The 72,089-nt window shown below is 34.5% G+C and overlaps 1 non-coding gene across 1 annotated transcript; it reads left to right on the top strand.

Moving 5' to 3' along the window:
* The first annotated feature begins 57,983 nt into the window (after positions 1-57,983).
* LOC131490016 (U6atac minor spliceosomal RNA) lies at positions 57,984-58,114 on the top strand. Its single transcript, XR_009250904.1, has one exon. It is a non-coding gene; the product is annotated as a U6atac minor spliceosomal RNA (small nuclear RNA).
* Positions 58,115-72,089: the final 13,975 nt, after the last annotated feature.

Raw genomic sequence — 72,089 nt, 5'->3', positions numbered from 1 at the left:
CTTTTGGTCAGCCTGACATCTAACAGGCTGTTGCAGTTAAGGAAGGGAAGGAAGCGTCATGTCCCGGAATGAACAGATGGAATCCTGAATTTTCTAAATAGATTTATATAATTTCCCACCCCTTTTGTTCTGATCATTAACCAGGAAATAGTGGAAGTGGCTGTTCCCATCTTGGGGATAGATGCATACAGTGTCAAAACTTCCTTACTTAAACACGAGGAAAATTTTGTCTTGGGAGAAAATAACAAGGTTGTGAAATTAAAACAATCAGTTTGCTGTTTCTTTGCTTTAGTCAAATAACCCAGTTCTAAAATAAACTTGAATTAATCTTTTTTGTTTTATACTTGCTTCATTGAAAAAGAAATTTTCAAACACTGTTTTAAAACTCAAACATTATATACTATGGAAATATTATAACATCTGCCCTAAATAAAGAGGCTATATATCATGCTGAGAAGAACATCGAGCCTGGCTCTAGCTGTGTCTTAAAAAATTCTGTGTGCTTCTCTATACATATTTCCCTATTTGTGAAATGTAGGGACTAGACAAGCTGGTCATTAACAGATCTCAATATCTTAAACTACAGATAAATAGCTTCTGGAGAGTTTTACTGGGCTTGCATTTACTTCCCTGTAACAAATATAAATAATTTATAAATAATTGGGTGATTTTGTCTGCTCAAATTATTTGGCTAGAAATCCAGAAATCTCTCTCTCTCTCTCTCTCTCTTTTTATTTTTTTGTACTCTACAAATTTCCTAGTTTGCACTCATAATGGTGACACATTATCATGGTATATTTTTTTTCCATCTTTATTGAGGTATAATTGATCCATAACATTCTGTAAGTTGAAGGTATACAATGTGGTGATTTGATACATAAAAATATTCTAGAGTGATTGTCTTAATAAAGTAAGTTAATGCATCTATCATCTCACATAATTGCTTTTTTTTTTCTTTTTTGTGGCTGTGAGAACATTTAACATCTCTTAGCAACTTTCAAATATATAATACAGTATTACTAACTTAGTCACCATACTATCCATTAGATACTCAGAATTAATTCATCTTACAACTGGTAATTTGTACCCTTTGACCAACACTTCTCCATTTCTCCCATCCCCAGACCCTAGCAACTATTATTCTGCTGTCTGTTTCTATGAGTTCAGTTTTTAAATTCTACATATAAGTGAGAGTATAATATTTGTCTTTGTCTGACTTATTTCACTTAGCATAATGCCCTCAAGGTACATCTGTGTTCCCACATATGGCAGGATTTTCTTTTTATGGCTGAATATTGTGTATTGTATATTGTGTATTTATACACACAATATTCTATTGTGTATATATATACTGCATTTTTTTCTCCATCTTTTCATTATTGGACATTTAGCTTGTATCTTAGCTATTGTGAACAATGTTGCAGTCAACATGGGGGTGCAGATATTTTGAGAGAGTGCTTTTGTTGCCTTCAGCTATATACCCAGAAGTAGAATTGCTAGATTATATGGTAGCTCTGTTTTTATTATTTTATTAATCTACATACTGTTTTTCATAGTGGCTGAACAAATTTATATTCCCAGTAACAGTGCTAGCTGAACAAATTTACATTCCCACTAACAGTGCACAGTGGTTTCTTTTTCTCCTTATCCTTGCTAACTTTTGTTATCTCTTGTCTTCTTGATAACAGCCATTCTAAGAAGTATTAAATGATAACTCATTTTGGTCTGTATTTGCATTTGTTTGATGATCATTGATGTTGAGCATCTTTTTATGTACCTGATGGTTATTTGTATGTCTGCTTTGCAGAAATGGCTGTTCAGATTTTCTGCTTATTTTTGTTTTTATTTAAAAAATGTCTTTTAATGTTTATTTATTTTTGAGAGAGAGAGAGACACATACACACAAAGTGTAAGCAGGGGAGAGGCAGAGAGAGAGGGAGGCACAGAATCTGAAGCAGGCTCCAGGCTCTGAGCTGTCAGCACAGAGGCCACCACGGGGCTGGAACTCACAAACCTTGAGATCGTGACCTGGGGCGAAGTCAGTGGCTTCACTGACTGTGCCACCCAGGCACCCCGACTGCTTATTTCTAAATTCAAATTATTTGGGGGGGGTTTTGCTATTGAGTTGTATGAGTACCTACATATTTTGGATATTAACTCCTTAGCTGATAGATGGTTTGCAAATATATTCTCTCATTCTATAGGTTGCCTTTTAATTTTTTTTTTTTTTCTTTTGCTTTGCGGAAGCATTTTAGTTTGATGTGGTCCCAGTTCTTTGTTTCTTATTTTGTTGCTTATGCTTTTGGTGTCACATCCAAAAAAATAATTACCAAAACCAATGTCAAAGAGCTTTTTTCCCTATGTTTTCTTCTAGGAGTTTTGCTGTTTCAGCTCTCACACTTAAGTCTTTAATCTATTTTGAGTTAATTTTTGTAAGTGGTATAAAATAGGGGTCCAGTTTCATTCTTTACATGTGACGCTTCAGTTTTCCCAGCACCATTTATTGAAAAAAACTATCTTTTCTGCATTGAGTATTCTTGGCTCCCTTGTCAGGCATTCGTTCATATTTTTGATGAATTAGTTTATAAATATATGCCTAGTATTCTAATGGCGTGGTTAGGGAACAAATGGGAAAGATATGGAGGAGGAAAATATGAAGAAGAAAATATTAAAAGTGAATATTTTTCCCTTCTCATGTGCCCCTATCCAGTTTTTAGAAACTCAGTCATGGTACTGGAACAAGTCCCTGATATTTCACTTACTCCCAGTGTTTCCTTTAGCTCTATTCAAGTCTTTGAAACATAATCCCTTTATTAAAGTATCTTTAATTACCCACTGAAGGTATCATCTGTTTTCTCTCAGGCCTCTGATGATGTAGGTAGTTTGGCATAATAATCACCATTTAACAGTAGAGAATCCAAACATATAGAACTATATGACTCGTGTAATATTCCATAATTAATGAGTCATGAAACAAGGACTAGAACTAAGATCTCATTCTAGTGACCTTTCTTTTAACCATGGTGGTTTTTTCTTCAGTTTTCTTGGCCTCATGTCAGTTTGCTTATCTAAATTTTTTGAATGTGAAGTTATTGAAGTAAATACTACTAAGAATGTTCCCTCTCCTAAAATTCAATGATTTAATAATACTAGTCAGTGTAATATTTTGCACTGTGGATCCACAAGAGGATTCTGACATTCTCTATAGCCTACGGGTATCTAAATACATCATTGAACATTAGACTTCTACCTTAATTTGTTGTGTTCTTGCATCCCCCATCTCTTGACTAAAAACATGTATATCTACATGATTGGCTTTATTGTTTAATTTGAAGGCAGCATTTATGACTGCCAATTCCGAATATCTTCAGTGAGTTCTAATTTCCATCTACCTATGGAAGTGGTATAGGCCATCTACCTATGGCCATCTACCATAGGCCATCTACCTATGGCCCTCCTCCCCATTTCATGACAATTTATTAAATAAGAAAAATTCAAGTTAATATTAGCCTAGTTATATTTAACATTTTTTAATGTTTATTTTTATTTTTGAAGGAGAGAGAGAGAGAGAGGGGGGCAGAGGGAGACACACACACACACACACACACACACACACACACACACACAGAAGGGGGCTCCAGGCTCCGAGCTGTCAGTACAGAGCTGGACATGGGGCTTGAACTCACAAACTGTTTTTAGAAAGACACAAACTGTGAGATCATGACCTGAGTGGAAGTCAGATGCTTAACCGACTGAGCCACTCAGGTGCCCCTAGGCTAGTTCTATTTTAAAGAAACTATATGTTAAATCCCAAATTCTGTAACAGATATCTTGTTTAATTATTAACATGTCAGTGCTATTCTTTATGAATGTTTTATAAATAGAAAAATTATCACTTTTTTGGTATATATAATTTCTAGTGTTTCTTTCACTTTAGTTTCAATCATGGTCAAGCAACTTTGAAACCCAATTTTTGTTTAAGGAAATTCCAGAACATCTGTTGGTAAAACAAGGAAATGGAAGGGATTCTGGGGTAGGATTCATCTCAGAATTGTACTTTAGGACTTGATGTAGGCATAAATAAATGGAATTTTTTCATCTCTGAAGATGCCAATGTATAGAACAAATTTTTCTGCGCCTGTAACTTAAAAGGAACATCTTTCATTAAAAAAAGCTAAAACTAAAAGCTTTGATAAAAAATAAATTGGAATAGAAATTATTAAAACAAACTGTGTCAAGTTTCTATCAGAGGCTCATCCAACATTAATTGTAAACTTTTTGGTATAACATTTAAGTTTTCTTTAATTATTAATATTTGGTCTCAACCTACGATGCCAGCTGAAACTTCTAATACTCCATTCATATAATTTATATTCAGAGACCTCAAGTTCAATTTCCCAAAAAGTCAGCAAATAATAGAATAAGTGAACTATCCAATGTTTGTTTCATAATGGTGATTCAAGTGCATATTAAAGTTAGATAAAGAGAAATACTTTTCACCTCCCTAATTTCTCTTGTTTTTCCTTACTATTTAATATTTTCATATATTGACACAAAAGATACTTCAAATTCCTGTTTAATGTTTGAAAAAGGAAAGAAAGAAATTAGTGCAAGGTTGGTGATAAACAATGTCAAGGAACAAAAGGAAATATTGGAGACTTTAGTAAAAAAAAGAATGAATGCTTCATGTAAAAGACACGTGTGCTCCTGGGATCCAGACAAATATTGTTATGAGGTAATACAATTCTGATGTTATAGGGTCTTCCAAAACTTTAGGAATATACAAAGATCTGTTTCAAAGACATGAAACAGTGCTGGTATCTGGGGTCAAGAACTATAGACGGAAGAAGGTATTAGTGTATAAGATGATATGTTGAAGGAAGGGCAAGAAAACCAAAGTGACTACACCAAAGTGAAAGAAATGGGCAATGAAGTTAGAGAAGTAAAGTTATGGTATGGGCAATTCTTACAGATTCCTGTAGTAAATCGTAAGGAATGTAGTTTGTTTCTGAATGAAATAGGGATCCATTGAAGAGTGTAATTTTTTTTTTTCTAAGTGGAGTCTCAAGCTTTTAAAGGTTGGCAACTATATACTTTTGTGTGTGGGTGGGGGAGAAGGGGGTCACTGAGAGTAAATCTCAACATGCTTATGTGCAGCAAAATTCCAGTTTGTGAGTTCTGCTATGAAATTTTTTTATTGCATCATCCTTTCATAATTATATTTTGCATTTTGTATATTATTTTTCTTACATTAAAAATATTTCCTCCCAATATTTTAAACTGAATTGTTATAATACCTATTTCTGTTTACCAGTTAATTTAGAAGATTACCCAGTCTTACCTACTAGGACATCAAATTTTTCCTCCTTTCCATTTTATGCACCCCGGGCCAAACCTTGCTCTTCTGTGTGACTTTTGCTCCTAATTAGACTCCTAGCAACTACCCTTTAGCCTGCTTACTTGCACTTGATGTTGAGTGGATACCTTGATGTTCATTGATACCTATTACCCCTCCCAGCATGAGCATCTTTTCCTGACACCTCTTGGTCTTCCAATTCTCCCATTATAAATATCGATTCTTCAATCAACTTCTCACAGGTTTGGCACTCTCGTGTGAAAGGAAGGAAATTAATCCACCCTGTTCCATTGCAAATTTCCACTGACCAAAAATGGACTTACTAAAATATTTTTTTAAAAAGTGTAAATACAGGTAGCTTTAGAATAGTTCAGTGTTATCAATAACATTATATTCTTTTTCAGTTTACAGAATTTTGCCTGTATAAAATGGAACAGCCATACTTTTATATGGGACACTTTTATAAGTAATGTGATCTTAGAATTTAAATGAAAGAGACATTTAAGAACTCCTGCTTCTAAATTTTCAACTACATGATCAAGAGTTATCACATATATAATTATACTTAGGGCAGTCAACTTGCCCCAGGCAATCAGTGCCAGAGCTAGTCTTTGAATTTTGCTAATAATTCATTTTGCTACTGCTAAGACAATATCTTGTTCTCAATTAACATGTATAAATTATTACTTACCTGCTTCATTTGAAAATGAATTAGATTAAGTGAAACTATTTTCAGTATTTACTAAATAAGACGTTTTAAAATTTTGGGATTTGGGGAATGTCAGGGCAATCTGGCTGCAACATCTGTCACTCCATTGATTGCCAGGGTTTATTTGGTTTATCTGGCTGGCTAGGTGGGCATCCCTTGTCCCTCCCCGCTCCATATGTACCCCACACCCTTCCAGAAGTTGTGCACTTGGTCAGTTGAAGAAGACGGCCTTTGCTGAGAGAAGAGGAATGTTCATGGTCAGGGGTATAAGAGTAGCTGCGTTCCTGTGCTAGAACCTCCAGACAAGCTCTCAAGATCCATTTGGAGGAGAATGTAGGGTAGTCAAGCTTCCAAGACCCATCCAAGTGAGGTGCTGCATTAGCAATCTGCCTTTCTTTAAAAAAGAAAAAAAAATAGATAGTATTTTGGAGATAAAACAATAGTGGATTCCACCTTTGTGAAAATGAGTTGCTAACCATTTACATAAGAACTCTAAAGGAAATCCTGAATCAATATAAAGCAGTAGAGATTTTTCCCCTATAGTGTGAGACTGCATAGCACATGAATGACATATCATTATGTAAAGTATGAATTAAAGAAATAGCATAATGACCAATTTATTAGTAGAGTTTCAATTTTAGTAAAATAGGCTTATTTTAAACATGTCTTTCTGAACATGATTATGTATAAGAACAATAGATGTTCTGGAATCATTCACTTTGAAATCAAGACATTTTATGGAAATCCAGAAATTATTTTTAAAATAACAAAAATGGTATCATAACAAAATATATTCACCAGATTATATATAGAGGATACAGATATTTTACAAAATACACATGAAATGTGAAATGCTTTCACATTACTTTTGAATGACTTCTTTTGCAATTGTTTCAAAAGTTAGCAGTTAACTGTTTTATTATTGCTGCTTGTTTTTATGCATATAGATTAAAAGGTCTATGCTTAAAAGCAAAGATGCTTACCTCAAATCTTGATGACATGTTAAGTGAAACCATGCAATTTGAGTTTATTTTAACATGGAAAATCTAATGAATGAGAGAACTAATCCCGGTAACAAGAGATCAGATTATTATTATCAAGAAAATAATGCTAGATGACTTTTCAATATAAGAGATTATTTTTCAGGAAGTGTTAATAATCTGAATTCTTAGAGCTGTTGAAATCACAAGAACTGTTTTTTCTTAAGTGATTTATTAGGGCCTCATCCTCATCTTGGCATGGCATTATCCTCTTCTGTAGCTTTGGTCTCAAAAAGCTAAAAAATACCTTGGAGAGAATAGAATGTTTGGAGACTTGTTGGTACTTTCTGCATATATCTTTCCTTTTCTTTTTTTGCCCTAATCTTATCTTTGTTTATCATTCATTTACATATTATTATCTTAATTACAAGTTAGTAATTTAATATCAATTAAAAATAACAAATTCAGTTGCTCTATTTGAAATTATTTTTTAAAAAAGATATTTTCTTTTGCAAATTATGAGAGACTTAGATTCTGTGAAATTGCTACTCTTTTTAATATATGGTATACTTTTGCCATGAAAATACAAAATCAGCCCGGGTCTGAGGCTGTTTAGGAAATATGTTTATCTTTATATACAGGCCTTTTTGAGCAAATTTTACTGAAACTTCAGACCTAGGCTAAAAGACAAGGGATAGAAGTTAATTTATAACTCATTAGCTAGTAAGAAAGATATAGACATTTTCTTCTTCAGAAATATAAATCTGATTTCACAAGGGGGTGTGACTGGGAACAGGAGACATTCCCTGGCTTGTGAAGTTGGAAACACTGGTATTACATCTCTCCTGAAGAAATACATTTGCATTCCAAAGAGTGAGGTCCAGGATCTTTCACCTTACATTTCCAAAAAAGACTCTCTGAAGGGGATGGGAGAACTTTCCTATGTAAATGTCTAGATCTATCTTTTTGTGATTTCTTTCCTATATAAAATTCAGATTTTTTTCCTTGGTCCCTCACTTACAATACAGACCTTGTATATGTACATTGACATCTGGTTTTCATTGTACCACATCAGTAGTAAAAATTGGGGCACAAAAGAATCACAGTTTTTATTTGCTGTGTGTAAATAATAATAATCTGCTCTGACCAAGAAACTTCATGCAAATATCTAGGATTATAATAAAATATAGATATTAAAAAGCTAACACCTAGTGTCACAAATATTCTCTGCCATTAAAATTAGAAGTCATGGTCTTAAAACACAATATTATTACTTCCTAGTTGTATTATCTTGCACAGTTGCATTTTAGAAAAAATTTCTTGGGTTTTAGTTGCTTTGTAAGATAATCATTTTTACAGTGCCATTGTAAGGTTAAATGAAAGAGCATTTGTTAAAATATGTCATTCCTCAAGAACTATATAGAGAATGGGAAATATAATAATGATGACAACAATGATGATATTGATGATAGACAATACGTTGAAATTATTTGGTAAATTACCTTCATTTATCCAAAGTCTTAATAGGATCAGAAAAAATATTTGATATTGGCACTTTTTTTCTCTTCTTCTTCCTTCAAAATCCAAGCTCTTGAAATTAGATTAGTGCACATATTAAACCGCTAAAATATCGTCAAGCAAAAGTCCTGTAAACAGGCCTCTTAATAATAAATAGTATTATTTATGCTATAAATAATACTATAATACTATACTATAAATAATACTATAATAGTCTATAAATGGATTTGTATGGTGTCTATTTTGATGTGATGAATAGTTAGAAAGAAAAACATCATAACTTTTTTCAAATGATATTGGAAGATAAAACAGTTGAGCAGAAAGTTATGTCAGTCCCAGATGTCTGGTTTTGAGAAAAGCCTTACTTTGGACACATGGAGCGAATCACTACTGTTCTAGTCACTTCTAAATGAGCTTTATTAGAAATATTTGATTTAGCAATATGATTGTTTCAATAGTAAATATACTTCATGTTGACTAATCAGCATAAGAAAATGAATTTAATTGAAACTGAGAAGAGGTGTAAACATAAAATATGTGAAGAAGTAAAGCAATAAACATAATAATTTGAGAGGAGAATAAAATTTCCTCTATCATGTAGGCATTTCATAGACAGATGTCTTTTTTTGCTGTATTTTGTATTTTTCTTGATTTATATTTTTTCCTTGTTTTACTTTTATTGTAATTCTCATCTTTATGGGAAGATACTGTTTCCTGGGAAGCAATTTATACAAAATGAAAGAGAATTCAGGTTATTTAATTTTAAATACAAATGTTAAATTTCAAGAGTGTTAGAAAAAGTTATACTAATATCTTTAAACATATCCACCTCCCTATCCATACAGACTAACAATCAGAAACATACAATGGATAATGCTTTAAAATCACTTAGACCCTTTTTTGTTGTTGTTGTTGTTTATCTGTTGAAAAGCAAAGGAAATATCTATGAGGGTTTTTTCAATTTATATCATAGAATGAATAAATTAAGGGTATGCAAACAAGAGAAAGGAAAGACCCCAAAAGTACTCTATATGTCATGAAAGCTGCCCATCTGGGAATGCTGGGAGAATGGGAAATGTGGAGAATTGAAGCTAAAATCTGTTTACATTTTTAGTATATCTAGGTACGGCCTAATATTTTATGTAGTTTAAAAGGCTGCAAATTAGATTATACCTATAAGATATAGAATAAAACCCTAAGACTGGATACTTTGGGTTTCTCTTAAAAAAAAAAAATGCAGGGGCAACTAGGTGGCTCAGTCGGTTAAGTGGCCCACTTCGGCTCGGGTCATGATCTCATGGTTCAGAGTTTGAGCCCCATGTCCAGCTCTGTGATGACAGCTCAGAGCCTGGAGACTGCTTCGGATTCTGGGTCTCCCTCTCTTTCTGCCCTCACCTCTCTCTCTCTTTCTCTCTCTCTCTCTCTCTCAAAAATAAATAAACATTAAAAAAAATCCAGAGAAATATGTTAGCTTTTGGTCTACTGAAACTAAATTGTTGTCCGCAGAAACATTCCGAAATAATTTCCTTTGAAACTGACACACTTCAGATTAATTGCCAACTTCTCTCCTGCTGAAACCAGCCCCAAAAAACCCCTCCTAAAACAACAACAGATATTTACATGCTAAAGGCAAATGGAAAAATTCATTTTTTTTTCTTTTCCTCCCACATCCTGAAATATCATAATATCTAGGGCATATTGACTGGAAAGCCACAGAGTTTTCTTTTCCCTGAATTTTTACTTACTTCAAGTAGTGTAGTAGGATACCATCATCAAAGTGTGATGGTTCACTGTATGTGGGCTAAAGAGATTCACATGTATCCCAAAGGCACATTTTTACTTAGGTACAGAAAGTAGGCTGATTAAATTGCTACATATTTAATCAGTTTTTAGAGTTTTGTAGTTCTAAAAGGTATAAAAAAATAATAGTATCAATGAATTATGTTAGTCATAGGCACACGTTTTACAATAACAGAACTGGATCACTTGTAGCTCTCTGTAGGCCAAAAATTAATACTAATAATAAATCCATTTGTTCAGTTGCTACTAGTGCTGACACAGCCTAAATTAGACGTGGCATAGATAAACAAACAAATTCTATCATCCCAGAAAAATTGTTCCAATATATGTAATGTTCATCTGCTTAAAGCAGTGATGTGTTTGGGACACAGTCCTCAGGACATCAACTTCCAGGGCTGACTATACCATTAGGACTCATATTCTTGTTTTCATTTGCTTAATTGCTTTTAATTACAGTGTGGTTTGTCTTGATTTATATATATATTTTTTTTTTCCAAGGATAACACATTTATTTTAATAATACTACTTTTGACACTACTTGTACATGTATTTAAAAGTAACTTTCATCTTGTGGGCTCCATTACAAATTGGGTACTGAACCACCCTTGTCAGGAAGTGACAAAGCTGTTAACATCAAAAGTTGGCAAATCCCACCATCAGTGAAGGGTTATTTTACTTTGTATTTGGAAAAATAACTAAACATTTAAATTTCTCATTGTACACCTATACACTGGTTAAGTTTGAACACCTTAAATTAAACAAAGATAGATTTCATACATGTAAGTATTATATTATTATAGGTATGCCTATTTTAAAAGGATAAAATTGTAAAGTTTGACAGGGTATTATTGATTTTAGTACTTTACTTCAACAAACTTGGTTCCAAAGTGTTTAGAAAACTATTGAGAACAATTGATTAAAAACAATTGGGCAAGGTATGCTTGAATGCAATTACAGTTATAAAGCAATAGTGGTGACAAGTGGGAAAGTGTATGTTGAATGAGTACTATCTGTTCTACAATAGATATATTACTATTTTAGTCTCTTTGAGTTGTTGTAAGAAACTACCATAGACTGGTTAGCTTATGAACAATAGAAATTGTTTTGAACAATAATTTCTGGCTTTAATGGAGATGGTTGACTAATCTGATCAAGTGATTATTTGGCTATACCCTCATGTTTTACAATATGGATACGCTGACAATTGTCCAAATCTTTATATTCTCATTCCTTTTTGGTTAACAGTTCCACCTTAAGTCTTTTATTTCCTCAAATTTTAGAGTAAACAATCAGGAAGAAGGCCACTCTTGCAATACTTTGCTTACAAATTGCTTCAGCTAAATATCCAGTTTCTTTGCTCTCAAGTACTACCTTCCACAGAACACTAGAACATGACAATTTAGCCAAGTTCTTCGTCACTTTTTAACAAGGATGACCTTTCCTTCGTTTGCCAATAACATATTCCTCATAGTGACCTTTCCTCCATTGTCCAATAACATATTCCTCATATTCACCTGCAACTTCATCAGAATAACCTTTACCATACATATTCCTAGCAATATTGTGTTCAGGATTACTTAGGTATTCCCTAAAACAATTGAAACTTTCTCTTTCTTTTTCTTCTAAGCTCTCACCAGAATCATTCTTGGAATTTTTTTTTTAGGATTTTATTTATTTATTTAAAAAAAATAATGTTTATTTATTTCTGAGAGAGAGAGACAGAATGTGAGTGGGAGAGGGGCAGAGAGAGAGGGAGACACAGAATCTAAAGCAGGCTCCAGGCTCTGAGCTGTCAGCACAGAGGCCACTGCGGGGCTGGAACTCACAAACCATGAGATCATGACCTGAGCTGAAGTCAGACACTTAACCAACTGAGCCACCCAGATGCCCCAGGATTTTACTTTTAACTAGTCTCTACACCCAAAGTAGGGCTCAAACCCACAACCCAGAGTTCAAGAGTCCCATACTCCACGTACTGAGCCAGCCAGATGCTCCTCACTACAATCACTCTTAATGGTATTCTTGGCAATCCAGGCTTTTTCCAGCATGCACCTCCAGTTTTTTCCAGGCTCTACCCATTACCCAGTTCCAAAGCTGCTTCCACGTTTTTAGGGATTTGTCAGAGTAGTACCCCACTTTTGGTAACAATTTCTGCCTTAGTCTGTTTAAGCTGTTAAAACAAACCTCCATAGACTGGGTGGCTTATAAATAGCAAACATTCATTTTTCACTGTTCTGGAGGCTGGGAAGTTTAAGATCAAGGTGCTGGCAGATTTGGTGTTTGGTGAAGGCTTGTTTCCTGGTTCTTTCTATGGTGGGAGGGATAAGTGAGCTCTCTGTAGTTTCCATTTAAAGGACTCTAGTCTCATTTCTGAAGATTCTGCTCTTATTACCTAATCATTTCCAAAGGCCCCATCTTCAAATACCATCGAAATAGGGAAGGTTTCAACATATGAATTTTGAGGGGGACACATTTAGTCTATAACAATTAACATTATTATCCAAAAATTTTTAAATAATATGTGTTCTTATAATTTAGAGTTAAGCAAACTGAGCTGTTAAAGGGATACACCTAGAACCAGTTAGTAATTGATAGCAATAAAATTTCAACTCAGGTATGTCTAACTGTAAGCCTACTATATTTTCCTAATACTATGCTGCATTTTCATACTCTAACCAGGGCGTAAATGGATGTTGATTTTTAAATTTTCTTTTCCTACACGTAACGAACTGTAGCACAATATCTCTCTGGAAAATAACCTAATAACCTATGCATTGCTTATAAAAGCCTTATACAAGTGAATTGCGTGATGAAATTCTAAAACTAGAGCTGAAATACTTTATTTTCCTAGGTAAACTGAAATAAAGACAACTGCTTTGCAATATGATAAATGGAAACCATTTTTGACATCAAATTGTTTATCTTGCTATTTGAAAATGTGCTCCTTATTCTCAAATATTCACTCATTCCAATGAAATCTTTCATTAAAAAAATGTATGTATATATATATATATATACACACGCACACACACACACACCTCAGAATAGAAATATAATTGCACAGTATTTTGTATGTAAGCGCTTTGAACTGTAGAAAATGTTTCATTTATTCAGCTTGGTATGTTGTAAAAGGACTGCCAAAAAGTGGCTACACAGACCCATCAAAATATACGAGAAAATATCCTAAAAGAAGCAATACTCCCACTTAGATAAGGGCTTCCAAACCTGGGAGTCTCAGGAGTCCTTCAGATTTCAAAAGAAAAGCATCATGTTTACAGGGCTTTGTATCCTGGCTACTTCTCCTTACGGCAGCATTTATCTAAAGGATTTAAGATCTAGAACTGCAGCCTTGTAGCCAGGTTACAATTATTCCTCCAGGTTAGCAGCACCGTGTCTGCTTGTATCCCACTGCTCCCAATGGGATCTTTCAGTAAAAGGAAGCCCTACACAGATGCTGATTATTCACCATACCTTGCCCTGGCTGCATTCTGTCACCTCCAAGACATGAATTAACTCTTTTTTACTGAACAATTAGGAAAAAGGAAGGGAGATAAAGAGGATGGGGTAAACGAGTAAGACAGAGAAAAATATCCTGGGCTTCATAGATGTGCTGTGTGAAGTTTATTTCTCTCCAAGCACTTACCTTATCAGAGTTGGTCAATATTTTTGGTGGAAAGTATAAATTCAGCTATTGATTTAACTAAAGAGAGTTGAGATGAAGTTTGGTTATGCAGATGAAAAAAAAAATCAGATTCAGGAGAGACTCCGCTAAAGTGAAAATGTGTGTCAAAAAGACCACAAAAGAGAATCTGCAAAGGGAATAAACTGTTTAAAATGGGAGGGTGATGGATTCACAAGAGAGAATTCATATTCAATGCACAGTTGACTAAAATCTTAAGTGTTTCATAACGTAAGAAAAGAAACAACTTTTAGTCAGTGTAATAAATGATTTTTACTCCTAGTGATGGTACTTCGCCACTGCTTAGGTTACACTCTTTAGTAAAAAATATAGTTCCATTTCAGGTTTCTTCTTCAAGGACAGAGAGTTACTGCATTATAAGATTATAAAATATCAGGTTAATATTAAAATATAAATTTATATGGGGAGAAACTATTGTTTTCTTAATGCAAAATAATTCTAATACTTATTTTTTTTTGTAAGATGTGACATAAGTGTATGAGACACAAAATAGTGGCAAAAAATACCAATATGCTGTTAGAAAGCCATATTTCTATTCTCTGACTTGAGGAGGTAACTTGAAAATGTAACGTAATTGGAAAAGAAAGCTTTTAGTCAGAGTATCATTTGTTCAGATCATAGCTCTGTTACTTATTTGTGATCATGTGCAAATTATTCCAGCTCTAGGTTTAATTTTCTTATTTTAAAAGGGATACTAAATAGAACCAATCCCTTACAATCATTTCTGAGAGATAAATGAGATAATGCATAAAAAGCTTCTGACACAGAGGCTGACCAGAAGAAGAATGTATACCTAAACATTTATAATCATCATTGCCATTATTATTTTAAATGCTATTCATTGCACATGCAAATCTTTATCCCTAATCTTTTCTTTGAGCTATATATAGACTTCAGTGTCCAACTATCTGTTCAAAAGTCCCAGTTGGGTACAAAATACAGAATCCATATTAAGTATATCTAAAACATTAAATTCCCACTCCTGCCTAATCTCCTTCTGAGGAGGGGATCCTTCTTCGCATCTTGCTGAACGATACCACCATTCTGCATGTTGCTAACACCAAAAACAGATTGATTCTTGGTCTTTCTCTTTTTCTCATTATGCAGATCCAGTCTATCAGCAAATCCTATTAGCTCTGGTTCCAAAATATAGCCTGTATCAAGCCAGTTCTCACCAATTCAACTGAAAACCACTAAACTAGTCTCTTTCGTATTGACTTACACAACAACTTTATAACTAATACTCTTCTCACCAGTTTTTCACAACCACATTTTCCACACAGAAGCCTGAAAACTTTCTAATATGTGCATACTATTGTTTCTATTTCTAATCACAATTATATTGAATTCCTAAATATTCATCATGATCAACAGGAGCAGCCATTACCATTTGCCTCCTTCACTGCATAATCTTCTAACACTCTCTCCTGTGATCGCAGTGTTCCAATCACATCAACCTTCCTCCACTCCCTTTATCTCTCATATAGCTTATTTCCTCTTCTCTTGAGTATTGATTATAATGCTTATTGGGTGCTTATATGTTGCAGACACTGTTCATAATACTTTATGCAGTTGAATTCATTTAATCCTTACAATATCCTAGGAAAGAACTAGTATTTTCAGCATTATTTTACGTGATATGAATTTAAGTCCTGGAGGAGTTAATAATTTATCCAAGGTCACAAAATTGTAAATGACACACTGTAAATTCAAAACCTGAACATTGTTTTCCAAAGCCTGCATTCTTCACTTGTACCATATACTATATAATTTTGTATTTATTTTTCAGAGGATTGCAGTTCTACATTGCTTTCTTGCAATTTTTAGTCATGTGTTTTCTTAATATATTGTAGTAAAGGTACTCTGGTTTTGTTCTTCTTCAAGGTTGCCTAGACTATTTGGCCCTCTGAATTTCCATGTAAATTTAAGAATCCGTTTTTCAGATTTGACCAAAACTTCTTGAATTTCAACCACAATTACAGTGAATCCATGCATTAATTTGAAGAGAGTTGAGACAACTACTATATTGAGTTTTTTAAAGCATGAGCATGCTATATACCTGTTTGATTCATTTGTATCTTAAGTATTTCTCTTACAAATGTCTTATAGTCTTCAGTACGGAAATCTTGCATACCTTTTGTTAAATGTATTTCTAAGCACTCAGTAATTTTGATGCTATATTTTTTAGCCTTCACTTTGCACTTATTATTGATACATAGAAATGCAGTTGTTTTTTAGATATTGATTATATATTCAGCAATCGTGTTAAATTCACTTATTCAAATAAAATTTTTCTTTCTTTCTTTCTTTCTTTCTTTCTTTCTTTCTTTCTTTCTTTCTTTCTTTCTTTCTTTCTTTCTTTCCTTTTTCCTTACAATAAATATGAGGTTTCTGGATCAGAAGCAAATAATTATTTACCTACAAAATATTTTAGCACCAATTTTTCATACCACATTTTCCCCCAGAGGGTGACTGGCAGGAATTAGATAAGCTCTGCATATGGAGAGTGGATCTGCTATATGGAAGGGAACCCCAGAATTATGAATCTTGGAGCCTATATTTGTACAACTACACCTCCTCTCCTCAAGTGCAAAGGAGAAGGGGACATAGGAGAGGGAAGGACAGAAGGAGAGGGAGACTGAGTTTGAGGGAGATTGAGCCTTCAAGGGACCATGGGCACTATCTTTATAGAGTTAACAGAATCTCTCCAGGATGAGGAGGGGAATGTCCCTTATCCAATCATAGTCTGAGAGTAAATAAATGGCTCCAGGGAGAATAAACCTACAAATCTCTCTGGGTTCATTCATTATTTCTAATTTCCAGGACTTGTTTGCCATTCAGTCATCCTTTAAAGCCAGTGAAATTTTTGCTGTGAAAGCTCTGACCATTCAGAGAAATGGAAATATTCATGTTGTAGTATCCCAGCAGGTGTATCTATAGATTTGCTTTTGGGTTTTCCTTGTACACACTGTTTTATTTATTCTATTCCAGTTCTGTGGTTTTAAAAGATTTTTCTTCCCTTATTTTACTGCTTTGAACCTCTAGTACAGTATTTAATAGAAGGTACATCCTTTTCTCATTTATCATTTTGGGAAAAAGTGTTCACTCTTTTACCATTAAGTATGATGTTTGTTGTGAGGTTTTTGCAGTTATTTTTCATATGATTTTGTGAGTTACCTTATATTTCTCAGTTGTTAAGGACTTGTTGTATATCATAAATAGGTGTTAAATTTTGTTAGTTTTTTTTCATCTGTTTAAACTCATTCCATTTTTTTCTGTAAATATGAAGACTTATATTGTTTATTAACATAGAATATTAAACTACACTTACTCTTGTATTTCTATAACAAATTCTCCTTGGTCAAAATATTTTATTTTGAATTAATGAGCTTATATTTTGTTTAGGATATTTATGTGAATTTGGTGATATAGTCTGTAATTTTCTTTTCCTGTGACATTCTTGTCAATTTTTTTTTTTTTTAAGGCCATGATGGATTCAGAAAAGTGTAGAATATTTCTTCTGTTACCAGTTTCTGGATGAGTTTGTGTAAGATTGATGTTACTCTTTCTTAGATAGTCAGAAGACTTTATTCCTCCCCACCCCACTCATGGGGTGGTTTCTGCTCTTTGATGATTTTCTTCTTTTGTTTTTCTGAGCTTAATGCTGTCCTCCATTGCTAGCTTCTTGAGAGACAAATTAAATTATTACTTTTCAGTCTCTCCTCTCAATGTGTGCATTTAAGGTTTTACATTTCCCTTTTAGCTACATTTGTTCAAGTTTTGATATTTTGTATTGTTATTAATGTTCAAAATATTTTCTAATAGTTTTTAACTCTGAGTGAATTCCCCAGTGGTTGAACATTTTTTAGGTACTTGTCATTTTTACTAGTTTAATTATATACTCTGTGTGTAGAAAATAATTTAAGGTCTTACAAAATTTGCTGAAGCTGTATATCGTTATTGATTATTTGTATGTTCATATATCAGCACACAAGCCACAAATTTATATTGTGTGTGTGTGTGTGTGTGTGTGTGTGTGTTTGCTTTATTCACTTGTGGACAAGAAGTGATGATGATTTATTATCAGAAGATATTGGCAGGAAGTACCAATAGCATTTCCGATTGTTACAGATACAGAAAAATAAAAAAGTGAGAACTGAAAATAAAGAAGAAAAATATTAGAAAAATATCACTATTTAGGGGCACCTGGTGGCTCAGTTGGTTGAGTTTGTCCAAGTCTTGATTTATGCTCAGGTCATGATCTTGTAGTTTGTGGGTTAGAGCCCTGCATCAGTCTGCATTCAGACTATCTCTGTCTCCCTTTCTGTGCCTCTCTGTTGCTCATGCTTGCTGTCTCTCTCAAAAATAAAATAAAGATTAAAAAAAGAGGAATACTTATAAAAAAAACAAAGTATAGCTATTTAAAATAATACCAAAGCAGTATTTATGAAAAATGACTAAGCATCATGTAACATAAAAGTAATGGCTATCATTTAATAGGTTTTAGATTATCATTGTCGTAAATTTGTTGAAAATGGCAAATTATATGCTCAGTTGTTACTAGTTGTTTCTCACAAATGTTGGAATTTCATTCATGATTTAAATGTGATTATTATTTGTATAGTAGGATCAATTCAGTATAATACTTTATTGTCTTACAATTTAAAAATACATTTTAAAGTTAAAAATAATGCAATATGTGAATTATCTGTAAGAAATACAAACACTGAAATTTAATGTTATTAAAGGAAGTTCCAAGAAGTAAGCTTGCCTCATTGGTAGAGCTTCTGTTGATAGTGTAAGATAGTACAAATATTTTTGAAACTCACTAGTACTGGGCCACTAATATTTTTGAAAATTAAAAATATCTTAAAGTTGCATAGTACTTATCACTTTACAAAAATGCTTTCATTCATATTGCCGGATTTTGCTTAAGCCTCACAATACTCCTCAGAGTCTGGCTGAGCTAGTTTGGAGGAATTGGTGAGTGCAGTATTTTCCTGTGGTTTCCCCACTAAAAAGTGATAGAGTGAGAATGTAGCTCCCATATTCTAAATAAGTAGATGCTTCAGTTTGCTATTTCTGTTGACTGCTGAACTGATAGTCTGTTCACTGACATTTAAGTCCATATGCATTCATTTCATGAATATTTATTAAATGCCTACTCTAAGCATAAACAAATTTTGGTATTAGTTACTGATCATTATAGTATATAATTTTATGAAAGCTTAGGTTATTTGCATTTTAATAACTGGCAATTATTTCCATTTCACTAATTCTGATCATTGTTATATTTTCACGTTAAACTCAAACCCATTGGATGCTGCTAACCCATTTTCACTGCGGGAATGATTAATAAATTACTCATGCAGTTTTTTCCTTGATAGGATATGTAAAATAATATGTAACTGTCTCCATGGATGCCTACACATTTATTTTATCTAAAATCTGGAACTTGAAATGAGAAGAATGAATTTTTTTTACTGGCCTTTCATCGTTTGAAATGAATGATATGAGGTAGTTTTTTCTTGGGAAATCCTCAATTAAAGAGGAACACATGGCAACAGGGTTAGATGTAAGAAAGGGAAAGAGGAGGACTAGACTCTTCAGGACGTTCTGGCCTTTAAGTAAATGTAAGTGATAAAAAAGGTCACAGGTTTTCCTACCTTTAGGAAAAAGTGTGTAGGATGAAAAGTTCGTAGCTGATAGGAAGGACGAGGGCAAATTTTCCTTAAATAATATCCTATATTGAGTATTTATGGTATTAGGATTATGTTGTAACAATCCTAAAATCAAGACCAGTGGTTTCCGATCTGGCTCCACATTAAAATCTGAGAGACTTTATTAAAAATATTAATGTCTGACCCTACCACATGCCAGTTGAAACTAATTTCTTGTTCATCTGTGATTTTTAGTAGTTTTCGCATGACTAAAACCACTGCACTATGCAATATGTACTGGATTTAAATACTCTCCTATCTAACAGAAGTAAAATCTAACAATCCTGTGCATGTGCAACTCCACCACTAGTGGAAACTGCAAAGTAAACGGCCTTTTATTTTGAACTCTGTGTGTGTATGTGTGGATAATATACACATTGAGCAGTTCTGTACAGTGGCATATAAACATTTATGGTCTTTTAAGACCAAAGCACATTGGTGACTTTAAAGAAGGTTATTACTGTTGTAACACAAATGTCAAGGCACTTTGATACTTATTAGACACAAAACAATGAAGCCATTTCTGTGTATTTTAGAAAATTCAGTTTCTGTTGTGAATTTTTCTTAGATAATTTTAAAAAGCAAAGAAAGGTACTTCTCTTTGGAAAGAGACTCATTTATTCTATAACTAAATGTCAGAGCAAAGAATCTAATGGTTTTGAATGGACCTAAATTGTTCTTCAAATTAAATACGTGCATGAAACAGTTTTTCTCATATATAAAATTTGAGAAGTTTTCTTTATTTCTCATATACAGTGCTACCTGTTTAAATACTTAAAAAGTCAAAATGTAAGAAAAACAATTTAATGAAGCAAGCTAGCAAGATATTCAGAAATTTACTGTGTTCTCTGCAACCAAGTGTATAAGAGACAATTGAATTTTCTTATATAAATGGTAAACCAAAAGAGAAATCAGGGAGTTTTTTTTTTTCTTACTATGAGCTATAATTTAAAACAGCAAGGGCCTTTTGATAGAACTTCTTAATCTAAAACTACCCAAAAAGAATGAGATAAAGATTTCCGTCAACCCATTGATGCTGTGTGACTTTGTCCCAGTAGTCTTTGAGAGATTTTGTAAAGAGCTACAGCTTTCTTGCCTAGCAGCAGGATTTTCTAAACCTGCATCATTTCCTATTTAGGCTTTGAAAGATATTGTTTCAGTGTACTGTGGGATCAGACAATTTTAGGAGATTAGATAACTTAGAGTCTAAAATAGGACAATAAAGCACTCTTTTTAGTCCTAAAAAATATTTAGTTACAATATAAAAATTAAATGTCTTTATGAAACAGAGTTATAAAACTGTCACCATTTTCATTTATATCCTGATGTACTGTTAAGAAAAGCTCATTTTATTATGAATATTTCCATCAAAAATATTTCTCTGAAATTCTTTATGAAAGTTCAGATTCATTGAACTATGAAACTGAAGAATAAATTTGAATGATGTTTAATTCATGAATTCACTTGTATTGCATGTATTACTACTTTCCTTTAATTTTCATTTTTTGTTAAAATGTATTTTTATACTTTTCAGGTAAATTTTATAAAAGCATGATGTGCAGAAATGACACAGTAAGCTAAATTATTTTTTAAAGATTTTTAACCAATTCTCACTTACAATAAATTAAATCAGAGTCACCTTTGCCTCTATCTTCCCCATCTACTATTTTCTACCAAATCAAAAGTAACGGTTTTTTTCCTTGGTTTCTATTTACTGAGAGTTTCTGTGTGTTGAGTGCACTGACAGGGACAGTGTGTGGTGATGTTTTATGGAAAGGTCCAGATCATTACCTAGTGGGAAAGGCAACCATTTCAGGTCAGGACCTGGTTATCAAGGTACATTGATGCTGAATGTGAAATTTCTTATTGATCAGAATCTAAGAAAAAAAAGGATCTCTATAGCATGAGAGAGAACATCAAAAATTTCTGTGTAACCTTCACAATAGATTTTTTAAATCTCCATTTCTTTAAATTCCAGAATTTGCCCCCAACCTCAGTGTTTCTGCCTGTTCCAGTCAATACTTGGGATGTCCTAGACTATGGCTAAAGTAAAGAATGATTAGAAGAAAAAAGGGTCTGTTTTCAAATTTTGGATTTCAAAAAAGATTTTCATAGTTGGGACAAACTTCCAGTCTGGCAAAGTGAGGAGCTCAGCAAAACCTCTCCCTAGTAACCCACTTTAAAATTGGACAGAATAGCCAATAACAACAATTCCAGAGCTCTGGAAGTTGATCAAAAATTTACAACAATTGAGACATATTAGTCTTGAAAGTCTACTAAAATAATTGAACAGTGAGAGCCTGTGGTATTCTTGCCTAAATACCCTCCCTCCAGAGTTTGATGGTACAGGCCAGAAAAACTAGCAGGCTTGTTGCTATATATAGAGTTTGCTTGTTTTGGATTGGAGAAGAAAGTACACCTGCCTGATCAGTAAGAATAGCAATCTCAGTAGCTGATGAACATGAATGACAAGGGACTCAACTAGCTTTAGGTTGTAATTTTTATAGGGAAATTTAACAGTGAGGTCTCAGAAATTAGAAATCTATACAGGGCTATGAGAAGCTCTTCATTCATCCCTGGCTTTCTGAGAAGCTGAATCAATATGTAGTGGAGTTGTAAAAGAATCATGTAGAAATTAAAAACTAGGAAGGACTTGAAAATGGCCGGAATATGATTGTGCACTGCAGCCCATACACAGGTCCCTTGGAGTGATGGAAATGTTCTACTTTTGGATTGTGGTATTTATTGTAAAAATCCAAAAATTTACTAAAAGTCATTGAATTAATTACATACTTAACAATAGGGAATTTTATGGTATGTAAATAATACTTAAATAAAGCATGTGGGAAAGGATACTCAAAACATTGTGTTTTGCAATTAATTTTCAGGGACAATAATTTGGCATAAAACTATCCTGGACATCACAAACTTGTCTTTTGATGTTTTGAGGTATTCATAGGCCAAGATAGAGAAGGAGAGTCACAGATGCAAGGGAGCTAGACCTGTTGGGAAATTCTTGAGATTAGACTCTTATCCTACTAATTTCAAGGAGAGCTAGCAGGTTGTGAATAGGTGGTGGGGTGGAGTGAAAAGAATGGGAGAAAAAAAAAATCTTAAAGAACTTGTTTTTTTCCTGGCTCAGAAAACTTAATAAAGCAAACAAGTAAATCCCCTATGTTTCCTTGGAACAACCTGGTGATAAAGCAGGCATGTAAAAATGGATATGTGGTATCATTTACAAGAGAGGCCTGAAGCAGATTTTGAAAGTCCTCACAAACTTTAAGACTACATGTGCTGCACATAAGCAATTGCCAATAAGGCCATGGATGCCAGGATGGCTAGATGTCATAAAAGGAACCAGCAGAAATGAGTTGTTAACAGCAAATGCTATCAAATATGCCAGCATGAACAGTGGATTATAAAGAACTCTGGGTTTCTCCCCAGGACTTGGCTGTGAGTAATCCTCCCCAGAACTTAACAGCAACTCTTAAAAACTAGGGCAAATCCTGAATAAAGTTCAATGATGGACATTAATTCTAAATTGAATAATTTTAGTTTCCTATAATGAAATAAACACTGAGGTGAAAAATAAGTTCAGAAGTATGAAAATAAAAAGTTAAATATCTTACACACCTAATTTTAAGGCCAGAGATTCATACCTTCCATATATTAAACATGGGACACCTTTCAAGGACACAAGTGTAGCAAAACTATACAGTGAGTTAAAAATATTTTATGACTCTGTCATCTCAGATTACATAAAAAATTGCTAATTGTCATCATCTTATTCATTTTCATTATCAGGAAATATTAAAATCTTCCTTTCATATAGATGTATCAAATGTAAAATGTATAAAATTAAACTATTTTTTATATTCAGGATTTTGAAACAACACCAAAGTGTAAGTTAGACAAACTAGTTTCCAGTTCACATTCTACTACTAATTATGCTGAAAAAAATAATTTAATATCTCTGGGCCAATGCTTTCTTATTTTTATAAATGAGACAAGATGATCTATAAGCTTTTTTCAGTAATGGGATTTTATGACCATAATATAGGCTATATGCTGCTTCACATACTTTGTGCAGCAAGATTGGAGATTTAATTAATTAGTCAATTAATTAAATCAGTCAATATTGTCAAAGAGATAACTGAAGTGACACTGACAAATACATAGCTTAAATAGAATGAATTGTTATTTATATTAAATTTATTATATGAATTAAAATGTATTAAAGATATTAAGAGACAAGGACATTTTTTGACATGATTCATAGTAGTTTAGTGAGGGGATGAGATTTTGAAGGCAAGATAAACCAACTATTTTTCCAAATGAAAATTCATGGCCAATAATGTTGTCAATAGTTCAGCTCTTTTTAAAAAATATTTACAGGGGCGCCTGGGTGGCGCAGTCGGTTAAGCGTCCGACTTCAGCCAGGTCACGATCTCGCGGTCCGTGAGTTCGAGCCCCGCGTCAGGCTCTGGGCTGATGGCTCGGAGCCTGGAGCCTGTTTCCGATTCTGTGTCTCCCTCTCTCTCTGCCCTTCCCCCGTTCATGCTCTGTCTCTCTCTGTCCCAAAAATAAATAAAAAACGTTGAAAAAAAAATAAAAAAAAAATATTTACATTCTCCGTGAATAGTAAAAAATAATATATATTTAGATTGATATAACCTGGGTAAATAATTTTTGGAAATACACAAACTGTTTTTCAAGTAGGTCCAAATAAATATGTTCATCAATTGCCAGTGAAACAAGGGGGTACTGACAGAGGTTACAAATGTGGGCAGAGGCTATTAAGGCCACAAATGTCTTTACTATGTTCCAAACAATGCAACACAAATGAAATAAATCTAATGAGGAGACAATTGGATTACTAGGAGAAAGCTTCTGAAAACCTTGTGATTAAGTCAGGTAAAAATAATAAAGTGCTACCCTTGTACTTGCTGAGACACGAAAAGGCAATTATGCAAAAAGACACTTAAAAGCTGTACTACTAAGAATGTGGTCCTAATCTTTCTTAATACCCCTTCCTTTCAAGTACCACTTTCCCAATGTTTCTTCCTTTTAAATTCTATTCAAAAATATCCCTCGTGTCCAGTATCATGTAGCATTTAGTGAATCTATTTTTCTGTCTAGTGTCAAACTTAAATAATACTCCTTTCACTACTTTAAATCTCATGCATGTTTCTTCCTTATAATTATCCTAAAATTTTCACATAGGCTTTCACCATTCTTTCCCATACATGTAGAGGACTTTAAGAACACAGATAAAATGACTTTTCTTTATTTTAAATTCAATATTCTTGTGGAATTTTGGATAGTCATAAATAAGGGCCTTTGAGGATTCTTTTATGTCTCACATCTAATTCGTCTCTAATATCCATCATCTATCATCAGGTCTAACATAAAATACATAGTACCTTAGTATTTAATGCTTCCCAGAATAAAAGTAATTAAGTGCACATAACCATAGATGGTAACTGAGAAGCCAAAAGAATTGACTGAAATAGAAATATATAGGTGACTATCTGAGGTCCCCTTAAATGGTAATATTTAAGACCATGCATAGTCCACTAATTTAAGAAGCTAACACAATGCATAAATCTGGCTGGAAGGAAACATGCTCATAAAGGAGAATCAATTTGCACAGGGAGGTATATCATGTTTATAAACATGATAGCTCTATATCTAGTAGTGTATGTTATTATTTTTGATGTCATCAGCTCAATAGTTCATTTTTACATTTCATTAGAATGTTGAATAATTTTCTTGCAATAGATTAACAAATACTTTGTATATTCTGTCTATCTAAATTCTTGATAGGTGGTTTTCATTAACTTTGCCCTTGAATCTTGCCTAGTTGGTCATTTCACTCCATTTTGAATCTCTTTTTCCCTCATTTAGCAAAGAACATCTATCTGGTTTAATAATTAGTTTTAAATATAACTTTTCCAAAAAAAGTAAAAAGTAATAATATAGTGTAATTAGGAGAAATGTATTATTATTTATTAAACTGAAGTATTATATAGTTTTACTGAAACTTTCAAAAAACAACATCCTACAAATCGAGTATAAAATCTGTCTTATATGTGACAAGTAATGGGCGCCTTATTTTTAGGAGACTCTTTCAAGAGTCCAGTTTCTTTCAGTGAAATGTTTTGTGGTGTAGTTATTTTATTTAGTTTCAATTAACATTGAAAAATAGGGAAAAAAGAATATTAGACTCCTAGTTTAGGTTTTTGTAAAAAAAAAAAAAAAGCCATATAACGATGATTGGGGGCACAGACTGTGGAGTTAAATTACACAGTTTGAATCTGGCAAAATCAGTTCCTAGCATTGTGACATCAGGGAAATAACCCAACGTTTCTGTGCTTTAATGTTTACCTCCTTAAAATGGATTTAATATTTGAAATGACCTGATACTGTCATTGAACTAAGATGGTATATAAAATACCTTGAAGGGCCTGGTGCATAGAAAATACTGTAAAATGTTTGGTATTATTCTCCCTACTTCAAATTTATGCTATTAAAAATATGTTTTCCAAAAAAAATAAAATGAAGAAAAATTTGAGAATTTGAAAAACACAAAAGTAAAAGAAAAAAATCAGCAAACATAAAGTCATTTTCAAACTGAAGAAGTATTCAAATGTTAGAAAAGTGAAATGGAGAAGAACACATAGCAGGCTACTCTTAGGAACAGAGAAGGATAACCAGGATAAAAGTAAATGAGAAAGGAGAGTAAGGCAAAGGACAGCTACCTGAAGGAAATCAGAGGTCTGGCTTAGATAAGCTGGAGAAGTGTAAGAGGATTCAAGGAAGCAAAATGATAGGTCCAAGAGAAATATGCACATAGTGAAAGAGAGGCGAGTAAAGTAAGAAGGAAACAAGTGTCACCTTTTTTTTTTTCTATTCAAATTATACTGGAAAAGAAAGAAAAAACAACTTCTTAAGAAGTGTGTGTGTGTGTGTGTGTGTGTGTGTGTGTGTGTGTGTGTAAATGCGTGTGTGTATATTTACATATATAAAAGAGTGAACATATTTAAATGCTTAAATATAAACTCAAAAACTATGAATGAAGAAAAGAGAAAAAACATTTTAAACACAATAGATAAGGCTACATAGACTGATGAAATTAAAAAAAAAACATAAAAAAATAGACCCTCCCCCCCAAAAAGATTAAAAGGATGAAGGAAATATAAAATAAAAAGGAGTTAGTAAGAGAATAGACCAGGAAGGACTTGGAACATAAAATTTTTCTACTTTGGATTTAGAAGATATTATTATAAAATTTTTTTCCTGTTATATTTTAAAGTATTTCCATTTTAACTTTTTTTTCCCCCAATTTAAAAATCTCTTCTCTTTCTGTCTCTTTCCTTCTTATATTGTGTTTACATTCCAGGGGCTATTTTTTAAAGTTATTTTTACACAAAATGACAACAATTTATTTCAAATAGATGGCAGTAGTGTTTTTAAGATAAAATAGATAACATCAGAAAAAAACATAAGTAAGCTAATCAAAATGTTGAGGAGTTCTTTTGCTGATCATAGTTCAATTTATATTAAAAACTACTTCTGCTTTCTTCAAAAAAAGAAAATAAAAAGTCTTTTGATTGTTTATTTTTTTAGCTGAATTTTCAAAACCAAACAGAGGATAGGAAACAGAAGATAGAAATATTTATCCTGACTTTATTACCATTCTGGCATCTCTAGGCCTATAATTTACCTTTTTGTTACCCTTACAAAAACTTAAAAATCACACCATCAGAACCCAAAGCAGCATACTTTCATGTGCCTATTTTAAACCAAACAAATAAGAAGTGCCATTAGCTTATTTAGCTGGTCCAGATATACTCACTACTTGGAAGATAAGCCTGAGAATAAACTTCAAACTCCTAATTATAACCTTTAAAATTCTGCATCATCTGACTTCCGCTGATTTCTGCAACCTTATTTTATAGTACTCTTTTCTTTCCTCACTATGCCTTTTTTCCATTCCTCAAACAAGCCAAACCTGTCATTATTTATAGGTCCTTACACTATTTTCCCTTCCATATAGAATATTTTTCTCACTGGGTTCCAGTGGCTGATTTATTCATATTCTATAGGATTTCTCTCAAATGTCACAAGTGACCATTGTCTTTAAAGTGGTTTTACCTGTATCTTTGTTAATCACATTTTTAAATTTCTCTTTATTGGATTATTTGTAGTCTATACTCACTATTTTTATAAAAGTTTTATCTTACCAAATAGATTATAATCAAATGAGGTGGGGACTTAGTTTATTCTGCTGTTTTATCCACAGCATCTACCACAATGTTACAAAGAGTGGAACTCAACAAATATTTTATTGAATGGGAGTGAATGATTAATTGATAGATAACCAGTAAGTGAATTCCTACTTTGGAAGAGTGGGAGCACATATTCTCTGCGAGAATAATGTCTGGAGAAGCTCTGTTCTTGGAACATAGAAAGAAGTTTGGTAGTGGTAGCACATTTCTTTTATACTTCAATATGATGTTTAAAATCACATTTTTCATTGCCATGTAGTACTCCATTGTGTATATAAACCACAATTTTTTTATCCATTCATCAGTTGATGGAAGAATGAAATATGGCCTTTTGTAGCAACGTGGATGGAACTGGAGAGTGTGATGCTAAGTGAAATAAGCCATACAGAGAAAGACAGATACCATATGGTTTCACTCTTATGTGGATCCTGAGAAACTTAACAGAAACCCATGGGGGAGGAGAAGGAAAAAAAAAAAAAAGAGGTTAGAGTGGAAGACAGCCAAAGCATAAGAGACTCTTAAAAACTGAGAACAAACTGAGGGTTGATGGGGGGTGGGAGGGAGGGAAGGGTGGGTGATGGGTATTTAGGAGGGCACCTTTTGGGATGAGCACTGGGTGTTGTATGTAAACCCATTTGACAATAAACTTCATATATTGAAAAAATAAATAAATAAAAGTAAATAAATAAATAAATAAATAAATAAATAAATAAAATCACATTTTTAACATGCCATACATAAATACATTCTTTATCTAAAGCTTCAAATAATTAGTGTTTATAGACTAAGACATAAAATTTCTTATTTTTTCCTCATTTGTAAGAGCCATATTTAACAAGTTGTGTGCATTGTTTCCATTCACTTACTACTTTCATACATAAATACATATACTCAGCGTATATTTTCAACATAATATAAAGCATGATAAATACATGGTAATTAATAACAGACAATAGGCATATGCCTTTTTTTTTATTAATGACTGAGTAGAGATCCATATTTGAATTCATAATATTTTAAAGACTCCATCATTAACTGACTTCTGATTATTGTGTTGTATGTCCTTTTTTTTCTATTAATAAGAAAAATGCTTTTTGGCTCATTACTATAAGAGTTTAGGCATAGGCATATATTTGTTGTTGTTGTGTTGGGGTTTTTTGCTAGATTTCTATAAGAATGATTGTTCACTTAAAGATTTTTGAATATGCTTCATTATTTTCAGTTCAGCAAGAGATGTCTGAGAATACCTATTTCCCAGAAATTCTGTCACAACATTATGTAATCTATCCTATGACATTGGTAATCTGATAGGGAAGATATAACTCATTTTTGGGTTTTTTTGTACATCTCTAGTTATCATTCACTATATACTGGCCTAGATGGCCATATTTTTTTCCTTTAGGATTTGATTATTAAGCATTTTGCTCAGGTTTATTTTTATGGTTTATTTTAGTTAGGGGATCCTCTCAGTGTTTTGGATAATAATAATGGATAGATAATAATTCATTGTGATTGTGCCTTTTATGGGTCAGTGGTTTTATGTTTTGTGAAGTTAACCTTTTTAATTAATGAGATTACTATTTTAAGAGCACATAATGATAATTTCTGTCCATGCTCTTCCTTCTTTCCTCCCTTCCTTCCTTCCTTCCTCCCTTCCTCTTTCCTGCTTGCCTGCCTACCTGCTTTCTGCCTTTTTTCCGTTTCTTTTCTTTTCTTTCTTTCTCTCTTCCTTCCTTTCTTTCTCTCTCTCTTTCTTTCTCTCTTTATTCTTTTCTTCCTTTCCTTCTTACTACTGAGATATAATTGACATATGACATTGTGTAAGTTTAAGATATACAGTGTATTGATTGGATATATTCATATATTGTAATATGATTAACAGCTATGGTAGAGTTAGCTAATACCTCTATCAAGTCAGTAATTATCATTTCTTGCTTCTGGGAAGGTAGCAGAGTAAGAAGATCCTAATCTCACCTCCTCCCAGGGACACAATTAGATAGCACCTATAACAGTTTAAGCCCAGTGTAACCCAGAAAACAACTTGAAGACTGGCAGAACAGACTCTCCACAATGTAGGGAATGAATGTAAATGTAGGGAAGAGGCCACATTGAAAATGGTAGCAAGGGCAGACAAACAGTCAGGAACCAAGCTGACTCACGAAACTGTCCAGGGAGCAAGGACCACCATAAGCATGGAGAAGGAAAAAGGGCAGATCCACTGGGCACCAAAGGCATGGGGGACCTGCAGTGAGAAAATGAATCCTTATAACATTTGGCTTTGGAAACCAGAGGGACTTGCCTTCTTGAGTTCTTGCAATCAGTCAGGCTTGACACTGATTGAAACTATAAAAATCAGTGGATCAGCTCTAGGAGAGTCTGAGGACAAAAGGAAAATGAGTCCCTGCCCTTAAAGAGCACAACAAACAGACCCATAGAGATACAGCATAGAAGAGCAGTTTGAAAAATGTGTAAGGTATGTGGGAGGGAGATTTGTTTATTAATCTCAGAGACTATGCTGAAGGGACAGAGATTTTCAGCATACCTCTCCAAGAACAACAGAGCTGTAAGGTGCCATTTCCTTTCCCTGCCCCCCAGCTTAGATTCATGAACACTTTCATGGACAAGCATAGCACGAATACTCTCCAGCTAACTTGCTAACAGTAAGCCTTGCTTCCGTGCTCTTCTGCAGATTAGCCCCTTCCATCCCAGCCTCAGCAGCTCTCCAAATCAGTGCACAGTCTCATCCCACAGCAGACGTGAGCTAACCTTGCTAACACCACATACCCCACACCTGTCATCTGCTGTCTTCTGTGAACTCGTCCCTTCCAACCCAGCTCTTGGCAGGAAAACATCCTAAACAGCACCATGAGAGTGGGAATGTGGTAGCAGCCCTGATAGGGGCCTGCACCATGCCAAAATGACTCCTTCTCCAAGAAGAGGGGAAGATAACAACACACACACCAGTTAGACTGGAGCCCCAGTAGTAGGCTAGGACAGACATCTGATCTGAATACAGGCCCTGCCTACCAATGAAATCCCCCCAGGGGACAATACAAGGAGAGTGCCCTGTAGTTCTTTGAGTCCACAACTGTGCAGCTGTGGCACAGTTTTGGTGGTTCAGACCAAGGTGGCCCCAGACTAGCCTGTTAACATCACAGGGACCAAAGCCTGCCCACAACAGGCAAAAAGAGCCATTACAGACAACCAGACTGAAGGCAAATACAGATCAACCATGACAACAGGGTGCATGGAACAAACATAGAGGAACCCCTGAAGTACCAAGTTCTGGTGAACAGAGGATATTGGACTGCAGAGCACCATAGGACCTCTTCAGAAGGCTACTACTTACAAGAGCTGAAGACATAGCTGACCTTCCTGACAAATAGAAACAGACAGAGAGAGTTAGATAAAATGAAGAGACAGAGGAATATGCCCCAAATGAAAGAACAGGGGAGATAAGTATGCCTTATATAATGGTCATAAAGATACCACACTTGGGAAAAGAGTGGAAGATCTCAGTGCTACCCTCAACAAAGAGATAGGGAACATAAGAAAGAGTCAGAGATTCAGAATTCAATAATTGGAATTAAAAATACAGCAGAGGAAATAAATAGTAGACTAGAGAAGCAGAATAATGAATCAGTACCTTGGAGGACAGAATAGTGGAAAACAAGCTGAACAGGGGAAAAGAAAAAAAAAATAATAAAGAATAAGAATAGATTGAGTGAACTTAGTGACAGCATCACCAACAACAACGTTTGCATTATAGGGATCCCAGAAAGAAGAGACAAAAGGGGACATAAAATTTATTTGAAGAAATAATAGCTGAAAACTTCCACATCTGGGGAAGTAAACAGATCCAAATCCAAGAGGCACAGAGAGCCCCCAACAAAATCAAACCAAGGAGGTCCACACCAAGACACATAGTAACTAAAATGGCAGAATATAGTGATAAAGAGAAAACTTTAATTTTTTTTTTTTTTTCAACGTTTATTTATTTTTGGGACAGAGAGACAGAGCATGAACGGGGGAGGGACAGAGAGAGAGGGAGACACAGAATCGGAAACAGGCTCCAGGCTCTGAGCCATCAGCCCAGAGCCTGACGCGGGGCTCGAACTCACGGACCGTGAGATCGTGACCTGGCTGAAGTCGGACGCTTAACCAACTGCGCCACCCAGGCGCCCCATGAGAAAACTTTAAAAACAGCAAGAGAAAATAAAACAGTTTCATATAAGGGAAACCCCATGAAATTATCAGCTGATTTTGTAGCAGGAAATTTTCAGGCCAAAAGGGAATAGTATGATATATTCAAAATGCTGGGGTTGGGGGTGGGGGAAATCCTGCAACTGAGAATAATCTATCAAGTAAGGCTATCATTCGGAATAGAAGGAGAGATAAAGAGTTTCCCAGGCAAACAAAGTTAAAGAAATTCATGACCACTGATCCAGCCCTACAATAAATCTTAAATTAGGCTTTTTGAGTGAAATGGAAAGATGATAATTAGGAGGAAGGAAAGAAGGAAGCACAAAAGCAGTAAAATTAAGTATATAAAAATCACTCAAAGGATTCACAAAGTGAAGGGATGTAGTGCATGACACTATCTACCTAAGATATAGGAGGGGAAAGCAATAAAATTTAGTGTTTTTAGAAGGGGTTCAAACTTAAGCAACCATCAAATAAATATAGACTGTCATATGCACAAGATATTATATATAGACCAAATAGTGACTAGAAAAAAAACTTGTAATAGATATGGAAAGATTTAAGAAAAAAAAAAAAGAATCCAAATATATCATTAAAGAAAACCAGCAAACCATGAGAGAAGTGAGCAACAGACATAGGAACAGAGAATCACTAACTAACTAACTAACTAACTAACTAACTAATATCATAAAACAAGTAAAAAAATGCCAGTGAGAACATACCTATGAATAATTACATTATTTTTAATGTAAATGGACTAAACACTCCAATCAAAGACATAGGGTGACTTAATGGATAAAAAAGTGAGACCCCTCTGTATATTGACTGCAAGAGACTGATTTCAGACCAAAAGACATATGCAGATTGAAAGTGAAGGGATGGAAAGCATTTATCATGAAAGCAAATGAAAACGATGCAAAAAACTAGGATAGTAATGCATTTATTGGACAAAATAGACTTTAAAACAAAATCTGTAACAAGAAACAAGAAGGATAGTACATAATTTTAACAAGAACAATCCAACAAGAAGACACAACAAATATTTATGCACCCAATATGGAAGCACCCAAATACATAAAGCAGCTAATAGCAAACATAAAGGAAGTAATCAAATAATATAATTGTAAGGGTGTTTAGCACCCTAATTAAATTAGTGGGTAAATCATCTAAACTGAAAATCAGCAAGGAAACAGGGGCTTTGAATGACACATTAGACAAGATGGACATTTCATCTTGAAACAACCAAATACACATTCTTTTCAAGTGCCCATGGGGCATTCTCCAGAATAGATTACAAAATAATTCACAAACCAGGCCTCAACAAATTCAAAAAGATTTAAGTCATACCATGTATCTTTTTTGACCAGAAGGCTATGAAACTAGAAATCAACAATAAGAAAAAATCTGGAAAGAACTCAGATACGTGGAAGTTAAATAAGATGCTACTAAACAATTAATGAGTCCACCAAGAAATCAAAGAGAAAATTGACAAAATTCTTGGAGGCAAATGCAAACAAATAAACAACAACAATAAACAACAACAACAACAACAGAGCAATGGCCCCAAACCTTTGAATGCAGCAAAAGCTGTTCTAACAGGAAGGTTTATAGTAATACAGACCTACATCAAGAAGGAAGAAAAATCTCAAATAAGCAATCTAACCTTATACCTAAAGGATCTAGAAAAAGAACAAAGAAAACTCCAAACAAGTAGAAGAAATAATAAAGACTAAAGTATACATAAAGAGAAACAAAAAACAGCGCACGCGCGCGCGCACACACACACACACACACACACACACACACACACACTAGAACAGGTCATTGAAACCAGGAGTTAGTTAATTTTTGGAAAAGATCAACAAAATTGATAAATCTTTAGTCGGACTCAAAAAAAAAAAAAGGAGAGAACACAAAATCAGAAATGAAAGAGAAGAAATAATAATGGATACCTCACAAATACAAAAGTTTGGAAGAGAATATGAAGAATTGTGTGCCAACAAATTGAACGACCTAGAAGAAATGGATAAATTTTGAGAAACGTTTAATCTCCCAAAATTGAATAAGGAAGAAATAGAAAATTTGAACAAACCAATTACCAACAATAAAATTGATTCAATAGTCAAAAAACTCCCAACTAACAAAAGTCCAAGACCAGAAACTTTCACAGGTGGATTCTATCAAACATTTAAAGAAGAGTGAATACCTATTCTTCTCAAACTATTTCAAAAAAAAAACAAACAAAAAAAAACAAACCAGAAGAGGAAAGAAAGCTTCTATATTTATTCTAGGAGACCAGCATTACCCTGATACCAAAACCAGAGACAGATACTACAAAAAAAAGAAACTACAGGCCAATATCTCTGATGAACATATATGCAAAAATTCTCAAAAAAATATTAGCAAACTGAATCTAACAATACATTAAAAAGATTATTTACCATAATCAAGTGGGATTTATCCAGAAATGCAAGGGTGGTTTAATATTCACAAATTAGGGGCGCCTGGGTGGCGCAGTCGGTTAAGCGTCCAACTTCAGCCAGGTCACGATCTCGTGGTCCGTGAGTTCGAGCCCTGCGTCAGGCTCTGGGCTGATGGCTCGGAGCCTGGAGCCTGTTTCCGATTCTGTGTCTCCGTCTCTCTCTGCCCCTCCCCCGTTCATGCTCTGTCTCTCTCTGTCCCAAAAATAAATTAAAAAACGTTGGAAAAAAAATTAAAAAAAATATTCACAAATTAATCAACAAGACACATCACATCAACAAGATAAAAAATAAAAGTAATATGATCACTTCAATAGATGCAGGAAAAGCATTTGACACAGTACAAAACCCATTCGTTACAAAAAGTCTCCAAAAAGTAGGTTTAGGGGGAACATACCTAAGCATAATAAAGGTTATATATAAAAAACCCACAGCTGACATCATACTCAACGGTGAAAAACTGAAAACTTTTACACTAACATCAGGAACAAGACAAGGACATCCTGTCACCACTTTTATTAAATGTAGTACTGAAAGTCCTAGCCACAGATATCAGACAAGAAAAAGAAATAAGAGGCATCCACAATGGTAAAGAAGAAGTAAAACTTTCACTGCTTGCTGATGACATGATGCTATGTATAGAAAACCTAAAGAATATACCAAAAAAAAAAAAAAAAAAGAAAAAAGAAAAGACAAAACCTACTAGAATTGTTAAATGAATCCAGTAAAGTCATAGGATAGAAAACTAACATATACAGAAGTCTGTTGCATTTTTATACACTAAAAATGAAGGATCAGAAAGAGAAATTAAGAAGACTGTTCCATTCACAATTGCACCCCCAAAAAGGTAACGTTACATTGGTAGAGTACTAGGGGGATCCTATGCTTGCCTCATCCCTGGAATACAGATAGACAAATATCAAATCATTCTGAACACCCAATAAATCAATATGAGAACTGAGAGAACAAACCTCACAACTAGAGGGAGGAAAATAGCCACATTGTGGAAGGTAGGAGCTGCAGACAGTTGACTTGGGGGAGAAAAGAATTGCAGGTGCGGTGGTGGGGAGGGAGTGAGGAGAGGTAGACAAAGAGTGAAAGCAGCATGCAGGGGATTGCACAAGAAAAAACATTGACTGGAGAAAGGAGAGAGGATGATTATTGCAAGTTTTTACAAGCAGCAGGTCTGAGAGTCTGAGGGTTTGTTTTTTTTTAATGTTTATTTATTTTTGAGAAAGAGAGCATGAACGGGGGAGGAGCAGAGAGAGAGAGGGAGACACAGAATCCGAAGCAGCCTCCAGGCTCTAAGCTGTCAGCACAGAGCCCGACGTGGGGCTCGAACTCACGGACCATGAGATCGTGACCTGAGCTGAAGTCGGACGCTTAACCGACTGAGCCACCCAGGCGCCCCTGAGAGTCTGAGGTTTTAGAAGTCCACACCATCACTGGGGTTTTGCCTGGTGGGCTTAGTTGTGCTCCTATGGGGAAGGAGGGCAAAAGCCCAGGAGTAGACAGTGTTGTCTGGCAATTCCTGGGATCACATTGGGAGAGACAGTGGATGCCCTGTTAATTAGCATAGCAGCAGAGGCCCTTGCTGAATGCAGCTAACCTGGAAGCCAGCTTTTGCCTGAGCTTTACCATAAATTCGAAGCTTCTGTGTGGTTGTGTGACTAGTTTTCTGGGACAAACTAGCACCAGCCACAGTGCAGCGAGACCCTGCCCCAGAAGATCAGTGTGGGTCCGTGCTGTGCTGGGTTCCTAAAATTTGGAAGTTTGAAATCCAGCCATGCGCCTGAGAGAAAACACAGGAGGACTGTGCTGCCAGGCAAACAGATGGCTTGGAGATATACAGGATGGAGGCAGGGTTTTGACAGAACTCTCAAACATAAGAGGGGTGATTGTTTCCTCTTCTGTTATGGCTTCCTGAACAGTGGTGGCTTGTATGCCCCCTTTGGGGACAAGAAAGTCGGGCAATGTCATTTTACATCCCTATCAGCATGGACAGACTTCAGTGAGCAACATAGCACCCCAGTGGAGGCTAGATCCACTTACACTAAGCCCCACCCAAATGCACCCTGAAGGTATATCTTTATTAGGACAAATTGGTCTGAGAACCAGTGCAGGTAACCCCCTAGAAGACCAGCATAAGCCACCTGCATGTACCAACTCTACTGATAATAGAGTGCTGCAAAGCTTCAGTTCTAGGGCATATAGGATTTAGCCTTTTCATACAAGCAGACCAAAACACACCTAGCTAAAACTTGCCACACACTGGACCGGGTCCAAAGACTCCCTACTGCAGGCAAGGTGAAACTCTGCAGAGGACTAATCATAGGGGAAAGAGCAGCCAAAACACGACAGCAGAGTGCACATAGAACACACTAAAATAAATTTCCTGAAGCTCCAGGCCCTAGATAGTATATGACCTCTTCTTTATATAGCCATTACTCTCAGGAGGAGGAAACATAACACGTTTTCCTAACACACAGAAGACAGGTCTAGGCAAAATGCCAAGATGGAGGAATTCATCCTAAAAGAAAGAACAAAAAGAGGTCGTGGCCAAGGATCTAATCAAAACAGATGTGTGTAATAGTCCTGAATTTAAAACAACATTCATAAGGATACTAGCTGTGCTTTAGAAAAGCATAGAAGACACTATGGAGTCCCTTAATGCATGAAGACTAAAAACTAGTCAGGCTGATATAAAAAGTGGTATAACTGAGATGCAAAACCAGCTGCACATTTTGACAAGGATAGAAGAAGCAGAGAAATGAATAAGTGATACAGAAGATAAAATTATGGAAAATAATGAAGCTGAAAAGAAGAGGGAAAGGGAAATATTGGATTGTGAATTCACTTAGGTACTCAGTGACTCCATAAAGTATAATAACATTCCTATCCTAGGAATCCCAGAAGAAAAGAGGGTAAAAAAGGGCAGAAGTTCTATTTGAGTAACTTATAGCTGAAAACTTCCCTAATCTGGCAAAGAAAACAGACACTGAAGAGAATTTCCATCAAAATCAACAAAAGCTGGCCAATACCAAGACATATTATAGTAAAATTTGCAAAATACACAGAAAAGGAAAAGAATCCCAAAACAGCAAAGGGAAAAAAAAAAGTCTTTAATGTGCAAAGAAAGACAAATAAGGTTCACCACAGATCTTTTTACGGAAACATGGCAGGCCAGAAGGGAGTGACATGATTATATACCATGTGCTGAATGGGAAAAATATGCAGACAAGAATATTCTGTCCAGCAAGGCTCCCATTCAGAATAGAAGGAGAGATAAAGAGTTGCCAAAACAAACAAAAATTAAAGGAATTTGTGGCCACCAAGCCAGCCCTGCAAGAAATATTAAAGGAGACTCAGGAGCGCTGGGGTGACTCAGTTAAGTGTTTGACTTTGGCTCAGGCCGTGATCTCGTGGTTTGTGAGTTCAAGCCCCATGTCAGACTCTGTGATGACAGCTTGGAGTCTGGAGCCTGCTTCGGTTTCTGTGTCTCCCTCTCTCCCTGCCTTTCCCTCTCACTTGCACTCTGTCTCTCAAAAATAAATAAAAAATATTTTAAAAAAGGAAAAAAAAAAAGGAATATTAAAGGGCGCTCAGAGTGGGAAAAAAAGATTAAAAGCAACAAAGACTAGAAAAGAACAGAGAAACTCTCCAGAAACACTGACTTTATAGGTAATACAATGGCACTAAATTGATATCTATCAATAATATCTCTGAATGTAAATGGACTAAATGCTCCAATCAAAAGACATAGGATATCAGAATGATAAAAAAAAAAAAAAGATCCATTTATATGCTGCCTACAAGAGACTCATTTTAGACCTAAAGACACCTGCATATTGAAAGTGAAGGGACAGAGTACCATCTCTCATGCTAATGGATATGAAAAGAAACCCAAAGTAGCCATAGTTATATCAGACAAACTAGATTTTTAAACCAAAGACTATAACAAGAGTTAAAGAAGGGCATTACATCATGATTCAGGGGTTTTTCCAGCAAGAAGATCTGACAATTGTAAATATTTATGCCCCCAATTTGGAAGAACCCAAATACATAAATTAATAGAAAACATAAACTCATTGAAAGCAATACAATAATAGTAGGGGAAGTTAACACTCCATTTATACCAATGGACAGATCTTCCAAGCAGAAAATAAACAAGGAAACAATGGCTTTGAATAATACACTGGACCAGATGAATTTAATATATATTCAGGACATTTCATCCTACAGCAGAATACATTCTTTTCAAGTAAATATGGATTGTTGTCTAGAATACATCGCATACTATGTTGCAAAACAACCCTCAATATGTACAGAAAGATTAAATCATGCATAGTTTATTACCACAGTGCTATAAAAAACGAAGTCAACCACAAGAAAAAATTTGGAAAAACCAGAAATACATGGAGGTTAAAGAACATCCAACTAAAGAATAAGTGGGTTAACCCCTTAGAAATTAAGAAGAAATTTTAAAAAAGGAACAACAAATAAAGCCTAAAGATAGCAGAAGAAGAGAAATAATAAAGATTGGAACAGAAATAAATGATACAGAAACAAACAAAAACCACAGTTGTACACATAAATAAAACTAAAAGCTGTTTTTTTGAAAGGTTTAATAAATATGATAAACTTCTAGCAAAACTTATCAAAAAGAAAAAAGACCCAAATAAATAAAATCAAGAATGAAAGAGAAGAGATCACAACTAACACCACATAAATATAAACATTTATTGGAAAATATTATGAAAAATTATATTCCAACAAACTGGAAAATCTGGAAAAATGGACAAATTCCTAGAAACATACAAACTACCAAAACTGAGATAGGAAGAAATAGAAAATTTGAACAGACCCATAACTAGCAAAGAAATTGTATCTGTAATCAAAAATTTCACAACAAACAAAAATCCAGGGCCAGATGGCTTCCCAGGGGAATTCTACCAAACATTTAAGGAAGAGTTAATACCTATTCTTTTCAAACTGTTCCAAAAAATAGAAATTGAAGGAAAATTTCCAAACTCCTTCTATGAGGCCATCATTTCCTTGATTCCAAAACCAGACAAAGACCTTACTGAAAGAATTAAAGGCCAATATCCCTGATGAACACAGATGGAACACTTCTCAACAAGATATTAGGAAATAGAATCCAAGAGTACATTAAAAGAATTATTCACCACAAGCAAGTGGGATTTATTACTGGGCTGCATAGGTAGTTCAGTATTCACAAATCGATCAATGTGATACACCACTTTTAATAAAAGAAAGGATAAGAACTTTATGATCCTCTTAATAAATACAGAAAAAAAATTTGACCAAATACACCATCCATTCTTGATACAAACCCTCAATAAAGTAGGGATAGAGGGAACTTATAGGCCATATATAAAAGACACACAGTTATCCTCAGTGGGAAAAACAGCTTTTCCTCTATAGTCAGGAAGAAGACAGGGATATCTTGCTTATAAACAGCAAGAATTTATATCTTATAGTTGTGGAGGCTGCAAAGTCCAAGATCCAGATACTGGCCAGTTTGGTGTCTAGTGAGTACCCAGTGCCTGGCTCATAGAAAGCTGCCTTCTTGATGTGGTCTCACATGGTGGAAAGAATGAGAAAGCTCTCTGGGTCTCTTTTGTGAGAACACTAATACCATTATACCCTCATGGTATAATTACCTCCTGATGTCCCTGTCTCATAATGCCATCACATTGGGGTTGTCCAGTGACTTTTTCCAATTTTTGTGGGGAGAGGGAAGGGGCAGAAACTATATTCCTTATCATGCATGGTCACTGACATCCCTGTTCCTTGTAGTATGTTCAGCTTTAGCTCTCTAAAATTTGTATTTCTTTACTGATGTTTTGTATTGATGAGCCACTTTCACATATTCCTTTACTTCTTTAAGTATACATTCCTTCTCCTGGAGTGACTCTAGTCCTTTGTGGAGGACTAGGAGTAAACTCCAGAAAGAAAAAAAAAAAATTAAGAAAAGTGAATAGGGTCTAAGTGACCTATAGGATATCAAAAGTGGACCACATGTACATTTAGGGAGTTCCAGAAGGAAAAGAGAGAAGGAGCAGAAAGAATATTTGAAGAAATAATGACTGAAAGCCTCCCAAATTGAATGAAAGATGTAATGTCATAAACATCCAAGAAGGTCAAAGAACTCCAAATAAATAAATACAAGGGCATTACAAAGCAAGGTACAACATGATCAAACTTTGAAGAAAAAGACCTGGATCTTGAATGCAGGAAGGTAGAAATGACTAGTCACATACAGGCAGTACTCAATACTGAGTACTGTTCAATATAATGAACAGCTGATTTCTTATCAAAGTCATAAACTTCTAGGAATAATGATTATGAAATAAAGAGATAAGGTACAAGTTATTAATATTAGAAACAATAGAAGGAACATGCTATAGATTTTACATTAAAGAATGATTAGGGGTTATAAATAATATTATGCCATTTCAATAATTTTGGAGAAAATAAACACATCTTTGAAAAACAGGAGTCACAAAAACAGACAAAAAATAAATAAAAATGTGAATATCCCTATATCTATAAGAAAAAATTATTCATAATTAAACCTTCCTCTGCCCCACTCCACCACAAAACTCCAGGTTTAATTGTCATCCCTAGCAATTTCTCCCAGATATTTAGGAAGAAATAACACAAATCTTACATATTTTTTTCAGAAAATAGTGGAGAAGTGAACACTCCTGACTCACTTTTTGAGGACAGAATTACCCTGCTAATAAGTCTAGACAAAGATATCACAAGAAAATAAAACCATAGATATAACTTTGATGAATATCCAAAAACCCTTTAAAATTAATCCTATTAAAATTAACAAATTAGACTTAATAATACATAAATACTACTTTTCCAGCAAATTTGATATACCTCCTGAGTGCAAGGTTAGTTTAATAGTGGAAAATCAATAAATATACTTCATCTCACTAATACAGTAAAGGAGAAAAAATCATAACCTCAAAATAGAGTAAAATCATTTGATAAAGCTAGACACACATCCTTATCCTCATCCATATTAACTACAAATAACATCTTAACCTTGTAACATAGCATTTACAAAAAGATCATACAGTAAACATTAAACTTCATGGCAAAAGTCTAAATATGATTTCAAGAAAAAGGCAAAAATAGCTGCTCTTACCACTTCTTTTTTAAATTTTTTTAAATGTTTATTTATTTTTGAGAGTGAGAGGCAGCACAAGTGGGGGAGGGGCAAAGAGGGAGACACAGAATCCAATACAGGTTCCAGGCTCTGAGCTGTCAGCACAGAGCCTGATGCAGGGCTTGAACTCACAAACTGCGAGATCATCACCTGAGTCCAAGTTGGATGCTTAACCAACTGAGCCACCTAGGTGCCCCATGCTCTTAACACTTCTTTTGACATTAGTTCTGAGTAGTGTAATAAGCCAATCAAGATATATAGAAATCATTGACTTAAGAAATCAAGAGTCGTTTTTATTCATAGATTATGTGACCATGTATTAAATGATTCTATAGTATCTACAGAAAAACTGAGAATGACAAGTTTGCAAAATACAAAATTGATATAGCAAAAATTAATTTTATTAAATAGAAGCAATGAACAATTTGAAAAGGAAAATATTCAAAAGTTTACAATGGCAAAAAAAAAACTACATAAAATGGTTAGGCATAAATGTAATGCACTATGTAAAAGGTGTATAAACTGAAAAATACAAAACTAGAAGACCTAAGTAAATGAAAAGATACATCATTTCATGTTTTGAAAGACTTAGTATTTTTAAATTTTTTTTTAATGTTTATTTTTTATTTTTGAGAGCAAGAGAGAGAGCACGAATAGGGGAGTGGCAGAGAGAGGGAGACACAGAATCCTCGAAACAGGCTCCAGGCTCTGAGCTGTCAGCACAGAGCCCCACATGGAGCTTAAACCCACAAACCATGAGATCATGACCTGAGTCGGCTGTTTAACTAACTGAGACACCCAGGTGCCCCTGGAAGACTCAGTATTCTTAAGAAGTTAATTCCCCCCAAATAGAACTTTATATTACTTGGGCAGTCACATTTGCAACTCCATCAGGTTTACTTTTCAAATTGAGAATCAAATTATAAAATATGTAACATACCTAAAGACTTGGGAGACCCAAAAAGGAGTTTGAATGACATTCAAGTTGAATAACTTGAATGGTCTTATTTTAAGATTTGTTACATTGCATCATCAAGACATTATGTGGTAATTGTGTAAGGATGGACATATAGGTAAATATAAGGAGTGAAGATTTTGTTTTGGGGATGCATGTCGAGTTAACTTCCATCTTCCTCCATGTTTTCTGTACAGCTGTTAATGTGATTCTTACTTCAGTCATTAAATAACTTAATACTAGTGGGATGTCTCTGCAAAGATGCAGAAGACACAAGTCCCTTTCTCACAACCCACTTCAAAGCTGTTCTCAGTTTTTTCTTCAAGAAACAAAAACAAAAATATCTTTACTGTTTTTCAAGAATGCAAATACCTGTTCCAGAATAAACCATTAAAAAAAATTAGGAAATACAATGTTTTAAGAGCTCATTAAATGAGTTTCACCAGAGGTTATGACTGCTGGTTTTATAGTCACTACTTTAAAAATACAGCTTCTTTTCACAACGTGTGATATTCCTTCTGTTATAGGTTATCATGTATATTTGGCAAAATGTTATCACAAACATAGACTTAACATATTACTTTAAATTTCTCAGATGTCCAAGAGTAAAGGTCAGGAAAAATATGGGGTAAAGAAACAGAATGAAGAACACATGGGAAGTTTAATGTAGGAGGCTTAAAGATGTATGATTAATGTCTAAGTATAAATGAGATATTCTGTAGCCTTATTTTCATAATGTAGCATTTCTGATGTAAATAGTTTATCATAATAAATGTCAGATAACATCGGGTCTGTGTGGGATGGAGTTACACTTAGGTCTAAAATGAGGTATGTCTCTTATAATGAGGGACAGTGAGAAATACCGTATGTTCCTTGCTTTCAAATTAGTAGTTCCATCTGTTTAAGTAGTGTCAATTTTATCCAGAGATGCATGGTGATTGAGGATTCTGGAATGTGATAAACACCTTTCTTCTAGTATATGATAATTTCCAGGCTACTGAATCCAGAAAGTAGTTAATGCAAAGTAGCGATATGACACAAGTAGAATATACCAGAAATCACAAAATTTGAGTTCAAAGTCTGAGTTACTAAATCACACATCAATAATTATGCCAGATATTACTGTGGTCAAAATTGTCTACTTAAGTTTGATGCCTAGTGTAAAATGAAGATATGTGGCTTTGTTGAAACTTACTAAGAATTTTAAGACAGTGACACCAGAATGTTAAAGCAAGAGTGGGTCCCCTTTACACATGGGATCTTATGTAAACTGCATATATTCTACATCCATAAAGCCAGCCCTGACATTTAAATATTCCATTAAATTTAAGCTGTGACATCAAAACTAATTTAAAGAAGCTTATTATAGGTTTAAAAAACCCTCAATGGTAATTATAAAATTTAAATAAAAGAACCATATTTATATGAATATTAAGTTGAATGTGCAAAGTGCATCTTAAAATTAATTGAATGTGGTGTTTAACATAATTTGACCTCTGAAATGCACACATTAAACTTATCTATATAAAAGTAGTAATTTTCCTCTTCCCACTCTGCTTGCTGCTACTTCTTATATTTTTTTGTTTTGTAAACTTGATAAAGTTCACACATAAGTTTGCAGAATTGCATACCTTTAAGTATACTTAAGTGGCAAAGAGCTTATTGATGGGAAGTTTCAAAATCCTATAGGAGTAGCCACTAGGTTCCCTCAGGGTTTTGTGCCTTTAGCAATGATCTGACCTTCTATTAATTGCTATAACTGATATATTCTACAAAATAGGAGGTACACTGTAGAGTCAGATTGTTTAGATTCACATCCTAACACAGTCAATATCTTCATCTCTGGACAAGTGACTTGTTAATTTTTTTCTAGTTGTTTATCTGTAAATTAAGTATTCCTATTAAAACACTTACAGAGGTAAGTACAAATAATACTAGTTATAGAGTTATGAGAATTAATTGAAATAATCTGTGGGAATTTTTTAACATAGTTTTAATGTAATATTTATTGAATAAAGGTTAGCTATTATCGTGGTGTGCATTGTTTTCTAATCTTTTTGTGTTACCCATGAGCCATAAGGAATTAGTTCCTTCTACTGTACAGGGAATAATTACAAGGGCTGATAGCGGAAGAGATGAATGGTGGAGAATTTTTTTTTTTTTAAGGAATGGTACAGATTTGAAAAATTCTCAAAGAATAACTAGAGCTGCTCTTTTTTAAGTTTATTTATTTTGAGAAAGAGAGCAGTTGAGGGGCAGAGAGTGAGGGAGAGAGAGAATCCCAAGCAGTCTCTGCTTTGTCAGCACACAGTCCAACACAGGGCTCTACCCCACAAACCAAGAGATCATGACTTGAGCTGAAATTAAGAGTCAGACACTTAACCAACTGAGCCACCCATGTACCTCAAGAGCTGCTATCTGTCTTGAAGACTGTTTAGAGATTCTTACTAGGTACCTAAGAATGTTACCTGACTAAAATATATTTAGAAAGTCTAAGATTTAGAGTCCATCATAAGCATTATTTATGAGTATAATTTAGATAGTTCTTAAACAGGTAGTGCTTCTGAGTGACAAGACCAACCTGTATGTAATGTTTTATATATTTTTTCTAAGGGTAGGCTAACTGTCTTACTGTCTTCAACCATTGCCCCCACCCCACAACTCTTTTTGCAGGATTAAGTCTGTACTGCTTGGTTGCCCAGTCTTTTCTACTTTTATTTCTATGAAGTTCTATATTGAAATAATAGCCAATATCTTTCCAAAAGAGGCATCCCCTTTTGGATAATGAGGTTAGGGGAAATTCATTAGCCTTATTTGCTAGTCTCTATGATTTTTTTTTAGCCACTTTTTAATCTTTATACATCCCTTAAAGCAAAGACATGTATACATGAGTCAGTTTTAATGGAGTTTATCAGAGTTTCGTGGTATATCTGAACAGGAACAAGGCTTTTGTTTTATTTATTTATTTTTTTTAAATTTTCTTTTAATGTTTTTATTTATTTTTGAGACAGAGAGAGATAGAGCATGATCAGGGGAGGAGCAGAGAGAGAGGGAGACACAGAATCTGAAGCAGGCTCAAGGCTCTGAGCTGTCAGCACAGAGCCCAATGTAGGGCTCAAACTCACAGACTGTGGGATCATGATCTGAGCTGAAGTAGGTAGGACGCTCAACCGACTGAGCCACCCAGGAGCCCCAAGGCTCTTGTTTTAAATATCTGTTACTGAGTGACAAATCCCATGAAAACTTAGTGGCTTAAAATAATAAGAATTATTTATTATTTCTCTTTGACATTTAGATTAATTGGGCTCAGGGAGAAGTTTTAGCTTAGTATTTCACATGAAATTGCAGTCTATACCTGGATCTGAAGCCTGGACTGCATTGGATATCCAATATAAAATTTTTCACTCACATGATGGGTGCCTTGGTACTCCTTTATCTCTTAACACATGGTGTTTTAATCTCCATTTGGGCTGCTGACAGCTTGATGGTCTCAGTATCGTCTCATTTCTTACATGGTGGCTGGTTTCTAAAGGAAAGTATTACAGGGCAGCTTGGAGGAAGATACCAGTCCTCTCAGTGACTAGGCCTACATGGCCTGGGTCGCGTACATCATATTTGATTTTTCAGAGCTGTCACATGTTAGGCCAGATCCAGAGGGTGGAGAGATAGACAGTGTTTAATGGAGGAATGGCATGTGTCTACTGAGAGGGTAGAAATGAATGGTGGCATATTGGACACAAGCTCTCACAACTCTCATGCAAGGACCATAACCTTTTTCTTCCTCTCCCCATGCTTTACTTTCTTCCACAAACATATATTGGCCATCCACAGTGTGCCCCAAATGCATTAGGCATTAAAGTCATTTATCCCCTTTTATTTATTGTTAGAAATGCACTTCATTATACATCAAGTGATTTTATCTTTTCCATGTCATCACCTATTTCCAGTTTCCATTAGAAAGTACTGTATTTATCTGTGCAAATAAATTTTAAAAAGCATAAATTATATTACATGATGTAATGATCATCATACAATATGATGTATTGTATGATGTAAATCATACAATAAATGATCTATTGAATGAAAAAATCTATCTAACTGTACACATACATTATTTTCTCTCCTTATAATTGTTTTTTTTAATCCTATTTAAGCATTGTTAACAAAAACACTTAAAATAACTTCTTTAATATTTTGTTTCTTACCTAGCACAATATTCAATGCATTTCTATCAAATAAGTAATTCTAAAAAAAGAAGGTGTGTTCCAAAAACCTAATAATAGTCATCTTGGTTCGTTTGCTTACTTTCCTATCAGCACTTGTTATTAGTACCTGATTGAGAAAACATGCTTTTGAATTTGAAAGTCCAAAGAAATTCTACTTCAGGTAAATAGAAAAAGGTATTCAAGGGTAGTTTCCACCAACATGTAATTGATAACAAATAACATGTACATGTATTGGCACCATGAGAATTTTGTGAGAGCTAATTATATCATGATTCTAAGTCACCTTGAAAATATATAGAGCTATGTTAAAAAGAAAAGAAGGCTAATAATATGTCTATAGTAAAATGTTTGCTCCTATGATGAGTGACAATATTTCCTGACAGCTCTTCTGGAAATTCTTGTTTTGTTCCATCATTTTTGTTCCTTTGATATTCAGCTATATATAACTCACACTATTTTCTAACCCATCAGCAAAAATATTCAAATACAAACAGTAGAAATGTTAATGCAAGCAGTGAAGAAGGTTTGTTTTCTTCTTAAAACTCTGTGATTTAATATGCAGTTTACAATATGTGGTTATAATTCTTTCTCTCATATAAGCTTTCAAAAATAAAAAGGTATATTTTCCTTTGATCTGAAAAAGGAAAAGTAGGAAAGGGTTTATCTTCTTCAACAGACTTTTTTTTTATCCTCAGAGAAATTAACATAGCTGTGGATTTGCTTCAGTTGAATAACCTGCTTTTAATGCACAAAATCAGACATGGAAGGTATTAGGCACTTATATTTAGTGAGGGGAAGGGTTTAAGATGTCTTAGATTCTCCTGAAAGGATACACTGAAGCATATTTGTAATTGCTGTGGATAAATGTATACACTTGATTTTCAGCTATATTTGCTTCCACAGTTTAACACCATATATTTACAATATTTATAGGTTCAAAAGTGAAATTATACAAAATAAAATTTATTGGAAATATGGTTTAAAGAAGACAAACATGAACTGGAAAAATTCATATTAAAATTATTTCTCTGGCTGTTACATAATGTTATGTTGGAAATTGCCTTTTGTTTTGATTGTAAATAATTTCAAATTTTTTAACCAGAATTTGTTGTTTATTAAATTCCTACTTATCTTCATAGGATTTAGTTAAGGTTATAAGATTCACAGGTTGAAGAATATAATCATGCTATTCTGACATGAGAATCCTATGGTTAAAACTTCACAGGGCTTATTAATAGAGTGAAATTCACTATATAAATTCTGACTATATATCTGGTTGGTTATTAGTGATATCTTTGAAGATTGGGTTCTAAAACTTTGTAAGTATTAGAATATCTTAATAGAGGGTTACAAATAAACACTTAGAATTTGGGGAAATCTAAAAAGACTGCTTGTCTCAAAATGTAGTCCCTACTAGCTTGCCACTTGTTTGAACTAATTGTTTTATCACTTTATCTTGTGACCAACTGTACACCTAACATTGAGGCGTGTGTACTCTGGTATATATCCCATACTGGATCATAGAGTAAGAAAAGAATGTCATGAAGCTTTTCCACCATGTTTTCTTCTAGATGTTTTATAGTTGTGGATCTTAGTTTAACTAAGTATTTAATCCACTTTGAATTCACGTTTGTGTATGGTATAAGATACAGGTTCAATTTCATTCTTTGGCATGTTGCTATCCAGTTTTCCCAACGCCATTTATTGAAGATATTATCCTTTCTCCATCCTCTTCTTGTCACTCTTGTCGAGGATCAGGTAATCATTATATCGGCTAGTTTATTCCTGGGCTTCATCCTGTTCCATTGATCTATCTATATGTCTGTTTCTTATGCCAATGCCGTGCTATGTTAATTACTATAGCTTTGTAATATAGTGTAAAATTAGGAAGTGTGATACCTCAAGTTTTGTTCTTTCTAAAGATTGCTACAAAAGCCTCCCACCCCATGGGGTGCCTGGTTGGCTCAGTCCATTAAGCGTCCGACTTTGGCTCAGGTCATGATCTCGTGGTCTGTGAGTTCGAGCCCCGTATCGGGTTCTGTGCTGACAGCTCAGAGCCTGGAGCCTGTTTCAGATTCTGTGTCTCCCTCTTTCTCTGACCCTCCCCCATTCATGCTCTGTCTCTTTCTGTCTCAAAAACAAATAAACGTTAAAAAAAATTAAAAGCCTCCCACCCCTTTTCCTTTTTTTCTAGCTGTCCAGAATTCAGACAATGCTAATTCTTTAAGGGCTCTGTCTTAGATGAGATAGAAGCCATCCCCTTAGGGAGCCCACTGAAAGGCAGGGGACTGTAGCCATTTACATACCCCGTCTCTCCCTCTCTTCACTGTAAGGAGGAAGTTACAGCTCAAGGTGCTCTCTCTCCATGCTGAGCTTTGCCACCTAGGAGAAGGGACTCTTGTGGCTAAGGTGAAATTGTTCTTCTTGTCTGTTTCAGTGCATTTTTTCTTGGTTTTGTGCCCATCAGAGTTACTGCAACTTAACTGGATTCTGGACCTCTCATAAAGGTATTTTAGTCTTCATATCATTGTTAAATTGTATTTCCGTGTGAGAATAAGGGCTGAAACTTCCTTTTCTACTATCTTGGTGATGTCATTACCCCGAGAACTGCCACTGTTGTCTATTTCATCCTTCTTCAGCAGTCATTTTTGTGAACATTTTTGAGAGGCATTTCCATAAAAACAAAATCATTAATATTTAGGCTTAAAAACATGGCTGCTAATTTTTGACCCTTTCTATGGAAATGGAGGATTCATATTCTCTTTCCATGAAATTGGGAAAATCTATTAGTGTTTGGAGTAGTTGAATACACTGGAAATAAAGCTAAGGCAGAAGTGATCATTTAGCTTCTCCCTTGGGTTCTAAAGAACATTTTCTTTTCAAGCCCTGAGATGTCATATCAGAAGGCTCACCATTCTGAGGTTAGACTACTGAGAGAAGCTCAAGTTCCTTGGGAGACCTCACATAGACATTTCAATAAACAATTCAGATATGCCTAATCTCCTAGTTAGCCCAGACTAAGTGTCAGTCTTGTGAGTGAAGAACCCTACAGATAACTCCAACACCTGTCATTCAAGTAACCCCAACCAATTTAAGCCTTTCCAGTGAAGTCGCCAAACACTGTGAAGCAGATACAAGGCATTCTTTCTGTGTTCTGTCTGAATTCCTTACCAACAGAATAAAATAGTTGTGGTTTAATTCCACCAAGCTTTGTAGCAGATTGTAACTTAGCAGTTGATAACTGGGATGATATATAATTAAAAAGTTTAAAATGTTAAGTGTTGCTAATATAATAACATGGATATTATTTTTTAAATATTTTCATATTTTCAGAACTGGGAGCAGAAAGATGGCTTAATTTAGTTTGAGATGTTTAAAATTTAATATGCTTATGAATCACCTGAAATCTTGTAAATACAAAACTTTTGATTCAGTAGTTCAGAGGTGAGAATGAAATATTACCTTTCTAACAAATTTCCATGTAATACTGATGATTCTGGTACATTGGCCAGTTTCTGAATTGCTACTCTTCTTCCCTCATTTTGAATTTGAGAAAATTGAGATTTAAAGTGATTAAATAGTTGTCTAAAATTGGCAGTAAATGATGGTAAGCCAGGTTGCGTTTTCTGGCAGAGCCTATGGTCCTTGGTTGTGGGTTATCAAGAGGGAATTATAAATGAAGAGCATTATTTGGTGATAACATCTCTATTAGTCTCTATGTTAAGTACTTATATAAGTTATTTCACTTTTTCTTCTCTACAATACTTTAAAACAGACAGTTTTATACTCAGATTGAAGAAGAGAAAGTTAAGATCTAGAGAGGTTAAAATGACCTATTGGAGGAGATTGATGAATCAGGGCTTGAACCAGTGCTTTTGGGCATTGAAGCTTTGATTCTAATCATGCATAAGCTTTTCATGGGCGCTTGAGGATGGGTGGTCATGCTGAAAACAAAATGAAATAAAGATAGAAAGCATCATAGAAAACAATGGGATGAAGGAGAATATAATTTCATGTTTTACAACTCTACCAGGAAGTACATCTATTTATACTATAATAATATTATTTAGACCACTCTTAGGATTGATCAAAACACACACTTTTAGTTTAAATCTAGCTATAAATTTTAATGTTTATTGACTTATCTACCCATTTATTCATTCAATTAAAATTTATTGAATAAAATACACTTCACATCAATTCTGTATGAACAATACATATATGAACAATAACATAAAGTTTCCCACAGGATGTATTTAATTTAGCAGGAAAGATAGTCTTAAAATTAACTGCAATAGTATGTGATGAATATTAGGATAGGCAATATAAGGCAGTTACCTAGCAGAATATATGGATGTATGCAAACTAATCTCACATAGTTGTGAGACTAGAAGAAGTAATACAATTTAAGGTGTCTTGTATATAGAAAAGCTCAATACATGCTATTTTTCAATTTTACCTTCTTTTATGGCTGCCTCCAAACAGTCAAATTGCATTTACCTGATTTAGAATAAGTTGATTTCTTTTCTCAGTGAATTATTAGAAGTAATATGATATCAAAATGTGGTTAAAATAGTATTGGAATTGTCTTTGGAATAGTCTTACTGTAGGGAGAATAGGGACAAATATTCATATGCTTTTTTATCTTAAAATATAATATTCAAAAATTGAGAAACATGATTCTCATATAAATATATAATGAATATGTGTCAAAGAGTTTATTCAACTAATTGCTGAGGAAACCAGTTGGATATTAAAATTGGTTCAGAGAGCATTTGAAGTGCTATTTATAGGCAATTAAAAAATGTTAGTATAAGATTACTAGGTTAGATACAAAACTAGTTAATAATTTATTACACTACAGTATAATAAAACTAAATCATTAGATTTTTTCCCACTGAATGATTATATTTATATCAATCACACAAAAATCTGAGCATAATAAGGTACTTCACCAAATCTGGATACTTAAATGAATTGTGTAAATATTTCTCCATTGTGATTATAAAAGTCTCTAAAAGTTATTCCTGACTGCAAAAAAAGGCTGGCTTTATTTTTTTAGCCTGATTATTTACATAGATGCAGCAGAGTATAGACCTCCTTGAGTTTGTACTATAAACCTAGAGTGATATAAATCAGTTGGGCAACCACTAAGCCAGAATATTAACCACTGTCCTGAAAATTTAATATAGTATTGTTTATGTGTGAATTACTCTCATTTTGAGATGCCCCAAATTTGCTAAAGTTTCTGGTCTTTGAGGAAGTGAAAGATTAGGTCCCAGCAAGCCAGACATCCCGAGGGCTTAGCAGGCATTGGCTTTACTTAGAAAACCAATTCTTGAACCTGATTGAAACAGAAACAAAAACAAAGATAGAAAATCATTAGAGAAGAAAAAAATAAATAAAAGATAAATGAGCTCAGAAAGTTAAAGTTCTGCCACTTGGGATTTACTCTGGAATAAGAAAATATGTGTCAGGGCTTAAGCCTCCCATAAGGTATACTTTTAAAATGATTGTCAGGTTACTCCCTTGGGTGTATTAACAGGACAAACTCTAAAACTATTGAAGTGTAATTTCCCAAAAGTTAAGAACATAATTCCTAAAAATAAGTAATGAGTATGTATTAAAATTTTATTCAAGTCATTAATAGGAGATCCATTAAGATTTTCAAAGTTGTTCAAAGACCAAGACACACTAGGTGTTTTCCTGTAATATAATAAAGGAGTTATAGGATAAATTTCTGGATGAAGTACAAAATGGGTTGAAATCCAACAGAGTGTTTAGTCTAACCTTTGGAGTTATTTTCACTGCACAGAAATTACATGCATCTTGACTGGAAAAAATATGGTGGTTACTATGTAATTTCACAATATCTGTCATTATTAATAGTCTTAATAGATCTTATTTTTTTTAATCCAGTGAAGATGAATTACTTTTTTTCCCCCTGAAGATTCATAAAAATCAATACATTCATATTTTTGGAAAAGCATGTAGTGGATAATCACTGCCAAAACCCCACTAGGACAGATTTCCTCCCAGGTTAGCATCCTAATGTGTCTTTTTCTTCATCCCATCCCTCTTTTTTGCTTAATTTTTGTCACAGTTGAAATCCACTGTCAATTAAGAGCCTCTTTTTTAAGACTGCCTTGTAAATTAGTGGGGGGGGGGGGAATCTGATTTAATCAGAAGGCTTACAATTTTATTAAGTTATTTAATAACAAACCATATAATAAAATTCACATTCATTTTTTAAAGATTTGCCATTTAAAAAGAAGAATGTATTTTTAGATGCATAATAATTTCTTTTTTTTTAATTTTTTTTAACGTTTATTTATTTTTGAGACAGAGAGAAACAGAACATGAACGGGGGAGGGTCAGAGAGAGAGAGGGAGACACAGAATCTGAAACAGGCTCCGGTCTCTGAGCTGTCAGCACAGAGCCCGACGTGGGGCTCGAACTCACAGACCGTGAGATCATGACCTGAGCCGAAGTCGGCCGCCTAATGGACTGAGCCACCCAGGCGCCCCTAGATGCATAATAATTTCTATACTAAGCCTGTTGAGAGGCTTCTGAGAAACTTTCCTGAGAGTCTTTGGGACCTCATGATTGTGTGGATGCTTATGAGTATGAATGACTATAAAACATATAAGACATTCCTAAATTTTTTTAGACAGTATCTCTGAAATATTCAGTATTGTGTATTTCATTTCTGACTTTTTGGGATCATATAGTGGTTATTTAACCCTCAGCATACCAGGAGAAATAGAAATGAATGAATATTGCCATATATTCTTTTTAGGGAAATGGAATAGTCCTTGGCATGATGAGGTTCTTCCCACCAAAATGCTAACTGGAAATAAATACCACATTTTCTGTTTGTCCTTAGTTATTCATTATATGATTTATAGATTTTCTTTTTTCATTATTCATTATGTGATTTATAGAATTATATGATCAATTTAACTATTATGATTAATGTCAACAGTGCTTCATGAATAATTTTGCATTCATTTTGATTCATATAATAATTGTAAAATGTCTTCATTTCAATTTTCTTTACTTTTCTATTAAAAGGATAAATTAAGACATTTGAATTTTCAACTACCCAGTGAAATCCAAAGGCAGAATATAATACATTCTTGGAACATGATGCAGTAATTTTGGCAATACACTAAGAAAGCTGAGAGAGGATCAGTTTCTTTTTATATCATCTTTGTAGGTGATTCCATCATTCTTTTCCATTTTATTTTTGTTTTAGACTTATTTTAGCATGGTTAGGAATAAGAAATGACCAGTAATGAAATCTTAGGGTAATTAAATAACAAAATATTTTAATGTATGGGAAATACAGTTAGCCCTTGAACAGCAGAGGGTTAGTAGTGCTGATCCCCTGTGCAGTCAAAAACTGTGTATATAGGGGCGCCTGTGGCTCTGTCGGTTAAGTGTCCGATGTCGGCTCAGGTCACAATCTCACAGTCTGTGAGTTTGAGCCGCACATCGGGCTCTGCGCTGACAGCTCGGAACCTGGAGCCTGCTTCCGATTCTGTATCTCCCTCTCTCTCTGTCCCTCCCCCACTCACGCTCCGTCTCTCTCCCTCTCTCAAAAATAAATAAACATTAAAAAAAATTTTTTTTAAAAACTGTGTATATAACTTTTGACTCGTCTAAAACTTGGCTGCTAATAGTCTACTGTTGACCAGAAGCATACACAAATAGTCAATTAACATATATTTTATATTTTATATTTGTTATATACCGTATTCTTACAATAATGCAAACTAAAGAAAACATCAGGAACATCAGGAGGAAGAAAAAATACATTTATAGTACTGTACCGTATTGATAGAAAATCTGTGTGTAAGTGGACTGGCACAGTTCAAGCCCAGGGATCAACTGTATAAGAGCCAATATGTGTGTTAGATTCATAAAAAAGAGACAGTGAATGCACATTTTAATTGTGGGATAGAATGAGTTTTATTCAATTTAAAAATACTAAATAAATTTTCTTCTTGTTCTTTGAAGGACAGCTAAGATAGAATAAATGTCATAAAATAACAAGTCTTAAAAAGAGTTAGAACTTTTCAAAAAAGAAACTCAAAATGAAAATTGGGTCTAGTGAACCCTGACGTCCTACCATGTAGAGTGATCCTACCACTGTACGGATAACAGGTTTATCAATCAGGATCAGTTGCATGGTCATATTAGAAGACAGAAAGCTAAAAATACGTATGGTTTTAAATCAGTGTGAAACAATTTCATCTACCAGTCATGTGTAAGTAAAATCCCAGTTGTCATTAATATAATCACACACAAAAAAAGCAAACATACTCTTACACACCCCTAAACTATGTCTAACCAATGTTCCATCTTATAGAATTAATAATATCATCAACAAAATGAGTGCAAATTGCTAATTTCATGATAAGGTAATCATTAGGTTGATTAAAACCCTGTAGGTAACATTTTTACTTCTCATTAATAAAAAAGAATACAAAAATATAATTGACAAAAATATAATTATACAAAGAATACATTTTCAAGTATTCTTTGTATTATTGTACTTCCTAAAAATATATATTCATTGACATAATCTGATAAGTTATGTATATAGCGATGAGTTAACTAAGTAATCTTGGGAAAAATGTTTTAAAGTAAATCTTAATACTTTAGTCAAAAATAGACTTTTTGTATGCATGCAATGTCATGGAATGGCATTAATCCATTCAAATGTCATTTACCATATTATGTATCATACTTACTATATTAAATCATAATAATCTGCTTTTTCCTCTATATCCAATTATACTTTGAGCTTTATAAAACCAACTAATATATATTTACCTACTGCCTGACACTGAGAAACATGGTATAGGAGAGACTTAAATACATTTCTGATGTTGCAAATAGGATTTCCAAAATTTAGTTAATTTATTCATTAAAAAATATTTATCAAGTGCTTGCTGTGGTTTGGCACTGTTCTAGGCCTAATCTCTAAGAAGTCAATAAAATTTTCTTAGATGAATGGGCATGTAAAATAAAACCTACCTGTTGTTTTAATAAGTTAGCTTCTTAAAATGTCAACTTCTCTTTACCTAGAAAGGAATGATAACCTTTGTTTAGATATGGTTGTATTCTATATGAGTGGATGTTAGATAAATATCTCAGTTTGAAGACAATTTTACTTCATTAGTCAAGATTTTTAGAGGGGAATGTTCTGTTTTATTAGGAACTATATTTTTCTATGTTTTGATAAGTTATTTACTTGCTATAGTTGCTTTAAATAATTTTTTCTGGAAGATATGTTTATTCAGGCATTCAAACGTAAATAACGCCATAACAAATTAATAGGTTTGGGCTATATCAACATATTCCTTCTGTATATTATCATACCCTTTATTCTTATTTGATTGAAATCTGTTATACTGGGCTTATTTTTTCTCCATAGGGACTTACACTTTTATGTGTAGTCCAGTGTCTTTGTAGAATTATCTTAAAGATTCAGGGGTGCCTGGTTGTCTCAGCTGGTTAAGTGTCCACTTACTGATTTAGGCTCAGGTCTTGATCTCATGGTTCATCAGTTTGAGCCCCGCCTTGGGCTCTGCACTGATAGGGCAGAGCCTGCTTGGGCTTCTCTCTCTCCCCCTCTATGTCTGCTCCTCCTCTGCTCATGCTCTGCCTCTTTCTAAATAAATATAAACAAATGAACTTAAGAAAAAAAAAGAATTATGTTAAAGTTTCAAATTCTACCAAAGATCCATGGGTGGCTGTAGATCATTCTACATTTAGAATAATAAAAATAATTATTTCAGTTGTGCTCTCCTATCTCTTTCAGGCAGTTTCACAATACCTTAAACATATATTCTTTAAGATGCTATTTCAGTTCAATAGTATCTTAATGGTATTTCACTTTTCCATTTAAACGCTTTCTTCTTAAGAAGAATTCACTATATGATTAAGACTATAATTATAGAAATCTAAGAAAAAGTATTTACTAAAGAGGGATATATGATTGTGTCTTAAGGGGATATTAGGATTCTAGTTATGTATGTGCATAGAAAGATAATCTTTTAAAATACTGTTCTTAAAAATATTTTGCCACACATATTTTAAAAATTCACCTTTTTTGTATTTCTCAAGTAATACTTGTGTATGCTTATTTTTTTATATTTTAATATTAATGGCAGAGATGGGAAAGACATATAAATTCTTAAATCTAAAGTCACATCTCTGCTTTAAAACACATTACTGTTTAAAGACAGTATTTCAGAATGTCAACATGAATGGAAGTGTCAAATTGATGCTTAATACTAATTTGTTTATATGTGCTTGACTGCACTTAGATGGTAAAAAGGTAGGTATCAAAAATAAAGATTATTTTGAGACACTGAAGTAGGTTTCTTTTTGTTTTCATTGCCATAAATACCATTAGTGTTAATTGGAGATTTACATGTGCATTGAGAGAATAATATACCTCATTATTCTTGAGTAACAGCTACTGACTTTTAAAGGCCATTTAGAATGTATGACAGGAAATAAATAAAAGCATTCCACTTAACTTTTTGAAAGTTATTTTCATATACCAGAAAATGAAACAAAAGGCTTCATGAATATTCCACTGCCATAGTTTTAATTTTATAACTTCCACAACAAAACCTTTAGAATTCCCTTTGTAGCTTAACTAGCTGGGGAATATGTGAAGTAAGTATATCTTAAGTCTGCTTTGTGGTAGGTGACCATGGCTCTGAAGAGTATATCCTATTTACTTTGTTGTTGTTGTTTTAGGTATTTAACCATTAGAAATCCACTGATGTCTCTAGTGTTCAAATAATTAAGATTTTGTGATGTGTAAAGGAGAGAAGGTTATAGCACTCCTGTTGATTGACAAGGATGAAAGAGGCCCTTGGTCCTGACAACATATATATGGGGAAGGCATTGCCACCTACTGTGTGGCATCTAACCATCATTTTTATAGGCAATGAGGATTTAAGAGTGTGCTTATGATGAGCATAGTGTTGTGTATAGAAATATTGAATCACTATATTGTACACCTGAAACTAATATTACACTGTATGTTAACTGGAATTTAATTAAATACTTAAAAATAAACACATAATTAATATTTCTTGGGGCGCCTGGGTGGCGCAGTCGGTTAAGCGTCCGACTTCAGCCAGGTCACGATCTCGCGGTCCGTGAGTTCGAGCCCCGCGTCAGGCTCTGGGCTGATGGCTCGGAGCCTGGAGCCTGTTTCCGATTCTGTGTCTCCCTCTCTCTCTGCCCCTCCCCCGTTCATGCTCTGTCTCTCTCTGTCTCAAAAATAAATAAAAAACGTTGAAAAAAAAAATTTAAAAAAAAAAAAATATTTCTTGAAAGATCACCTTGCGGGGCGCCTGGGTGGCGCAGTCGGTTAAGCGTCCGACTTCAGCCAGGTCACGATCTCGCGGTCCGTGAGTTCGAGCCCCGCGTCAGGCTCTGGGCTGATGGCTCGGAGCCTGGAGCCTGTTTCCGATTCTGTGTCTCCCTCTCTCTCTGCCCCTCCCCCGTTCATGCTCTGTCTCTCTCTGTCCCAAAAATAAATAAAAAACGTTGAAAAAAAAAATTAAAAAAAAAAAAAAAAAAAAGAAAGATCACCTTGGGATATTACAATAAAAATAAGTAATTATTGAGCACATATATGACAGTCACTATTTTTTAAGTGCATTTCAAGTACGAACTTACTAATACTCAGCAACCCTGTGAGGTCAGTATCATTATCCCTATCTTATAGGTGACATAATAGAGGCATCAAAAGGTAAGTTAACTTGCCTAAAGTTAACACACATAGTAAGTGGTAGAGTTAGGATTTGAACCCTGGTCACATGGCTTAACAAATGGAGCTTGATGTAGTTATATTGGCTCAAATGAGTTGGCTTTGTCCTAAAATATGAACACACTAGTTAACAAACTAAAACCTTCTAGTTAATCCAACTTATTTTAGTTTAGTTTAGTTTAGTTTAGTTTAGTTTAGTTTATTAATTTATTTTGAGACAGAGAGAAAGAGTGTGCATGCACATGTTGGGGAAAGGCAGAGAATCCCAAGCAGGCTCTGTGCTGTGCTGTCATTGCAGAGCCTGACGCAAGGCTTGACCTCATGAACTGTGTCCAACTCATTTTTTTTAGGAGTCATGTTAGATAAACTATTTTTATGCATACTTCATAGGATTATTTCAACAGTCACTCATATAGTTTAGGAAAATATTTCTTCCAACCTCACACCATAATCTTCCTGAGAAGTTTTTCCAGGGACAATTTCAAAGCTCTTGTAAGAGCTAACATGTACAGAATGCTTTTCTAAGACAGATGCTATCATATGCATTTTTTTCATATATTAAATCCAGGAACTACCTTTGAGATACAGTTGCTGTCCTTTTATAGATAATGAAAATGAGGCAGAGAAAGGACAAGTAATGTTCACATGTGAAAAGAATTTGAACAGAGGAAGCCTAATTCCAGAAAGAAGACATGATGTGACTGAAGAAAAGTGGATATTGAGTTCAGTGAGCCTGGATTTAAATCCCACATTATAGTGCCACAGAGGGAGATAGGGAGGGAGAGCATCGTCTTGTAGATAAGTTAAACAGAGTCAAGCCAAAGAAAGTTGGTCTGCTTTTTATTTTTGTCACGCACAGGCCATTTTATTATGTTTTAATTTTTTTAATGTTTATTCAGTTTTGAGAGACAGAGAGAGAGTGTTAGCAGGGGAGGGGCAGAGACAGAGGGAGACACAGAATCTGAAGCTGTCAACACAGAGCCCGATGGAAAGCTTGAGCTCTTGAACTGTGAGATCATGACCTGAGCTGAAGTCGGACGCCCAACCGACTGAGCCACCCCAGCGCCCCATGCACAGGCCATGTAAAAAAAAAATGCCAGGGATGAAATAATCCTCCCTACTGCCTTCTGAGGTGGGATGCTCTACCTTCCTTTCATACACTTTTACCAGGACAGACCCTTAATTAATAACATGTTTTGAGCCTTGGTTAATGACATGAAAATAAGATTAGAAACAGGTAGTCTACAGGATTGCTGTAAATGACAAAACAGAAGTGAAATAATTTGTAAACAGAAGGTAGAGTCACTCCAAGATAATAGGAGTCCTTTAATTTGAGGCAAAAATTGTATCACATTTGGCTTCTAAAAGAGGTTTTAGTACTTGGCCAGCTATGTCCCCTTCACATTAACTCACTGCTCACACTCAGAGAGCCATATCATACAAAGCTCTGGTGAAGGTGGGTGGTGTAAACTCTCGTTCTAAATCTGCCATGCATGCAGGCTTTAGAATGTGACCTATAATTTTCAAACCACAGAATACTGTTTCTGTGTTTTTTTAATGTTTCTTGACTCAAGTTAATTTATAAATAGAAGGAGAAGAAAATATTGGGACCTCAGTACCATCCAGTTGCCATAGCACACCCTTCAAGCTTATTAACTATTTGTTTATTAAACAAATAGTATCAAACACCATGTACCAGGCATGCACCAGATTCTGGGAATAATATCTACTATTTTCTTTCTATGACTGCTGAAACAAATTACAACATGCTTAGTGGTTAAACACAGCAAAATATATTATCATATAGCTCTGTAGGTTAGAAGTCTAACATGTTATCATCGGGCTAAAGCCAGATTGCTAGCTGAGCTGCATTCCTTTCTGAGGCACTAGAGGAGAAACCATTTCCTTGCTTTTTCCAGCTTCTAAAGGGTACCCATATTCCTTGGCTCATGACCACCTTCCATCTTCAAACCAGTAATGCTTGGTCTAGCCTTTCTCACACTGAATCATTTTGACATTGATTCTCCCAACTCCTTCTTTCACTTCTGAGGATATTTGTGAACACATAACTTCCACTCCTTGATATTCCAGAAGTTTCCCTATTTTAGGGTCAGCTGATTGCAAGCATATTTCTGTTTGCAATTTTAACTCCCCTTTGCCATGTAACATACTAGTAGGATCCAGGGATTAGAACATGGACATCTTTGTGGACCATTACTCTGCCTCCTGCATCATCTCTGTTCACACATTACTTTAAGCTTATGGAAGAGAGGTGCTAACTACCTGATTAAGCAAATAAATATATACTTCAGAAACTGTGATTTATGCTATTAATGTTTTATGGTATTAATGAGTGTTTAAATCATGGAGAGGTGATATAGATCATGGAATTTTTTCTTAGCTGGCTACATTTGTCTTGACATTTAGAGGAAGAGTGTATAGTTCAATTAGTGAAAGAATTAAGGAAGAGATATTTCATAGAACCACATATAAGGGTTTAGAAGTAAGAGAAAACAAGAGAATTGGAGGAACGAAGCAAAAACCAGTGTGCCTGTAGCAAAATGAGCCTTGTAATTCAACTTAAAGCCATTACCAACAGTCTGTTATATTCTACTGGTTGAGATGTTAGGAATAAAACAGGGAAGAAAATTTGGGTTCTTCATTTTCCTCTACCTCCGGGAATGGCTCATGCTCTTTTTAAATTATATATTTGGCTCTGGGTAGTGTAAAAACACTTGCTCAAATGGGTACAGAGAGTGTACTGTTGTTTTGTTTTCAGCTCCCTGAGATATTTAGAATATTTTTAAGCATATCATGCAAGTAAGATCTTCAGTAATTCTGTAGAATTTAAGAGTGTTTCAAATCATTTGTCATTTACTATGCTTATATATGCTTAGTGTTTTTCCCTATTATAATTTGAGTTTTTTTAGATATTAGGATAATAATTCTACCCATATCAGTATTACGGATTTGATCTTTTTTTAACAATTGAAACAAATTTAACCTTTCTTTAAACCAGCATAAGGTGAATATTTTCTTATTGTGCTAAAGTTGGCTTATAGGAGGAAAGAAAAGTAACATTATACTTACAGTTAATTTAGTAATCACGTATATTTGCAGTATTAGACAATTGCAAAAGTCTCTGCCATAACACGGCTAAAGGAACTTTGTGGTCTAGTACACCTGTTTCTGAATTTTTCTCATTGGTTGAGTAACCTTATTAAATTAACACAAGTTCTTTTATTTTCAGATTCTGTATCAGAAAAGTGTGATGATAATACTATGGAATGGTGGAATGGGATTATGTATGTGAAGTGATCAATATAATGCTGAACAGAGAATTCTCAATATTTGGTAGTTGTTATGTTTATTATTAAGTAGTTATTATCTGGCCATAACATTCTTGCTAGTATATTTCTATTACTGTACTATTCGTCTCCTTAATAGTAAATGTTAAGAAAGCTAATGAAGAGAGAGAGAAAAAGTAATGCAAAGTAGCTTTCTAACCTTGGTATTTTTGAAGCTTTGTCTGTGACATGATATTGACCGCAGGGCACGTGTTTGGAGCCTTTCTGGGTTTGATGTTTCCCGACCTTCTCTGACATTCTTCTGACCCTCCCAGCAGTTTTTCTCCAGCTCTCTTCAGCATTTCCTCAGCTTCCTGGCTGTGCTTCAACACTCTTGGAAATTTTCCCAGATGATTCATGAAAAATCATGTAGAGTAAGAACCTCAGGGTCACAGACTTAGAAGAGGGGGTTCTGAAGGGCAAAATAAGACTATCCAACAAAAGTTGTTCGTGACTTAACAGAGAAGTTTTAACTAAAAGAAAAATATTATTGTGTTGAGTAGAATAAACATGAGGATTTCATAGAGTCAAATAAATCATCTAAAGACAAGAAAACTGAACTGGGTGGGGGTGATTTCTGTAGTGGGGTTTCTATTTTAACAGTGATTTTTCAGTTTGCATAGTTCATATAAGGTCTCTCCTATACACATGTATGAAGAGAGACTGATATATCCAAAACAAACAGTATCTCTGTAACTCTAATTAGAGGTTCAATAAAATAGCTAGAACAGAAAGTAAAGCTCAAAGAAAGATCACAGTTTTAAATCCACACTTTAAGAATATATTTGTCATAGTATGTGTTAATAGAAATAATTTTCAAAATAAATGTTTTAAAACAAAACTTTTCATGGGAAGCAATGTGGCTTGTAAGATAAAAAGAGCTGAAAAGTTAACTAAAATGGTAACTCATTGTGATTAAACAACATCTGTAAGTATATAACACTTATATGTCTCAGCTATTTTTTGATGGTACCATTTATGTTGAGCAATATGCCTTTCCTTACCGGACCTGGAAAGTTACCATGATTCTTGTTTGTCAGTATGTGCCAAATGCACTAAAAAAAATCGGAAGTGGAAAATCAGGGCTGACTGCTGATATCCTCTTGGTTCGAGTCTCAAGGCCCTTGAATCTGAAGACTACTATGCCAGCATTTACCCAAAGTCATGGGAAACTCTGAAGAAACTGACAAGGCCAGTGTCTAAGATCTAGTTTCAGTGGGAGTTCATAAAGTTACAGAGCTCTGATGTGTTGGCACCTACCAGAGAGTTTGCCAGGTACTCCCGAGTCCTATTTCTGATCAGGCAGAATGACATTCCTATCCTTTTTAGTCCAAAAAGTTTTCTCTTTCTCTTTTTCCTTCCTATTATTTATTCTCTAGACTAAGCTTTTATAAAACTTTGAAAACTCCATAGTTCTTTGATATCATGCTAGTTTGATTTTTCAACTTCCAGACAAACATACACTTTATTGAAAGATTTGGACATAACCTAGCTATTGAAAAGCAGTTGGGTATGATAGAAAGTAGATATGTACACATATCTTAACAGTTTTTTTTTTTTTGAGGTTAAGCATTTGATCTTTAAGGAATTGTTTTTCTCCCTTTGTCTTGCAAGATATCATCATCCTGACCCTAAGTTCACCCATTTAACAAATACTGTGTTTGCTGAGGTCCTTTTATAAGCAAGATTCTGTGTTAAGTGAAGGGTATACAATGGTGATTAAAACAACATGATTGCTGTTATCATGAAAATCACAGTACTGGGAAGGATAGACAGCAAATATTCATGTCATTATCATTTATAAGATAAAAGAACAAAAAGATATGCATGAATTCCACATCAAAACAAACACTAATACTCTATATATGCTCTGAAAGCTAGAAACCTAGACTGCTAGGAACTCCTATAAAAACCCTGCATCAAATGAACAATTACAATGGATAAGGCAGGAAGGAACAGAGTGATGAATTAGACTTCATTCCTCATGTCCAGGAACTGATAGTTTCTGGCAAAGAGGATAAAGCTAGCTTTATGGAGAAGATGACATTTAGAATGAAATTTTAGGATAAGGATGATAAAGAAATATGGTAAAGGGCACTAACTGCCAGGCAGAAAGAATAACCTCCACATCTGACCCTTATTTTGTGCCCTTTTGATTCCAGAACTAATCTGGTGTGTTTACATTTTCCATTATCCCTGGTGCTTGGTGGTAACTGCTCCCTGCCTAGCCTAAAATGTGCTTGGGGTGGAAGATAAAAAGAGCAAAAGACCATTACTTCTATCATTATTTAGTTGAGTGAGATTTTTTTAAAAATCTCCAAATAAATCCTTAAAAATTTAAGAAAATATTAGAAATAACCCACATTTTGGAAGCTAATGACGTTAGAAACAATAATGATAATTATCAAAACTCAATGAAGTTTACTCAGACTAACTGATACTTGGGAAACCCAGCTCCTGTTTTCTTTGCCCTAACTTAAAGCCTATTTGAGGCACTTTCATTCAGACTTTAATCATTTTTCCTTCTTTCTGTTTTGGTTCTAATTCTTCAAATTAAAGTTGGTACATAGTTAATTTTATTCTTATTATGAAATATATATGTGTATTATATATGCTTTATTCATATTTGATAAATTTATGTATGCATTCTGTCAGAATGTCTGATAAAACTCATAATACATTTCTTACTAAAATGAAAATTAAAAGTTTGGGGAAGAAAAAGAGATTGACAATTAAATGACTTATTCAGGAAGACTTGAGTTCTGTATCCTTACAGCATAGAGTGTACCCATCAGCGAATTTCTGTTACATCTCAGGAATATTCCTATCACAATTGGAAACTTAGCCACTAAAACTTAATTGTTACGATCAAACTGGAAACACAGTATTTAAATAAGTTGTCAAAAATTAGGATTTATGCTCTTTAGATGCTCTCTATTTTAATTACCAAAGTCTCCCTACAGAAGACAATGTATTAATAATAAATAGCTCTTGTATATAAATGTTCATTGATGTGTATGTGTGTGTGCCTGCCTTGTCCCTTGTATTGAAAGGTATCTTGTCTTAAAACAAAAATGCACATGCAATACTACTGTAACTAATAAATCATGTATGAAAAATGTGAAAGATGGCATTATATATCAGTCAGTGCTTCTTTGTATAATTAGATATATTTTCTTCAGTTTCTGCAGACCATCTATGACATTTTTGTTTTAAAAGTTCATTCATAATGTAAATGAATAATGCATTTTCTCATGATGGACACCCTGAACACTAATGTCATGTCACTGATGATGGGGCTGTCACAAATGTGAGAAGAGAAATGATAACTAGAGAAGTTATTTTTTACCCCACCAAATGTTAAGAAAAAAAAAATTACTATGCATTAGCATTGGACACTCTGCCCACTTCTATAGTTTATAGGGATCAACTTTCTAGAAAGCCATGGATGCCTTCCATCTGTTGATTTACTCTAGAAAGGAAGAAATTTTAGTTTAGAATAGGAGGAAGAATTTATCCCTGGTGAGACACTGGGAGCAAGTAAAGCTCTAACATGTAACTCACTGGAGAATTTCTTTTCTTTTCTTTTCTTTTCTTTTCTTTTCTTTTCTTTTCTTTTCTTTTCTTTTCCTTTCTTTTCTTTTCCTTTCTTTTCTTTTCTTAAAAATATTTATTTATTTATTTACTTACTTATTTATTTATTTAATGTTTTAAGAGAGAAAGAGAGGGAGAGGGTCAGAGAGAGGGAGACAGAGAGAAAGAATCCAAAGCAGGCTTTGTACTACCAGCTCAGAGCCCTATGCAGGACTTGAACCCAGGAACCCACGAACCCTAGATCATGACCTGAGGCAAAAATCAAGAGGCAGACACTTAACTGACTGAGCCACCCATGTGCCATTTATTTATTTATTTATTTATTTATTGTCATTTTTTAATATTTATTTTTGACAGAGATAGAGTGAGCAGAGGAGGTGTGGAGAGAGAGGGAGACAGACAATCCAAACTGGGCTCCATGCAGACAGCGAAGAGCCTGATGTGGACTAGAATTAATAACGAACCATGAGAACATGACCTTAGCCAAAGTCTCATCTCAACCAACTGAACCTCCAAGGTGCCCCTATTTTTTTTTTATTACTTTAGATAGACAGAGAGAGTGAGCAGGGTAGAGGGATGGGGCGTGGAGAGGGAGGGAGAATCTTAAGTAGGCTCCACACTCAGTGTGGAGACCAATTGCAGGGTTCAGTCTCAGGACCCTGATCTGAGATCATGATCTGAGCAAGAGTTGGAAGCTTAACTGACTGAACCACCCAGGAGTCCTGGGAATTTCTTAATAGAAGGTGTCATTTTAGGATTAAATAACTATTTTAATAAGGAAGACGCATTTTTAAATTTGAGTTTATTTGACAATTCTGGGCAAGTCAAGTATTTTACATAATATATTTGGAAGAGATAAGAATAAATTGAATAATGTATATTATTTAACAACTCCTCATTCATATCATCCCATTTTGTTCCTGCAACAATCTTGCTATATAGTATATGCATATGTAGTAGTATTAACCTGGTTATGATAATAAAACAAATCACAGGATAATGAGAAGTAAGTCCCAATTTTTCTAACTTGTAATCTGGTTTTATTATCATGATAGGTAAGACAAAAACTTTCCTCTGAAATACTTAAATAATGGAAATAAAAGGTACGCATTGTTTTAAAATGGTTCAGGGAGGGGGTGCCTGGGTGGTCCATTAGGTTAAGTGTCTGACTTTGGCTCAAGTCATGATCTCACGGTTCAGTTTTTGAGTCGGAGCCCTGTACTGGGCTCTCTGCTGTTAATGCAGAGCCTGCTTCAGATCCTGTCTCCTTATCTCTCTGCCCCTCCCCCACTCACAGGTGCTCTGTCTCTTTAAAAATAAACATTAAGTGGGGCGCCTGGGTGGCTCAGTCCTTTGGGTGGCCGACTTTGGCTCAGGTCATGATCTCGCGGTCTGTGAGTTCCTGCCCCATGTCGGGCTCTGTGCTGACAGCTCAGAGCCTGGAGCCTGTTTCAGATTCTGTGTCTCCCTCTCTCTGACCCTCCCCCGTTCATGCTCTGTCTCTCTCTGTGTCAAAAATAAATAAACGTTAAAAAAAAATTAAAAAAAATAAACATTAAGAAAAAATTGTTCACGGATAAATTACCTAGTTATTAGTATCATCTCTTTCCTGTATTTTAAGTTCTTTAAGTGGCAATCTTTAATAGCTATAGAGATCACCTTATAAGTCACAAAATATATACTCAATAAATACCTGTTAAATAAATGCACAAGTATTCACAGAATTTGTTTTAGTTTAATTGTTTTACTACTATCTTATCAGCTTGTTTTACCTTATCAGAAAATAGGGTTCCCTCTAAACTTTCTAGTTTCAGAGTGTATAAATATGCATCTATTTAATCTAGGCTATCAAACATCTTTCATCTGGCTAACTTCCAGAGAAAAGCCTTAATCTCTCACAAAGTAACCAAAGCAAATTCCTAGTGGTGGGTAGAACAAAGTCTGGTGTCTTATAATAAAATATAGTGAAGTATGATACATGAAATTTTAATGGCTAAGTTTCTAACAAGTATAGGAGTGTCTTAAATGTAATAAAATCCTGAAATGTACATTCAGTGCCATAAGAATATATAACACAAATCTTGAAGAAATCATTTAACAATGTATTTTTTGCCCCAAGAGTTTAATTATTCTAAATTTAATACCAACACATTTGTGCATGCACATACATAATAACAACCAATTAGTATGATGAGTTCTTGAGGAAAGGAAGATATTGAAGGCATTATAAATCCTTTTCACTTGTTAGAGCACCGAGAAATTAATTCCTACTCATTTTACTATGTAACCCACCCAACCATGTGTTACATATCTATATTTTTCCCATTCTTGCTAGTAATGTCTTTCCTCAGGCCCATCTACAGAGAGATACACACTTTCAGGAGAAAGAAACTAAAAGATCATATATATACATCATTTGGAACTGAAAGCACATCTGGAGCAATGCCCCTCAACTTTTAAAAGATCTGTATGTTGATGAAGTCCCAGTAGTCCAATAGTTCATTTTTGCTTTTATTTCCCTTGCTCCTGGAGACATGTCAAGTACCTAGTTGCTGCGGCCGAGTTCACAGGTTGCTGCCTGTTTTCTCCTGTAGGATTTTGGTAGTTTCCTGTCTCACATTTAGGTATTTCATCCATTTTGAGTTTATTTTTGTGTATGGTGTAAGAAAGTGATCCAGTTTCATTTTTCTATGTGTCACTGTCCCGTTCTCCCAGCACCATGTACTGAAGAGACTGTCTCTTTTCCATTGGATACTCTTTCCTGCTTTGTTGAAGATTAGTTGGCCATATATTTCTCTGTCTGTTTCTGAATTCTCTATTCCTTTGAACTGTGTGTCTGTTTTTGTGCCAATCCATACTTTCTTGATGATTACAGCTTTGTTTTTAAAATTTTTTTTTCAACGTTTTTTATTTATTTTTGGGACAGAGAGAGACAGAGCATGAACGGGGGAGGGGCAGAGAGAGAGGGAGACACAGAATCGGAAACAGGCTCCAGGCTCCGAGCCATCGGCCCAGAGCCTGACGCGGGGCTCAAACTCACGGACCGCGAGATCGTGACCTGGCTGAAGTCGGACGCTTAACCGACTGCGCCACCCAGGCGCCCCAATGATGATTACAGCTTTGTAATACAGCTTAAAGTACGGACTTGTGATCCCTCCAGCTTTTGTTTTCATCTTTCAACATAATTTTGGATATTTGGGGTCTTTTCTGGTTCCATTCAAATTTTAGGATTGTTTGTTCTAGCTCTGTGAAGAATGCTGGTGTTATTGTGATAGGAATTGCATTTAATGTGTAGAATACTTTGAGTAGTATTGACATTTTAACAATATTTGTTCTTCCAATTCATGAGCATGGAATGTTCTTCCATTTCTTTGTGTCTTTCTCATTTTTTTTTTCATAAGCTTTCTATAGTTTTCAGCATACAGATATTTTACCTCTTTTTTTTTTAATTTTTTTTTAACGTTTATTTATTTTTGAGACAGAGAGAAACAGAGCATGAACGGGGGAGGGGCAGAGAGAGAGGGAGACACAGAATCGGAAGCAGGCTCCAGGCTCTGAGCCATCAGCACAGAGCCCGACGCAGGGCTCGAACCCACGGACCATGAGATCGTGACCTGAGCTGAAGTCGGACGCTTAACCGACCGAGCCACCCAGGCGTCCCATTACCTCTTTGGTTAATTGTATTCCTAGGTATCCTATGGTTTTGGTGCAACCGTAAATGGGATTGATTCCTTGATATCTCTCTGCTGCTTCGTTATTGGTATATAGAAATGCAACCCATTTCTGTACATTGATTTTATATCCTGCGACTTTGCTGATTTCCTGTATCAGCTCTAGAAGTTTTTTGGTGTAATCTTTGGGATTGTCCATGTAAAGTATCATGTCATCTGTGAAGAGTGAAAGTTTGACTTCTTAATTGCCAATTTGGATGCCTTTCATTCCTGCTGAGTCTAGGACTTCCAGTAATATGTTGAACAACAGTGGTGAGAGTGGACATCCTGTTGTTCTCCTGATCCCAGGGGGAAAGCTCTCAGTTTTTCCCCATTGAGGATGATATGAGTTGTGGGCCTCTCATATATGGCTTTTATGATGTTAAGGTATGTTCCTTCTATCCCTACTTTCTTGAGTGTTTTTATCAAGAAAGGATTCTGTATTTTGTCAAATGCCTCTTTTGCTTCTATTGAAAGAATCATATGGCTCTTATCCTTTTTTTTTTATTAATGTGGAGTATCATATTGATTGATTTGAGAATATTGAACCAGCCCTGCAGCCCAAGAATAAATCCCACTTGAGCATGGTGAATAATTCTTTTAATGTACTGTTGAATTTGATTTGCTAGTATCTGCGCAGCAAAGGAAACAATCAACAAAACTAATAGGCAACGGACGGAATGGGAGGAGATGTTTGCAAATGACATATCAGATAACGGGTTAGTATTCAAAATCTATAAAGAACTTACCAAAGCCACCAACCCCCCAAAAAAAAACAGTGAAGAAATGGGCAAAAACCATGAACAGACACTTTTTCAAAGAAGAAACCCAGATGGTTAACAGACGGATGAAAAGATGCTCAGTATCACTCATCATCAGGGAAATACAAACCAAAACCACAATGAGATACCACCTGACACCTGTCAGAATGGCTAATATTAATAACTCAGGAAACAACAGATGCTGGTGAGGATGTGGAGAAAAGGGAACCCTTTTCCACTGTTGGTAGGAATGCAAACTGGTGCAGCCACTCTGGAACAGCATGGAGGTTCCTCATCAAGTTAAAAATAAAACTATCCTGCAACCTAGTAGCTGTACTACTAAGTATTTATACAAAGGATATAAAAATGCTGATTCAAAAGAGCAAATGTACCCTGATGTTTATAGCAGTACTATCAACAATAGCCAAATGATGGAAAGAACCCAAATGTCCATTGACTGATGTATGGATAAAGAAGATGTGATATATGTATGTGTGTATGTATATATATATTTTTTCCAGTGTGTGTGTGTGTGTGTGCGTGTGTGTATACACACACGCACACACACACACACACACACATAGATATGTGTGTATATATATATATATATATATATATATATATATGTGTGCGTGTATGTATATATGTGAATATATATATACATACACACACAGACATATACACACACAATGGAAATGAAATACTACTTGGTAATGAAAAGAATGAAATCTTGCCATTTGCAACAACGTGGATGGAACTAGAGTGTATTATGCTAAGCAACATAAGTCAGAGAAAGGTAACATATGTGGGATTTGAGAAACACAGATTTCTCAAAATTCACTCATGTGGAATTTGAGAGGCACAGTAGATGAACATAGGGGAAGGGAAGGAAAAATAAGATAGAAACAGAGGGAGGCAAACCATAAGATACTCTTAAATATAGAGAACAAAATGAGGGTTGCTATAGGGGAGGTGGGTGGGTAGATAGGCTAAATGGATGATGGGCATTAAGGAGGGCACTTTCTGGGATCATCATTGGGTGTCATATGTAAGAGAAAGAGATGAATCACTGGGTTCTACTCCTGAAGCCAAGACTAAAGTGTATGTTAACTAACTTGAATTTACATTAAAAAAAAAAAAGCTCTATACATATATATATGCATCTTTGATGGAGTATGGAATCAGATAGTAAAAATAATGATTATTTATATGTTTTTTCCATAGTTTTTGAAGGACATTTCCGCCTTGTCATAATTTTATTGGTAAGCATTAATAAGAGCCCATAAAAAATGGATATACCCTATTCTGTAGTAGAAAGTATATGGATTAGGATGACAACTTTCTACTTATTAATGTTGAGCTAGTTAATTATTTCTTAGTTCTAGTTTTCTAGTCAATAAAATGAGAGGTGAGAAAGGGATTATATATTCATTATAGATGTATCCATTATTTATTGATATAAAAATATTGGGTAACAAACTACCTAACCACTCAGTGCTTTAAAAACAGTAATCTTTTGTTATTACTCAGGAGTCTATGTGGTCATCAGGATGGTGCTGTTGATCTGGACTGAAATTGGATCATTGTGTTTGCATTCACTTAGTATATCTGTAATCAGTTGGCATGTCATTTGGACACTCTCTGGTCTAGGACACCCTCAGCTTGACTGTTTATCTCTGCTTTACATCATCTTTCAACCTGGATTAGACTTCTTTTCCTCTTTCCT

The sequence above is a fragment of the Neofelis nebulosa genome, chromosome 1 (assembly GCF_028018385.1).
Source record: "Neofelis nebulosa isolate mNeoNeb1 chromosome 1, mNeoNeb1.pri, whole genome shotgun sequence".
Taxonomy (NCBI): domain Eukaryota; kingdom Metazoa; phylum Chordata; class Mammalia; order Carnivora; family Felidae; genus Neofelis; species Neofelis nebulosa.
This window is presented reverse-complemented; position numbering and strand designations above follow the sequence as displayed.